Consider the following 72,089-nt stretch of genomic DNA (forward strand, 5'->3'; position numbering starts at 1 on the left):
CTTTCTGGCAAGTATGAGCTACAGAAGATACTTCCTGCCCTGAAGATTATGAATGTCTTCTCTAAAGAGTCTGATGTCTCTGGCATCATTGATCTAGCTGTGAAACCTAACCATGTGACCCCTCTGATCTCTCAAGTATGTTTGCAATTGTTAAGAATTCTATAATTGTGACATAGTGCTCTTTTTTACACCCGAGACTAAGAGCAGGTTAAGCAATTATTTCAGGCATAGTATCTAAAAGATAATGATGAAGAAAAATTTGTGATAACAAAAAAATTCTAACATGATCATAGGCTTCATTGAAAGGAAATCAAGATGCCTTGGATTGAGGCAAAGATTCTGAATATGATTACATAAAACTGGGAGGGGGAACTAACATGTTAGATGATAGTCATAATGCAAAAGGTTCTTAGAAGGTTAGAACAATAAATGTCACATAATGACACTTAATAGGAATAAATGGAAAGTTAAATGAGAAGGAAATATGGTGGATGTGGAAAAGACACAGGAGCTTTAGTGGAATTTTACCTTAATATGAGTTAATAGTGCAACATGATTGTCAAAAAAAAAGTCAAAATAACCCAAGGCTACAATAAATGTGACATAAAGAGAATAAGACATGACCACCTTGCTGTATTCTACCCTGGGAAGACCATATATAAAATATTTGTTCATTTCTGGTTGACATATTTTATCCATTGGACAATCAAAAAAACTGGAAAAAATCCAAGTGACAGGAATCAGAATGATGAGGGAATTAAAGATCAATTTCATATAAGTTGAAGAAAAATATCTAGTTTGAGGAAGAGGAGGCATAATGAGATATGAAAATTCTGCTCATTGTTTGATGGGCTATCAGGCATATCAAACTTAGTCTGTTTTGTCCCAATAGGAAGAACTGGAAACAATGCAAGGAGGTAGAAATAATAACAATAATAAAAAACACAATAATAAAAGCAACACATATGTAATACTTTAAGGTTTGCAAAACATTGGGCTATCTCACTGAACCTTAATAACCTTGTGAGTTAAGAGTTATCCCCATTTCCAGGTGAGAAAACTGCTAGTAAGTATCTGAGATCAAATTTGAACTCATCTTCCTGATGCTAAGTCTAACACTCTTAAAGCACAGTTCAGATAAAAATTAGAGTTGCTCAAAAGCTGAAGGGATATTAAGTAAATCATCACTATAAATCTTTGAACAGTGGCTAGATAGCTATTTTGTTTGTTATTTTGTAGAGGGGGTTGCTATTTAATTATGTGCTGAATTAAGTGACTTGAAAATTCATACAGCTGAGACTGAATTTGTATGGAATGCATGTATTCAATGACCAGAATGTCAGAAAATTCTGCTTTCTACTACTTTTATCTGTGGTGATAGTCAGTTGCCTCTCACAGAGTGAATATTCAAAACTTCTGGTGGACAATAACATATAAGGGGCATAATTTTTAATTATTGACCTGTTTCAGTTTTACTTAGATTATTCCCTGATCATGTAAATCAGCCAACATCTCCTCTGCTTTGGTTCTATTATTTCAAAAACTATATGGTCACTTTTACTTTTAATTGTTGGAAAGGCACATGCAGGTAAATTGTGACAATGAAGGTTATGGTCACCTGTACATTCTCTGTAGGTAAAATTCCAACTACTCCTCAATCTGCAAATTTCGATAATTATGCTAAGACATCCTCTAGGTCCTTGAGTAAGGTAATTAGAGCACTAAATTCCAAGTCAGATTTAATTTTATATCCTAGTTTTGTCATTTATTTTATGATCTCAAGAAATTGTCCCTCTCTGAACTTCAGTTTCCTCTACTATAAAATGATTAATTATACTAAATGAAATTAGATAAGGTCCAGAGAAGGAAAAATTATTTTTTTAATTATATTTTTAATTTATTTTAGGTAACAGAGTTAAGTGACTTGCCTAAGGTCACACAGATAGGCAATTATTAAGCATCTGAGGTTGGATTTGAACTCAGGAAGACTCCAGGGCTGGTGTTCTATCCACTGCACCACCTAGCTGTCCCCTAGAAAAATGTTTTTTTAAAAACATTTACAAAATTCAATTTTCTCTCCCTCTTACTGTCTATTTCATTGAAAACAAAAACAAAAAGTAAATTCCTCATAAAACATTCATAATAAAGCAAAAAAAATACTCCTCCCTCATTGACTGTGATTATTCACATGTATTATATCTGAATATATACATATATATGGACATGCATATATACACATATAATGTCAGTGGCATCAGGATATATTTTTCAATGAATATAGGACTGTTAGGAAGACACGGTGATTTGAAGGGGAAAATGAACTCTGCTTTGGACATTCATTTCACTGATTCACATGCACATATACATACATACATACATGTATACATATACTGGCATGCATACACATATTTCTGTATCCTGAAGTCATGCCTCTGTTTCAGGAGGTGGATAGTATGCTTTATCACTGGTCTTCTGGAATTATGAATGTCATTATATTTTCAGGGTTCTTATAGCTTTCAGGGTTATTTGCTTTTACATTTTTGTTATTATATTCATAATTGTTCTGGTTGAATTCATTTCATTCTCCATTAGTTTTTTCAATCCTTCAAAACTTCATTTTTGTAATATTGCCATAATTTTTTCTTTTTCTTCTCATTTCTCTTTGTATCAGTTTACATAAGTTTTGCCATGTATCTTTGAAATAATATTTCTTTATTTCCTATACATTAGATGAATAATACATTCATACACCACAATTTTCAGTGTCACATATTGAATTGCTAACAAAACTGGAACTAAGATCCAGGACTCCTTAGCACTTATTTGTTTTTCTATTACAATAAATTAGAAAGACTTGATTTCTTCCCTGATCCCCATATTCAGACTTTAGTTTAGTGTCTATTTATTTGTATAAAGAATCAAAGAGCTTCAGAGTTGAAAAGGACCTCAGAGGCTATCTAGACTTCCACTAAAAAAAGGATACTGGAGGCAAGCCTTAGTTCTCACAAAAGGTCATTGTCCTCAGAGCATAAAATCAACAAACAAACTATTGTGCAAGGACAAATCTGATTAAGCATGGAAAGAGAATACCAGCTACCAGGTAAGTTTTTTTTTTCATACCCATAAATTCATGAAACCATCTATTAAGGTAGGAAGAGATTTTCATTAATTTATTTGATATTAATTAAGCATTTACTATGCTAAATTTTAGGTACAAAGACAGATAATGAAATCATGTTCCCTATCTGGATATTCTATTGAGGTGGGAAAGAAGGAATATGACACAGATATAAGATCAAATAATTTCCTGGGGCAGGTAGGACATTAACAAGAAGAGGGATCAGGAGAGAGCTTCTCTAAGAGATGATACCTGAAATAAGATTTTCAGGAATCTAGGGAATCTACCAGGTGGAATTGAAGAAGGAGTGAATTCCAAGCATCAGGAACAATATAGGCAAAGGGGAGGGGGTAGCAAGAAGGACATTTAGTTGTGATTTTGAAGTAAATGAAGAATAACAATACAAAATAAGTTTGCCAAGCTTCCTGACTGGAACCAGATAGTGAAGAGACTTAGATGCCAATCTGAAAAGACTTTATTTTATCCTACAAGGAATCTGGATCCATTGGAGATTTTTGAGCAGGGGAATGGCATAGGAACATATTTTTAGTGAAAAAAAAGTCCTCTGAATCATTAAATTCCAACACACTCACTTTATACTGCAACCCCAGAGAGATTAAGACCCAGACTTGCACAGGGTCATAGAGCCAATAATTAGTTGATGTATATTATTTAAATTATTTTAGGTAACAGAGTTAAGTGACTTGCCTAAGGTCACATAGATAGGCAATTATTAAGCATCTGAGGTTGGATTTGAACTCAGGAAGACTCCAGGGCTGGTGTTCTATCCACTGCACCACCTAGCTGCCCCCTAGAAAAATGTTTTTTTAAAAACATTTACAAAATTCAATTTTCTCTCCCTCTTACTGTCTATTTCATTGAAAACAAAAACAAAAAGTAAATTCCTCATAAAACATTCAAGACCCTTTAACTTCAAGACCCAAACTGTCCCACCATAGCCTGCCTCCCCTTGAATGTTAGAATATTGACTTGTCAGCTGTGGGGAGAATCAACCAGAAAGGAGAGAGACTGGATTCAGGGAGACAAAAATAGGAAATATTACATTAGTCCAGGTGAGAGGTGATGAGGGCCTGAAGTAGAGTGTGACCAAGTGAGTGGAGAAGAGGGGTTGACACTGTGAAGGTAGAATTGAAAAGACTTGACTGTGCATTAACTTTGGGGGAAGAAGGAAATGGAAATCAACTATTATTCTATGAATCTTAGTGGCTTATAGGATGATAAACTTTTCAATTGTTATAGTACAGTTAGAAAGAGAGGATGACTTGAGGGAAAGATAAACTCTGAGTTTGAGATCAAAGAATCATAGATTTAGAGCTAGAAGGGGCTTCAGAGGCCATCTAATCCATTCTCTTCATTTTTAAGAGAGCACCAAGGCCAGGAAACTGGCCCCAAATTATCCATAGTATTAGAAGTAAGATTTGAACTTAGATCTTCTAGCTCTTTGAAGCTCAGGCCTTCAATGCTCTTCTCCACTATTCTACAGTTTTGATGGGACATTCCTTTGGAAAGTTTCAACAGGTAGCTGATGATGAGGGACTAGAATTTAGGAGATATAATAAATATAGAGATGTAGATATGGGAAGGACAGCTAAAGTGCTGACTTGGAATCAGGAAGATTCACCTTCTTGAATTCAAATTCAACCTCAGACATTTGCTAGCTATGTGACTCTGGGCAAGTCACTTAACCCTGTTTGCCTCACTTCTCATCTACAAAATGGGCTGGAGCAGAAAATAGCAAACCAGTTCAGTATATTTTCCAAGAAAACCCCATATGTAGACACAGAAAGTCAGACACAGCTGAAAACTAACTGAACAATAGATATGGTAATCATTTGCAGAGAGATGATAGTTGAACTCATAAATTTTAATGATAACAAGAGTAGAAAGGGTGGAAAAGAGGCCAGGTTATTCCTGGGATAAATCTACACATGGAGAGATGAACATTGAAGTTGATCCCCAAAAGGAGACTTGGAAACAGCTAAATAGGTAGGGGGGAAAAAAACCAAAGGATAGTAGTGTCACAAGAACCAAAAGAACAGAAATTTTCTAAAAGTGGGATCAAGTGTGTCAAATGGTGCCTAGAGGACAGAAAGGAAAACTGAGAAGAGATCTTGGAATTTGGTAATTAAGAGATCTTGGTCAACTTAGAGAAAGCAGTTCCAATTGAGTGATGAGACTAGAAGTCAAAATGAGAAATTGAGAGAGAAATAAAAAGCTTAAAATGCATAGGTTTCCATAGCCATGAGCTCCATGCACATTGTAATTAGCGAATTTGGGTTGAAATGAAGCAAAACAGTAGAGTTTCTCTTTCTTTTCAAAACTGTTAATAAGAATTCACATTTTTATCATGATTTATTATCTCTATCAGTCTTCTCAATAACCCTCTGAGTGAGGCTATGTTTCCATTATTATCTCCATTTTACAGATTTAGTAACTGATACTTGCCCAAAGTCATGTAGCACTGACCTTAGCACTGACCTTAGCACTGACCTTGGCATCAGGAGGACAGGAGTTTGAATCCAACCTCAGACATTTACTAGCTGTGTGACCTTGGGGAAATCACTAACCTTGATTGCTTCCTAACGAGGACCCTCTCCAATTGCCCTGCTTCCTATCCGGCCACTAGACTCACATGGCTCCAGAGGAGAAAGTGAGACTGGTGATTTAGCATAGCACTCCCTCACTCAAATCCAATTCATGTGCTTGACCTCCCTGATTCATGGGCCTTTTTTTTAGGTTTTTGCAAGACAATGGGGTTAAGTGACTTGCCCAAGGCCACATAGCTAGGTAATTATTGTCTGAGGCCGGATTTGAACTCAGGTACTCCTGACTCCAGGGCTGGTGCTATCCACTGTGCCACCTAGCTGCCCCCATTTCATGGTTTTCATCAAGAATGAAAGAGAATCATGATTATTAGCTGGTAAAGGACAGATCTAGATTTCAGGATTAGATTCCTATGTCTAGTGAAATCTCCTATACCAGGCTGTCCTTTCTTTTGACTTAACTGTTTATTAAAAAAAAGAAGAAAAATTCTTGATCTTTACTATTCTTTGATGAGTTTTCCATCATCTCCTGACATTTTCTCTTCTTTTGGAGGTTCTATTGTTTCCTTTTTTCGCAGTGCCATTTTATGTGTTTCTCCTTGCAGATTGTCCACCAGACTGCATTTGAGATGGACGAATCAGGCCCACAAACTGTTATGAATACCAAGAGCCATGTCAAGGTCCGGATGTCAACTGCTCGACATCACATGATGGAATTCAACAGGCCTTTTCTGGTTATGATCCTTGCTCAACCTAACCACAGCATCCTTTTTCTGGGCAAAGTGGTGAACCCTAGGGAAGCAGAAGGGCTATCTGCTTCCTCTCTATCTTAAACTTTTCCTCTAGAATTCAAAGGCAGCCACCTATATACACCTACCTCCTGCAGGAGGAGGCAGCAAGGGAGCTCAAGGGCGGACCATTGTGCAGCTTGCTATGAATAAAGAGCAATGTGCAAATGCAAAGTAATGGCGAAAGTTTGTTTTTCTAAGACTTTATCAATTTCTTTTAATCATTTGGGCAGTCTTTCTCAGCAACATAGTCAAATCACAGATCTCATTTCTACATGGAATTTAAGACCCATGAAGCACTTCCTCATAACAACCCCATGAGGTAGGTGTTGCACAAATTATTATTTTCATCATCCAGATGAATGAAGAAAGTCTAAATCAGAGAAGTGCAAGGAACTTGCCAGAGGTGACAGCCAAGATTCCTACAGATCTTTTGATTGAACTTTGATGCTTCCATTATATCCCATTACATCTCTGATGGTTGCAGTTCATAGTTTCACAGACTATAAAATCTGGAAAGAATATTAGGGAGATTCTAGTGAAATCTACTCATTTAATAGATGAGGAAACTGAAGTTCAGAGGGGAAATGTGATTTGTCCAAGGTTATATAATAAAACAGGGATAAATTTTAAGTCATTCTATACCTGCTATTTCTCTATCATTTAATCACTAACAGCCCCTTAAAGATAGAAATAAACACTAAAGTGGAAACAGAAAATTATAGAGAAAAAGCATATATATGGAAGATGATCTAATAGCTTACTTTACACTTTGCAAAAATTATCTGGTTTGATTTCTATAACAACCACTTGACTAGGTAGATTAAGCAGGGATGATGTTACACATTTTACAGATGAGATAACTGAGGTTGTGACTGAAGAGGACAAATTTAGTAAGTGGTAGTGTTAGGATTAGAACTCCAAGGCTTTGATTCCAAAATATTACATTCTACTTAATGCAGTCTATTGTAGTAAGAAACTACTAATATTAAAAAAAAACCTATTTTCAAAGTAGAGATTATATCATCTTCATTTCATCATCCCTTCAATACATAACACAAGATCTTGTACATAGTAAGTACAATTTTTTAAGTTGAATAACCTATGACACCTGGAATCACCTGTGAAACTGGAGAGGTAGACTAGGATATTGGAAATAGTGAAACAGGGTAAGTTTGAGGGAAAATAAATTAATTGAAGTTTAATATAAAAATAATAAAGCTTATTGCAATCATTGAGCAAAGTATTTTTGTGAAGTTAGTTTGTTCTAAGCAGAGTCTTCTCAGGGCCCTGGTTCTCTCATTCATCCTGATTGTTAATATGGCCATCTGCCCAGACGTCAGTTCCCAAAGAGATTGGCTAGTACTGACATTTCATAGACAGGTGCTTCTTTCTATGAACTGTAGGGATCTGGAAGGGAGCTATGCATCCCTAAAAGAGGAGCTAAGCATTTATTAGCAGTTTATTTAAAAAAAAATCCTTCTCTTCCTGAAGACCAGTTTTCAAGAAAACAGTGGGGCTGTTTGCCAAATAATTTTGAGAAATAAGATCCAATTTCCTCAGCTTAGCACTGAACAATAGAAGAGATGTAATGGATCCAAAAGGATAGTTTGTGTGTATGTTTTTGTGTGTGTGTGTGTGTGTGTGTGTGTGTGTGTGTGTGTGTGTGGTGGTACAGTATGATGGTGATGAAAGAAGGAAAGCTGAAAGAACATAGTAATTTTGGTAAGAGATGATCATGTAAAAAATATCACTCAAGTCATCTTCTCCAAGAAATTCCTCAACAAAGACTTTAAAAAGGATAACAAATAAAGTAATAATAAAAGAAACCAAGGGAATCTTTTTAGCAAGCTCTTCTTTTCAGTCCAGAATTGAGCAATAAGATGTTTAGAAGCCTAAAGATCTTCTGGCTGGGGGCCAGAGAGAAACTGAAGTAGTTGTCAGTCAACTATTAGTCAATTATAGCACAAGAAGATGTAGACTAGGCCTACATACAAAATATCTTGATAATCCCCAAGAAATCTAGTATAGTTTCTATTATCCTGAGGAAGCTACAGGTGATGACCCATCCAAGGATATGGCAAAGGCACCCAAGCAGTCAGTGCTAGGAACTCTAATATTCACTAGAGTCAGAAAGAAATAATAATAGAAAACCAAGATGACCATTTCTGAGGTACCTGTGATTTCTAATGTTCAACTGGAGTTAATAAAGGCTATAATAGACAAGAAATACGGAGTTAGTGATTAAAGGGAAGAGAGACAATGACCAGGTCTGTACTGGCACACTAGGAGGTTGAAAGGCAGAATCCAGGAATGGAAGTAGAAGGTCAGACCTGGATCAAGGTTTGAAACCAGTTCCCTGTTTCAGATCAGGGATCTGGAAGAAGTAAAAGAATTGTCGAGGCGGCAGAGCCAAGATGGCAACAAGAAGGGATCGAGTCTTAGGAGCTCTCTGATAAAACTCATCAGCTAAGGACTCTAACTAAACTTTTGAGATACAGAACCCACAAAGGGACCCAGTGAGGCAGTTCTACTATTCAAGGTAACCTGGAAAAGAGCAGAAAGGCTCTGCTCCCGGGGTCGGAGAGGGGTGGCTCGCCAGAGCCAAAGAACTTCAGCCTCCCGGAGGCAGCCCCAGAGGCTGGGAGTCTCAGCTCACAGCAGCAGGGGAGTCTCCTGAGCTGCACCCCGAGGAGCACCGGGCACAAAGAGGGGGACCTCTGCCAGAGCGAGCACATGGAGCCCAACCCTTGGGGCACACAGGGAGCAGCTTGGTCTTTCTGCAGCCCAGAGCTGGAAACAGAAGCAGGCGGAGCCAGTAAGCAGGAGCCCCCAGGGCATGAGCCCATTGAGCTGAGGGAGGGGAGTGAAGAGAGACTGCAAGCTGGGTCCTCTGCCCCTGGAACAGGACTCTGGGGCTCTGACCACATTCAGATCCTGATCCCAGTTTAGGCCCCCCCATAGAAGAACAGGGCCCCCCCCACCTCGGCCCGTGGCAGAGGGGGGTGCTTACGGTCATTCACAGACCAGGAGGGAGGATAGAGCTTCACACACTGAGACCCTTGTGGGAGTGTCCCAAAAGCTCAGGAAGCACCCCCAAACCAGGCCCAGGCTGGGAAAATGAGCAAGCAGAGAAACAAAAGGAAGACTATTGAGAAATATTTTGCAAATGAGCCCAAGAAGGATCAAAATACTCAGTCTGAAGATGAGGAAGCACAAGCTCCTGCATCTAAAGACTCCAAGAAAAACAGAAACTGGGCTCAGGCTATGACAGAGCTCAAAAAAGACTTTGAAAATCAAATGAGGGAGTTGGAAGAAAAACTGGGAAAAGAAAGGAGAGAGATGCAGGAAAAACATGAAAATGAAGTCAGCAGCTTAGTCAAGGAAATCCAAAAAAATGCTGAAGAAAATAGCATGCCAAAAACCAGCTTAGGTCAAATGGATAAAACAGTTCAAAAAGTTATTGAGGAGAAGAATGCTTTAAAAAGCAAAATTGGCCAGATGGAAAAAGAGATAAGAAAACTGAGGAGAACAAATCCTTCAGACAAAGAATAGAATTCAGGGAGATTGATGTATTTACCAGAAATCAGGGATCAATACTTCAAAACAAAAAAAAAAATGAAAAATTAGAAGAAAATGTGAAATATCTCATTGAAAAAACAACTGATATGGAAAAGAGAGTTAGGAAAGATAATTTGAAAATTATTGGAATACCTGAAAGTCATGATCAGGAAAAGAGCCTTGACATCATATTCAAAGAATTACTACAGGAAAATTGCCCTGATATTCTAGAAGCAGAGGGCAAAATAGAAATGGAGAGAATCCACCGATTCCCCCCCTCCCGAGAAAGAGATCCCAAAAAACCAACCCCTAAGAATATTATAGCCAAGTTCCAGAATTCCCAAGTCAAAGAGAAAATATTACAAGCAGCCAAAAGGACACAGTTCAAATATCGTCGAGCTGCAGTCAGGATCACACAGGACTTAGCAGCAACTACATTGGAAGCTCGCAGGGCTTGGAATACAATATACAGGAAGGCAAAAGAGCTTAGAATGAAGCCAAGAATGAACTACCCAGCAAGGCTGAATGGCTGAATGTTCCCTTCCAGAGAAAAAGATGAACTTTCAGTGAACCAGGGGAATTTCAAACGTTCCTTTTGGAATGGCCAGAGATGAACAGAAGGTTTGATCTTCAGATACAGGACTCAGGTGAAGCATGGAGATTGGAGGAGAGGGGGGAAATATGAGGGACTTAATGAGGATGAACTGCATGTATTCCTGCATAGAAAAATGACACTAACAATACTCATATGAACCTTCTCAGTTAATAGAGCAGGTAGAGAGAGCTTTTATAGTTGAAGCACAGGAGAAAGCTGAATTCGAAGATAAAATATGGTGTAAAAATGGAGTCAATAGAAAAAAAGGGAAATGGAATGGGAGAAAGAAAAAGGAGAGGGGGAATAGTCCAAGATATTTCACATAAGATTCTTTTTTTATTACAATGATCTATTGCAATGATATGGAAGGGGGGAGGCAAGGGGGATTGAGGGAACCTTTGCTCTCATCAGAGGTGGCTAGGAGAGGAAACAGCATATATGCTCAATGGGGTATAGACATCTGGAGTAAGAAGGAGGGGGGAGCAGGGGGAAGGGGTGGGGATGTGAATAAAGGAGGAGAGGATGGACCATGGGGGAGAGTGGTCAGATATAACACATTTTCTTTCTTATTTCTTGCAAGGGGCTGGGATTGGAAGGCCAGCCCAGGACCATGGGGCCAGGTGGATTCTGGGCCTAAGGGGTGCTATGGGGGCTCAGGGCTTCTTGGCCCCAGGACCAGGGATCTGTCTGCTGAGCCAGTCAATGACCCTACAGCAGAGTCAGAGTGAAAGGAGAGAGAAAATAGTGGAGAAATATGAAAGGAGGGAGTTGCAAACAGCAATGGCAATGGTGGAAAAATATGGAAGTAACTTTTGTGATGGACTTATCATAAAGAATGAGATCCACCCATGACAGAGTTGTTGGTGTTGGAACAAAGAGTCAAGTACATTTTTTGTTATTATTATTTGGGGGAGGGTGCAGGGCAGGTGGGGCTGGGTGGCCTGCCTGGGGCCACATAGCAGGGTGATCTTTGGGTGTCTGGGGCCGGATTTGGACCCAGGTGCTCCTGGCTCAAGGGCCAATGCTCTGTCTGCCACCCGCCCACCCCTACTATTATTACTATTTTATTTTATTTTAGGTCTTTTTTTCTTTTTTTTTTTGTTTTTTGCAGGGCAGTGGGGATCAGGTGGCTTACATGTCACATGGCTGGGTGTTTGTTGGGTTTATAAGGCTGGATATGGGCTCAGGTGCTCGTGGCTCCAGGGCTGGTGCTTTGTCCATTGTGCCATCTGGCCATGCCTGCAATTATTAGTATGATTTTTTTATTTTAATTTTTTTCTCTCCCCTTTACTTTTTTCACCCAATCAAGTCTATCTATATTCATGGGGGAGAAGGGGTATTTTGTATACTTGTAAACAAGAATATTTTATTAATGTAAAAAACATTTGTACAAAATGAGAATAAAAAGTAAATTTAAAAAGAAAAAAAGAGTCTATTGGGGAATGGGAGGAGGAATAAGGAAATAAGAGATGTTCATTGTCTTAATTCATCATAAATTAATAAATTATAAGCTAGTCATTCAATTTAACAAAAAAAAAAGAATTGTCACCCTATTTGGAACTGAGACAATGCAATGGTAAGATTATAGAGGGGACAAGACCACTTTATTCAAGAATTTATGAGGGAGTAGAATCTGTCTTAATACTAATTCAGAAATGAAAACTGGAGACTTAAGAAAACACCAGGTGAAGGTTTACAGTACACACACACACACACACACACACACACACACAGTCTCTTAAACTGCATTTTGAACATGCTTAAACTGAATGTTTATCAACATCTTAGACTCATAACAACTCATTATCTTTCCTCCTAAACCTTTCCTGCCTTCTAGACTTCCAGTTACTGTTGAAAGCACCACCACCCTCTCGGGCACTCACACTCATAGCTTAGATGTCATCCTTGACTCTAAACTGTGTCTTGCCCCACATATTCAATCTGTTATCAAGGCTTGTCAGTTTTACCTTTACAAAATCTCTTGAATTTGCCTTTTTCTCTCCTTTTGACACTATCATCACCCTAGTTCAAGCTCTCATCATATCTTAGCTGTGCTTTTTCAATAATCTGTGGGGTAGTCTGAAGCCACAAATCTCTACCCACTCCTGGTCATCCTTCAGTCAGCTTTCAAAATGATCTTCCTAAAAGTTTTCCCCATATCACTTAATAAACTCAAGTGCTCTCTCAAGTCCAGGATCAAATATAAAATCTTCTGTTTGGAGTTTAAAGTCTTTCAAAATATGCTCTCCTTCAATCTTCTTAAACCTTACACCCTTCTTCCCAACACACATATTCTGTAATATGATGACATCAATCTCCCTCCTATTTCTCAAACAAGACACCACATCATCAGACTAGCACTTTCACATGCTGTTCCTCACGCATGGTATACTTTTCTTCTTTGTCTCTTTCATCAAGTTTATGCTGGAATCTCAATTTCTAAAGGAAGTCTTTCTTAATCCCTTTGATTCTAATGCCTGCCCCCTGTTGATTATTTCCAATTTAACTTGTTTATAAATGATGAATTGAAAATTGTTTCCCCCATCATACTGTGACTTCCTTGAGAACAGGAATTGTCTTTTCTTTTGGCAGCATATTCACTTAGTACAGTCAGTGCTTGGTACAGAGTAGATGATTAGAAAATCTTCTGTGACTGCTGACTCTCCATGGTAGGGTTGTACCAATATCATAAAAAAAAATTAGAATACTACCTTAAATTCATTTACAGATTTATAACTATTATAATCACACCAACAAGGAATTATTTTATAAAACTAGGCAAAGTTATGTCAAAATCTATCTGGAGAAAGAAAAGGTCAAGAATATCAAGAAAAAATGAAGAAAGTAGAACTGAAGGGGGCTTGCCAATACATTGTCTCAAAATTTGCTAAAAAAGAAATCATTAAAATTATTTGGTATTGGTTAAGAAAATTTGGGGCAGCTAGGTGGCGTAGTGGATAAAGCACCGGCCTTGGAGTCAGGAGTACCTGTGTTCAAATCCAGTCTCAGACACTTAATAATTACCTAGCTGTGTGTCCTTGGGCAAGCCACTTAACCCTGTTTGCCTTGCAAAATAAAACTAAAATAAAAAGAAAAAGAAAATTTTAAGAAGTTGAACAGTGAGACAGTTTAAGTAAACAAGATCCAGAAGCAATTGATTATTGTAGTAAAGTATTTGATATACATACTCAAGGATACCAATTTGTGTGGTAAGTACTCTGTATTAGTCAAAAGCTGTTAAGAAAACTGAAATGGAAGAAATTTGTTTTACATCATTATCATACTCTTTACACCATAATAAATTCCACATGGATACATGACCAAATATGAAAAATCATATTATAAATTAGAAGATAAAAGAAGATGACTTTTGTAACTATGGACAGGGGGACTGTTCTTGACCAAATAAGTAATAAATTATAAATGATAAAATGGGAAATTTTAATAACAAAAAATTTATAAGCTTTTGCAAAAAGCAAAATCAATACAGAGCACAGAATTTCACAATGTAAGAATTAGAAGGGACCTCAGTTTCCATATTTTAGAAATCATCTATGAAAGGAACCCACATTATAATATCTGTGTATAGTTTCAGTCTCTATTTCAAGACCTTTAGGTAGCCACTTCTTTTCTGCTTTACTGATTGGGCTACTTTGATGCAAGATCCTCCCCTTGCTATCATCACTGAAAGCAAGAGATCTCTATATCACCCAAAGATCCTTCAGTGATGAGCACATGGTATTCCTGGCTAAAGGGAGCACAAATCTGCTACGGGCATGAACCATTGAATTGTGCTCTCCCCCATTCCTATGCATACTCTATGGGGTGCGATCTGATGTTATTACACTAACGTGTATAAGAAATCAAATATGAGAGTGCCAGCACTCTCCCAACATGCTTATGTAATCACCTGAACTTCCTTGTGCTCTTTTCAACTTTTTTTAATGTTTAGCTATTACAGCTCAGTTTTATAAAATCATTTAGGTATTCTTGTATGTAATTCTCTTTTAATCTTCATTCATTGAAATGATTAAATTTTAATTTCATTTTATTTTGTGTACATTAAGAAAATTTATTTATTTAAAAACATTTCCAATTTCATGTAATAATTTTAATTTTTTTAAAAATTTTGCATTCCAAATTTTCTCTCTCTCTTTCCCTACTCTTTCCCTCCTTCAGGCAACTAGCAATTGATATATACAGGTGCAGTCATGTAAAACATATTTCCAAATTAGTCATATTGTAAAAGAAAACACAGAGCAAGAAAAAAATAATAAAATTTTTTAAAGTATGCTTCCATCTCAATTCAGTTCTTTCTCTGGAGGTGGCTATCATGAATTCTTTAAGATTGTCTTAGATCTTTGTATTGCTGAAGATAACTAAGTTATTCACAGTTTATTATCAAATATTATTGCTAATACTATGTATATTGTTCTTCTGGTCCTGTTCACTTCATTGAGTTCATGTGAGTCTTTTCAGGTTTTTCTAAAAGGGTCCTGTTTTTTATTTCTTATAGTATTCCATCACAATCATATACAATCCTCATTTGATGGGCATCACTTAAATTTCTAATTCTTTGCCTCCACAAAAAGATCTACTATAAACATTTTTGTACGTATGCGTCTTTTTTATTTTTATCTCCTTGGAATACTGACATAGTAGTAGAAATATTGTTGGGTGAAGGATCATGAAGTATTAAAGACCTTTGAGCATAGTTCCAAACTGTTCTCCAGAATGGTCAAATCAATTCACAATTCCATCAACAATGTATTAGTATTACAAGGAAATTTAAATTTTAAACAAACAAAAAAGTATCCTCTTGAGAGGGGAAGTATATTTTGTATTTTGTCTCCTTATTCCCTGCATCTAGTAGAGTTTTTAGTACACAGTGTACACAATAATGGACAAGTTAATGCAGTTGATATGTCTTCCAGGAAATGTCATATTCTGGTTCAAATTCAAAACCATGACATTTTATTAACACTGATAGCTCACATTTCTGTTGTACATGATAATTTTTAAAGAGCTTTACTCACAATCGTACTAGAAGATAGAATATTGGGGCACCTAGGTGGCATAGTGGATAGAGCACTGGCCCTGCAGTCAGGAAGTTGAATTCAAATCCAAACTCAGACACTTATTACCTAGCTGTGTGACTTTGAGCAAGTCACTTAACCCCATTACCTTACAAAAAAGCAAAAAAACATAGAAGATAGATTATTTCAATGATTCAATGGATCTGTTGTCTCTTCACTATAGGAGATTTGTCCCTCAGATCAGAATAAAGCACCTTTTTGACTTCTCCCAGTTTTGAACATGTTCTTTCATAGATCCTCCACAGAACAACAACTCAAATACAATGGAGTCCTTTTCTAAGTCTTTCCATGAGGACCAATGAAGCATTTTAGTCATCAATCTTTCACTGTCACTGGGTGACCAAAAGAGCTCCTCTTCTAATAGGATATTTCCTGTAGTCTAGTTATATTCATTATCACCTTTTATATAACCTTTCATTTTGATTCTTTATATACTGGTCTGTGATTTCAATCCTATAGTTTCATTGGAAGAATATTGGTGTTTTAAAAAAAGATTGGATTGTGGTAAATTTTTCAGAATAGAAATAATTGTAGATTATTAAGTCTTCCAGGATCTGAAGAAACTTAATCACTGAGCAAGGAGAATTGATAGATTTGAAGTCAAGGGGTAATTCTTGAGCTGGAAATGGATTTTCATTAGGAAACTGTGATCAATCTGCAATGAACCAATTAGAAAATAGCATCTTTCAATTACCCAAGTGAGTGGACTAGACTCTGAAACACCAGATAATTTTTACTTCTGTGTAGGATTCCCTGATGAAAAAAAAAATCATGTGTTCTTTGTAGACTGGGAATCTAAATATTTTCAAGTAAAATTAAAATAGCTTAAGCATAGGTTGAATTCTGAGTCAAGGGCAAATGTTTCCTAATGTGAAATGTGATTCAGGGGTATATAATTTAGTGTATTAGAAAGAGAATCAATGAATCAGAAATTTGGAGTATAATAAATGACTACAAAATTTACTAGATGTGTGAACTTAAGTGAATCACTATATCCCTCTGGGCCTCAGTTTCTATATCTATTTTTAAAACATCTAATATTCATCCTACCTTCATCACAGGGTTATTATGAGGAAAAGGACTTGAAAATTTTTAAGTGTTATAGAAATGTGTGAACTACTATTAATAATGAGTAAGTTTAAATTATGGATTTTAGGGGAGTTGAGGACAGGGAAGAATGTTTTGGAAAAAGAAATCAGAGTGATAGTTATTGGAGATATAGGTCAAATAATGATTGCCATGCCGTTTTCAGGAATTATGGTTTTTACTCTGTTTTCAGAGCTACATTTAGAAAATGGGAGTTGGAAATGGAGATGACTTAGAAGCAGTACAGTATATTTGGGTTAGGGGGAAATGTCGTATATTACACCAATATGAAGTCCATGGCCCTGCGGGGGAGGCAGTTTTGACCAATTTTGACTAGAGGTGGAGGCAGGATTGCAGGCATTATCACTTGGAGATGACCATAAACAGAAAGACCTTTAACAACCACTAGGAGAAGAGGAGATCAAGAGAGGAGAGCTCATAAATAACAAAATAACTTCAATCTCATAAAGTTAAAAACTCACACCTGAAAAAAATCAAGAACAAAGAAAAATAGACTTTAGTGGGAAAATACTTGCATCAAATATCACTGATAAAACTATGATATCCAAAATATATTGGAAATTGCAAACAAATAGAAAGTGATAATAAGATTTGTTACCCAGTAGATAAAGGGTTAAAAGATATGAAAAGTTTCCTTTTTAAAAAATGCATTGTTATCTTTTTATTTATATATCTTATTCTTTCATAGCAAAGAGGAAATCACTGGACTGATTGTTTTAAAATTGTTTTTATTGATTATATATGAGGGTTCAATCTTGAAGATGGTTTGAGTAAGTGTAGAGTTTTTTTTAGAAATGATTGTGATGTAAAAACAAAAAAGTATAGTTAAACTCATTTTTAAATGATTAGTAAATCTTTTAAATGTAGAACATTGGTCAAGTGATTGATGTAATGAACTTTGAAGGAGGTAAACTTTTATTTGGAACTTTGCATATTCTTATGAAGAATATAGATATATACAAAGATGAAATATAACTTTTGATGAAGGTATAGATATAAATATGTTACTTAGATGAAACTTATAGTAGGATCATAGATTTAAGAGTTGAAAGCGATTTCAGAGACTATCTAGTTAATCCCTTCAAATTATTGATGATAAAATTCAGCCCCAGAGAAGTTAAGTGATTTGTTTCTGGGTAGGAAGTAACAATCTGGGATTTTAATCCAGTTTCTCTGGCTTCAAATTCACACTCTTTCCTCTACACCAAACTGCCTCACTAATCTGATTAAATCAGATGAAACTGATCTAGCCAATGGAGTGTCTCTCTTTCTCCATCTCTGCCTATTTCTCTGTCTCTGTGTCTCCATGTATTATTTGAACCAAATAACAGGTCAGCAGGGAACATTCACTGAGTTCAAATTGGCTGTTTTATTGAGCAAAGTAAATTTATAAGAACCAAGTGCCTTTCCTTTCCAATTCAGTCACACCTGGAGTCCCAGCAGTCATTACATCTGGGAAACACAGAATATGATTCAATGTTTACCAACTGGGAAATGTTTGCACTTGGCAGACCTACAACGTTATTGCTGGTAAAAGACTTTACTCAGTAAACATTAAGATTCTGAACAAAATCAGTCCCTAAATTGGTCCTCCAATAGGACTTCTGAAGGGCAAGATTTAACCAATCATAGAAAAAAAATTAGTTATTAGTTAACTGACAGCATGTAAACAAATGAACTACAATCTAAGTCACGATAATCCATAAACCTTGAAAATAGGAGTGATCACTTCTATTGAGACCTCCATCTTCCCTTGAACTAGTATAAACCTTAGAGACAATCATGTGAAATCCCCTCATTTTATAGAAGATGAAATGGAAACCAAAAAGACAGGAGTCAGAGTTCAAACACATCTGGGTCAGCTGACTTGAATTCATTGGTAACAGCTAGATGTTCTCTTGCTATTTCCTATCAGCTCTATCAATCACTTTTGTTTGATCATTTCCAATGCCAAGGTTATTTTTCATGTCAGAGAAAATAAATCCAAAATGAGAACTGAGAGCTCTTTTGTTAGTTTTCATTATCCCTACTACTCCAAAAAAGCAAAGTGACCTAGTCTTTTTGGGAGGAGGTGGGAGATCCTGCTTTTTTGAAGCTACATTTTAAACCCATCTCTTGCCTATAACAGTAATCTCCTCTTAATCTATCTGCTTTACATATCTCTGCAATTCATCCTCCACAACAATGTTTTCCCTAAACTGCACATCTAACCATATTGCTCACCTACTCAAAACACTCCAGTGGCTCTCTTTAATCTCATGGATCAAATAAAAACTCCTCTGTTTGACATGTAAGATCCAGGTTTTGATGTGAACCTAAGTTTCCTGACAATCTGCCGGCTCACTCATAGACTGTGAGGACCAAAAACTCATTGATCTTACCAGTGTCCCTGATAAGATATCTACAGCAGTGAAAGTGCATTAAACTAAATTCAATTCAATGAGCATTTGCTGAATACCTATTGTATGCTGTTGTTCAATATTAAGGACTTCTCACTATCACATTATATCAGAGGCTGTCAAGAAATGATAGGAATTATAGAAAGTGGCAGAAGGGTCATGTTTTTCATGGCAGCTTAGGGAGGTCAATTGGCACAGGTCATTCTCTTTCATGACTCTAATTTTTTTGATGATTTCAAAAGATGGTATTAATAATTCGTGAGGGCATTTGAGGTTTTCAGAGAATTTCTTAGTACTAAACTAGAAAAGCTGCCTCTCTCATGTGTAGTTTCCATTGAGTCCTAATGCTACAAACAAGAGACACTAAGCAAACTAAAGACAGGGTGGTTTATGTTGTTTTTTTTTTATTTTTAACAGATGAGAATTGAGGCCAACAGAGACTGTTTATTAGAAGGCTTAATTTTGCAAATTTTTAAAAAAAACCCACAATTAAGCAAAAGGAAGGCAAAGACAAAATAGATATTCTCATTCTTCTAGGTTGGTTGGATTCTCTTAGTAGTCTTCCAGGGTACTATGATAAACCTCATTATTGAACTATCTTGAACAGACCATTGATACTGAAGCTTCTGAAATTATTCTGGAAATCTCTTGTCCTCTACTCTCACTTCTACTTTAAGTTATCAGAAGGAATGGATTTTGCTGCAAATGTCTGTGCCTTGACCAGGTCTTGCTAAGAACTATGGTGAAAAAATTTTATAATTTGAATTTGCATAGGTATATAGGTATAATTGATGAGATGAATGGGGCTATAAACTTTAGAGAATAATTTTAAGAGAATAACTCAAAACTGATAAATAAAAGGAGAAATTGTAAGGTATGCTTATTGAAGCATTTATCTTGAAAAGGTCTGGTGTTAGATCAGCATTGAAATAGGTGGAGAAATGGCCTTAAAGATATTCATTACAGAAATTAATACCAAGAAGCTATAATCCCTACCCATAGTAGATGTGTGGTTAGAGAAACCAAAGAATTGTCTTTATATTTGATGTAAACAACTAGATGGTGTGTGTTCCCTGACTGGGTGAGGAAGTAGGTTGCCTTTAAATTTCTGATCCTTTGGTCCCTGTTTCCAACTCTGGGAGTAAGTGATCTAGAGAACAAGTATTAATGGACTTTTGAGACAAGGAGATCGGTGGGATCTATCTAGCTCAGTAGAGAAAGTTTAACGTTCTGGAGGAGATGACCTAACCTAGATGTACTTTCACAAACACAGACACTGACACGGACACAGACATACATACAGAGACAGACAATCAGACAGAGCCAAAGAGAGAGAGAGAGAGAGAGAGAGAGAAGCAGAGAAAAAGACAGAGACAGAGACAAACACATAGTGAGACAGGGGGAGAAGGTGAGGGAGAGAGATTTGGTCCTTTGAAATAAGGCAACCCTTAGTATCCTATCTTCCCTGCTGCTTTTTTGAACACAAGACTCATCTTCTATAGGAAACCTTTCCCAATTGCCCTTCATTCTGTCACCCTTTTCTAAATTAGTTCCAATTTATCCAGGATGAATCTTGTTTTTACTTGATTATTTGCATATTCTCTCCCTCATTCAGCTAGGAACTCCTTGAAAGCAGGAACTATCTTTTGCTTTTCTTTGGATATGCAGCACTTAGCACATCCTCAGCATGTGGTAGGTGCTCAAATGAGTGACTTGACAGATGAAAAAACTGAGGTTCAGAGACAGGAAATGTCTTACTTACCGAATCATATTTATTTAAGAGACTCAGGCACTTTTTTCTTTGACTTTTTATAAGGCAATGGGGTTAAATAACTTACCCAAGGTCACATGGATAGGTAATTATTAATTGTCTGAGGTCAAATTTGAACTCAGGTCCTCCTGAATCCAGGACCAGTACTCTACCTACTGTGTCGCCTAACTGCCCCAGAGACTCAGTCATTTTTAAAATCCAAGTCTCCTGTTTTCTAGTTTCATGTCCTTTTTAACTACATTATTTTGGATGCCTACATAGAATCATAGAATTTAGAATTGGAAGAAACTTTAGTTAATATCTAGTACACTTCTCTCAAAGTAAAAATAGAAAAACGAGGGTTTCACCAATCTGGGATTTGAATTCAGGTCTTTTCCTAAACTAACTGTAAGGACTTTCCAGATTTTAGAAATCAATTTTTTGGTAGTTGTCCTTGCTTAATGATCCTGGTGAATTCTATGTCCTGGTTTCTGTCTCTGTGAGCATGCTCAATAGAAAAGAGACATGAAGACTGAAATGTTTGCAAGGTATTCTTTGTGGTCCTCCCTTAACGTTGACTCATGGTCTATTGAAAATTTATTTCCATGAAGAAATGCACAGCATCACAAAAGAACCCAAAACAACTACAATGGGTATTTTGCATTTTCTTCTATTTTAGGTAACTGCTGAAATGGAGGGTGCTATTATTTAGACAAGGTCATTATTGAAGATAGAACACAGAGCATAGTCCAAAGAATGTTTGCAGAAGAGAACATATCTTGCACAATATTCTCTACTAGGGCAAACACCAACAAAAAGGACTTTAGTGTAATCCCACTAAAGCTCAAAAGTTCTTTTTGAAGCCTCTATATTTGTTTTTATTTAAATATGATTATTTATGTTACCTCTGTGTTTCACTGGAATGAAACCAGTCATTCATTGTTGAGAGACTAAAACAGAAAAGAAATAAACAAAAAACCCTAGATTTTATGCCAAACATTATGAAATATTCATAATTTGCATAGAAATTTTTTGTAATACTCCTAGGGAAAGGCTTATATTTGTCTTGTGTTCTATACCAATTCTGCTACCAAGTAGAGACAGAGAATCCAATAACCATAAGATTACACAATTAGGAAGCAGTTAGATGGTATAAAGGATACAGTACTAGACTGGAGTCAGGAAGAGATGAATTCAAATCACTTGCTAACTCTGTGACCCCAGGGAAGCCATTTAACCTCTGTCTGCTTCAATTATCATCTATTAAAAAAAAATAGGGATAAAATTGGTATGTTCCTCCTATGGTTTCTGTGAGGATAAAATGAGATGATATTTTTGAAGTGCTTTGCAAACATTAAAGCACTACATAGATACTATTATTGTTAGATTTGGTAGAGCTCTGGCCTCCGGCATTAGGAGGACCTGAGTTCAAATGTGGCCTCAGACCTTGGACACATAAACATAGTTGCATGACCTTGGACAAGTGACTTAACAATGATTGCTTTGTATCCAGGGTCACCTCCAGATATTTTCATCTATATCTAGACACTGGACCCAGATGGCTCCAAATCCAATTCATGTACATGGCACAATGTCATGGTCTTCTTGGAGAATAAAGGACAAATATTAACAAAATAATAGAACATGAAATAAAAGCCTGAATAGAGTTTATGTATTACCTACTCAAATTCTCTGAACCAAAGCCCAGAGAAAGGAAGAATCTTGCCAGGACTCCATGGGGAGAATGTTGATATTCACTGATGAAGTGCTGATTATTATCATGCTTTTAAATAATTTCCATAACCTGGAGTGGATGTAGCAGGAAGGGGGTAGCATGGTCTAATGAAAAAAATACTAGATTGAGAATTTTCTTTTAAATGTTGACCTTCATCTGGGAAGGCAAGACACTTTCCCTCTCTATACCTCAGTTTCTGCATCTATAAAAAGAGGAGCATATGTTGATAATCTGTAAATTCATTTTTTTTGTCACAAACTGCTTTAATATCATGAAAAAATATGGTGGGAAGTGACATTGGGAGACAGTAGGAAAGATCCCAGGATGAGAGAAGAGGGGGAGAAAGAAACAGTTGAAGGGGAAGTTAAATGTAATTCTTTTGGAAGTGGGAGAAAGAGAAGGCAGCTGGGAAGTGAACATAGAAAGAAGACAGTAAACAATGTAAGCATACAGCTGGAGAAGACCTTAGAAAATAGAATTTAAAACACAAGATTCTATACTTCTAAACTTGGAAGGGATCTTAGAACACAGAAAATAAATGATAGAGATACCTTAAATATCACTAACTCCCAATTTTATTTTAAATGAAAAAAAATTCCATGGCAAGAAACTTGAAACATAATTCTTTTGTTTCCTACATAGAAACTGGTCCCAAGTGGGACCCTAGTAAAAATTGATTTGAATAATGTCCTCTCTATACTGGAGGTTTTCAGTCTGAAATTCTTCCAATGAACCACTTTTGAAGAGTATGATTCTATGGGGAAAAGACCCAACTGAAGATCCAATTCCCTGATTTCCAGCTCTATGTGTTATGCCTTCCAATCAAGGTGGCCATGCCTTTACTGGATGGACTTCCTTGGAAAACCTTAAAGAATTGCATAAATACTATTGATGTTATTATTAATAAAATGTTAGAACATAAAATATGAGTCTGAAAAGAACTTATGAATCACCTACTCAAATTCAGTAGGAAAAACATTGGTAATCAGAGAATGTCCCTGGGGTTATCATCTCAAAGTGATGTTTATTTATTGCATCATATTAGTTGGATACAATTTGTCCTGTTCCCCATGAGCATAGCACAGAGAGGCAGAATTTGCCTAAATGCAAAGGAAACAAGACAAAAATCACCTCATAAATAGTGTTTTCTTAAAGGGTAAATTTACTATAGCATGGACATATACATATATGGCAATGTGCAAAGAAGGCCATGTCACTGAATTTCAAAATACATGGAATGGAGTCAAATATAAGATGATATATATATATATATATATATATATATATATATATATATGTATGAAGTACAGATTCATGGTTTCAAATAGAATCCTCTTGGAGGTTTTTCCTGTGGGTATTTATTTGTTAGTTTTTAGTGTTTATATTCAGAATATTATTAAACTAATTTCCTGATAACCTGACTATTAATGGGAAATATATCATGTAGAGATTTGAATCATGATGCTTGGAGATACAAACCCACAGAATTGATGGGAGTAGCAGCTGCCTTTCTGTGGGAACATGTATGTGAGTACATGTTTGGACAGTAGTCCAAAGGAAGTATTATATTTACATTATTCAAAATCTACCTTTCTGCACCTTCCACCTGTCTGTGCTAATTTTGCTTTCTGACACCTATGAGAATAATTTTAAATTTTTTTCATATGACAGCTTTCCAATATTTGGAGACACAAATTACATTCCAGGTTAAACATTCACTGTTCTTTCAGCTGATCCATATTTGGCCCTACCTTAAGTCTCCTCCTTATCTTAGTTGCTGTCCTCTGGATATAACCCAATTTATCAAAGATCATCCTGAATTTTGGTACCCAGAACAGAACAAAGTACTCTAGATATCAGAGCAAAGAGCAGTGGAGCTAGTTCTTCTCTTGTCTTGGACACTATGTCTGGTTTTCAGTACATAACATGCTAGCTTTAGATTCAGGAAACCTGAGTTCAAATCCTACTTCAAACAATTACAGACTGTGTGACCCTGGGCAAGTCACTTAGTCTGTATCTGCCTCAGTTGCTTCATCTATAAACTGGGCTTAATAAGAGTACCTATTTCCCAGAGTTGTTAGATCAGATGAGATGCCTTATTACAAACTCTAAAGCCAATATAATGCCAGTTAGCATTTTTAGAGTGATGGAAGGTTTTTTGATTTTTATCAGAAAAGTTTTTTTATTTTTTATCAGAGGTCAGAGGGCCTGGATTTGAATGGTATCTCTCCCTCAGACCAATCATTTTTCCTTTCTTGGACTCAATTCCTTCATCTGTAAAATGAAAGAACTAGAGGAGATGATTTCCAATGTTCCCTTTTAATCTGACTTTCTATGACTTTTTAGAATTCTGATTCTCACATCTAATAAATTAACTGTTAGATATTGAACACCTCAAACTCAAGCATGAAAAGTACTAACAACAAAATCCAGTACCTTTGGGAATCAAGTAATAGAAGCATCATTTGCATAATTTTCCCAGAGTAAACAATCCTTAATTTGTTAATAGACCTGAATATGTTGCTAATCTAACCAAGATAACATAGGTACAATCATAATGTTTTTATTGCCTATACAGATTAGGTAACTAATAGATTTTGACCTCCCTGTGTTCCTGTTGCTCTTACTAAATTCTTCCTTCTGGCTGAGATCATATACAGGAAAATACAATATGAAATTCATCTTTAAACACATGGCCTTAATCTCTGTGTGGGAAATAGGCAAATAAAAGAAACTTCAAGTTACTGGAAATCATCATTTTGCCAGTCTCAGCATGAAAAATAAGAACCAGTGTTGTTCTATTTCCTGCTTACTAAATTGGGGGAGGAGCTTTTTCTAATATAAGAGTGAAAATTGACAGTGAGCAAAGTAAGAAGCTCAGTTTAGTTTGGGAGTGAGTGGTAAGTAATGTTTTCCTAATCCAAACTCTTTTGCTCAGGTAAATAAATCTCTTTACTCTTTGATATTTGGGTTAATGGAATCAGAGAATACTAAAGCTGAAAAGGACCTTAGTCCAACTGATGCATTTTACTAATAAAGAAACTGAGACCAACAGTTGGAAAGTGACTTGCTTAAACTTATACAGATTTAAGTACTAGAATCATGATTCAAATTCAAGGTCCTTTGATTGACTGCAGAGCTCTTTCTAATTCACCCCAGAGGTGAAATCCAACTTCTCATATCAGTTCTGCCATTAATTAAAAGGAAACCATCATGGAAGAAAAGCGGGGTAAATTTCTAGCTGTATGACTCTGTATCTCAGTTTTCTCATCTGTATGTAAACTAGTTTTTTTGCCTATTTTACAGGATTGCTTTTGAAGGAAATTCTTTTTAAACCATACTATGATATGGAAATAGGAATAAGTATAATGAACTAAGGGTTTACCCAAACCTAATGATTTCAGTTCTGACATTCTATACTCCAAGATCTTCTCAATTCTGACTTTGTTTTAAGGTGTCTTCAGTTCAGTTTTCTAACATTCTGAGTTCTAGGATTCCTTCCAATTCTGACTTCTTTGGTGTCTATGATTTACTATACCAAAGTAGCCTGATTTTGTAAGCATGGGATGGCAAAATGATTTTCAATAGCTTAATTTTCTTTTATATTTCAATTACCCTGGACCCCTGCTAATGAATTTTTGGTGAGGGAAACTGAATGATCTTTGTGATATAAACAGAACAGTATATTTTTAAGCTTTTTTGCAAGGCAATGGGGTTAAGTGACTTCCCCAAGGCCACACAGCTAGGTAATTATTAAGTATCTGAGGTCAGATTTGAATTCAGGTACTCCTGACTCCAGGGCCAGCGCTCTATCCACTGTACCACCTAGCCGCCCCCAGAACAATATTTTTTAAAAATATACAAGCTCAGTTAGAATGTTCATTATTATCCTGGAGGTGAAGACAAGGTATTTTCTCAGTTCCTCATAGCAGGTGCCTTAAATTAATGAAGATATTAAATAGAATATTTCACTGATATCTGAAACACAAAACTGTTGCAGTTTTATTTTTTTTGTCCCCAGAAACTAGCTCAGACTCTGACACACAGTAGGCACATAATACAGTCATGCTATGAGTTTGGGAGAATGAACAGCACCTTGGAAATCTGCACAAGCTGCAAATCAGGGCCTGGTTGACTGTTATCAATTGTCTAAAGTAAAGTAAGTGATAGAGAAAATGATAATAATGTGGGTTAAAAGTGTTTTCTGAGCACAAGTTTTGTTTTCCAAGCTAACTGGTTATTAGTATACCTTTGTACTTAACAGATGTCTGTTGAGCTATTGTTTGATTGAATATGAAACACTGAGTTGCATTGGCATGATACTAGAATGTCTTTGTTCTCAGGAGAAATGATCAGTTTCTTGGGAACAAATGAATCAAAGGCAAGTGTCTAGTAGGAGGGGTATGTGTAAGAAATAACAAGAACTCAGAAGACCTGAATTGTAATCCTTGTTCTTTTACTCACTGTGTGACCTTGGGTAAATGCTCCCCTTTCTCTTTGCCTTAGTTTCCTCAACTGTTAAATGAAAGGAATGGGTTAGTTCATTTCTAAGGTCCCTTTGTCCCTTTTAGACAGGTAGATTGCTCAATAGATAGAGCACTGAGCCTGGAGTTAAGAAGACCTGAATTCAAGTTCAGTCTCAGAATCTTACTAGGTTTGTGACCTTGGGCAAATCATTTAACCTCTGTTTGCCTGCATTGGAGAGAGAAATGCAAATTGCCCCATCATATTTGCCAAGAGAATCCATGGAATCACAAAGAGTTAGATATGACTGAATAATAACAGCCAAATCCTTTTCATCATTAAAGTAGAATTAAAGGTTAAAGTAGATTAAAGATTCTTCTAGTCCTAGATTTATAATGAATTATCTGTGTGATCTCCATCATCATAATTTTCCTGAATATATTTCCACCTTGTCTATAACTAAAGAAGATGAGATGACCTTAGTTCTAAGATTCCCTCTGGTTCTATCCAATCCTTTATGTATTCTTAGAGTAGATTATGATTTGAAATTTTCCATCATTGTCCTAACCCACTCCTTCAATCCTAAGGAATGATCAATCAATTCCTTTGAGTTTGCAGTCTTTTGGTCTTTCAGTAACCCTTATTTAAATGCAAAAATTGCAGTGGGGGAAGATCATGCACTGTCAAACTTCAGTTATCAATATCTCACTAGGTATCAATAACAATGAGATTTTTTTGTTTTTGTTTTGTTTTTTTAATTTTGCAAGGCAATGGGGTTAAGTGGCTTGCCCAAGGCCACACAGCTAGGTAATTATTAAGTGTCTGAGGTCGGATTTGAACTCAGGTACTGCTGACTCCAGGGCCAGTGCTCTATCCACTGTGCCACCTAGCCATCCCTAGCAATGAGATTCTAAAGGAGAGTGAGAACACCTTTCAGACATATGGGGAAATGAGAGGATTGAAAGGGGGAACAAGGAAAGATGAAAAGGAATAAAAAGAGGAAGGGCCAAAGACAGACTTCAATTTTTTACCCATCTGTTTGTGATCCTGAAAATAAATAAAGGACTGGTAATTGTAAGAGTCCTTCAGTTTAAAAAGAAGTCAGGGAAAGATGTTCAGTCATATCTGACTCTTCATGAGTCCATTTGGAATTTTCTTGGCAAAGATACTAGAATTGTTTGTATTTTCCTTCTTCAGCTCATTTTATAAAAGAGGAAATTGTGTGACTTGCCCAAAGTCACACAATTAGCAACTGGCTAAGATTTGAACTTAGGAGATAAGTTTTCCTGACTCCACACACAATACTTTTCCCACTGAGCTACCTAACTGCTTAGCATTTTTGCCTGCAATGACCTCAGTGATCCTTCCTTTCCACAGGTTAGAGATGGGAAGAATGGAGTCTTCCTACTTTCTGGTGCTGCTCTTGGCTATATTCTACATGAATGGGCTGTGTTTCCCCAACCCAGAGGAGGTTCAGACTGGTAACCAGAACCAGGAGGAGCAACCTATTTCCTCCAAAATATCCACAAGCAATGCTGATTTTGCATTCCATCTGTATAAGAAGCTTGCTTCAGACAACTCCAGCAAGAATGTCCTTTTCTCTCCCATGAGCATTTCAACTGCCTTTGCCCTCCTTTCTCTGGGAGCTAGAGGAACAACTCTCACTCAGCTCCTAGAGGGTCTGAAATTCAACTTGACAGAGATCTCAGAGGCTGAAATTCACAGAGGTTTTCAACAGCTCATCCATTCCTTCAATCTCCCAAATGACATGTTCCAACTAAGCACAGGCAATGCCTTGTTTATTAGCAAATATATGGAATTTCTAGAGAAGTTCCAAGAAGACAGCAAGTCTCTATACTCTACAGAAGTTTTCCCTACTAACTTCCAGAACACTGATTTGGCAACCCAGCAAGTGAATGATTATGTAAAAAAGCAGACCCAAGGGAAAATTGAGAATCTGTTTGACAGACTCAATGAAAACACAGTAATAGTTCTTGTAAATTACATATTCTATAAAGGTAAGATTTGTGGGCTCATCTGGATGGCTTACTATATTCTCAAGGTAAAAAAAAATATTTTATAAGACTGTTGGGCCCATCACATCACATATTTTCTCATAGGCAAACCCATAGGATTTGTTCCACTGGAGTTTCCTACTAGCTTCTTGCTTACACCACCTTTTCTCTTGACCTGGGGTCCTAATGATCAAAACTACTGGATTTAGATTTGCAGGACCTGGGTTTGAATCTCTTAATGGTACTTCACCCCACCCCTCCACTAAGCCTGTTTTTTTTCTTTTTCTGTTTTTTGTTATTGTTTTGTTTTTTTAAATCAAGGTGGTTGGACTGCATGAGCTCTCAGATCTGTTTGGAAAAAAGAAAAGAAGATTTAGTTCTTCCCTCCACTTCTGCTTTATATCTTGACGATTACCATACAACTTTCGATGTAGATTCTCATTTTGCTTTTTTGTTGTTTTTGTAACCATGCAATTATAGAAAATTATTGGTAAAAGAGATATTATAGATAGACATCTACATAGACTCAGTAAGGCAACTTTTATTTATTTGTTTATTTGCTTGTTTATTTATTTATTCAAGTAAGGTTCTTGCCCAAGATAACCCATGAAATTAGTGCCAGAGCTGATATTTGAACCTTTATCCAGTTCTCACTATGCCAGGCTATTTATTATCAGTTAGTCAACAAGAGTTCATTAACCATTTATATGTGCTGGAAATTGTATTAAGTACTAAAGATACAAAGGAAGTCCCAAATAGTTCTTGTCCTCAAGGAACTTGCCTTGGAATGGAGGAAATAACATGGGGGGAAAACTGTACATAAAAGATTTATTCAGAATAAATGAAAGATGAGATGAGAGAGAAAGTTATTAACAGCTGGGAGAACTGAGAAGGACCTCCTGCACAAAGTAGGATTTGAATTAAGTCTTGGAGGAAATTAAACTAAAAGAAAGAGGGAAGGAATGAGAGGATTCCAGATATGGTGTTCAGCCAGTGCAAAGATGAAGAAATGGGTAAAAAGATATTAAACAAGGGATAACAAGAAGACCAGTAGAGATGGATTATAGGGTGCAGAGAGAAGAGTAAATTGTAGGAATGCTAGAAAGGTAGAAAGGGATCAGATTTTGAAAACTTTTACACGTCAAACACAAGACTTTAGATTTGATTCTGTGGTTAACAGGGAGAAAAACAGAGTATCATGAAAATGAACAAAAAGGATGTTTGTCAAGTTATATGTTAGTTCTGGTCCTTGATACAAACATATAAGGAATTGGTCTTTCTTAGTTTCTTCCCCCTTGATGTACTGAACTCTTCTCTATATCTTGTCCTCCTAAATAGCTGGCTCAGTCCCATCTGGATTAGATTTTGGATCCCAGCCAATTTAGGCTCCATTGAGGCTAATCTGAATTGTCAACCTGTACTAAAAGTGTGGGAGATCTAGAATTCTGTTAAGAAATTTTTTCCCCTCTCACTTTCTTATGAGTAGACTTCCTGGAATTCAGGAATATTTGATATCATCTTTCTCAGCTTTAAGCTTCTGTGTGAATCCATAGAAGCCATTATATCTCTTGGTAGGAAGTCCTTCATTATTCAACTTTAAAATATTCATCCTCTTTACTTAAGTTTCCTATACCACCCTAGAACTTTGTGTGGTTTCAGTCCCTTGAAATTCTCTCATCTTTGACCTGATGGGTTTTCTTGAATTAAATCTATCTACTTGTTGCTTAGAGCAATTGGTTCTTCCCTATAGGTGAAGCTTCTCCACCCATTGCCAAAGAATGAAATCAGGATAACTTTCTCTCTGGAGCTATGATCAAAACCATGAAGTGGGGACCACAATGATCACTTTCCATTAGTGTTGTGTTGACAACAAAAGACTCAATAGACTTTCTTTCCAATTCAGGATTCTTCCCACAACTTCCTGTTGCCCTGATTTTTAGCTCACTAGAAGCATTGAGATGATTAGCCATTGATAGGTCATTTTTATTTACTTTTCTGGAAATATTTACAACTCACAATTATATGTAATTTTAAGTATTCAATACATTTTCTCACTATAATCATATATCAAAAATTCTTCAACTCAGAATCTAGGACATGGTACTTCCTCTTTGGTACAGATCAAACCCAGTCATACCTCTTGATTCAATGAAATTTTTGTCCATGTCTTTCCATAAGCCTTCTATTACAGAGCCATTCTATGGGTTAAAGGCTTTTTCCTATTGCAATGCTGGGGCTGTTAGAGCAGTGCTTAGCTTTTCTCTCTATTAATCCTCTTTCTCTCAACAGAACAACCTCACTTTCCTTTCTGGTAGTGCAAACACTTATTCAGGTATTTATATCCTCTCTCGATTTCAAATCATGCTGTAACTTACCATAGCAATTAGGTTACTTGAAATAGTAATTCTTCGGAAATGTACTTGTCCATTATTAACATATGCCATCATCAGTAGGATACAAGTAGGGTTTAAGAGATAGGATTTTAGACCCAAAGGTGTCTTTGGATCAATGGAAAAATTTCTAAAATGTGCTCCTTAATATCTTCTGTTCAGTCCTGTTTCTAGTTCTTTGTCCATCTGGAGCATCTACTCAAGGTGTATGTGTAGCTATGTGAATATCTTCCCATTTTTTTCTTGCAGCTGAGGGTTTAAGTGACCTGTTTGTTGTCATACTTAGACTCGGATCTCCTTACATGAAATCCAATGTTTTTTTTCTTTATACCATACTGCTTATCATCAATGATTCCTCCTTGGGGTTTTCTAGAATCTGGATTCAAAAAAGAAAGATATTTTAACATTCAGTAAAAACTGCCAATTCTTCACCAGTGTAGGGTAGGGTCCAGCACCACAGGCTATTTGTGTATTGGCTTAGTCAACCTTGTAATTATGCAAACCACTTTAAGACCAGTGTGCTTTCTTCAGTTGTTAGAATTTGGGGATGGAAAAATGAACCACACCCAGATAGGAAGAATTGTTTTCTTTCTCAATTTAACAAATTGTAGCTTGTATTTCCTAGTTTAGTTTAATTTCAAGATTGCTCAGTGTATAGCTGTAGCAGCACATGTTAGCATTTATTAAGCATCGGCTTTGCCCTAGGGACTGTAGGTGCTAACTTACAAAGAGAAACAGTTCCTGTGCTCCAAGAACTTACATTCAATTGAATAAGATACCATGGACATAATCTTTGTTAGATGTGGAAGTTTAGAAACACAGCTAATTTTGGTCAGATGAGACCCATAGACTGTTAGACTTAGCAAAGGTTTCAGTCATGGAACTGCAACATGTTTAAACTGTAAGGGGCATTGGAATCATAAGATGCAGAATGTTAAAATTTAGAACCTACCTTATAGCTGGAAGGATTATTATAATCTTTCCATTATATTATATTCTTATAATCACAGAAAATGAAATGTTAGAAGTGGAAAATGTCAATCAGTTCATCCAAAGGCATTTATCAATGCCATTTATTGTTTTAGGCATTATAGAATAAAGATGAAAATGAAATAGTCCCTGAACTCAAAGAACTTAAATTCTTTCAGAGAAAACAAAATGAATTTAAAGAAATGAATGAATGAATAAATAAATGATCATATATGTACATATATAAAATACATGCAAAATAGATACAATTTTAAGAGGTAATACTGGCACCTAGGGGGATCAGAAAATTCCTCAAGCAGAAGGTAATATTTAAATCAAGTCTTTGAAAGAAGCTTAGAGATTCTAAGCTTTGGAACTGAGGTAGAAATGTATTGCAGAAATGAATTGGTTCATGCAAAAATGAAACAAGAATCATCTCACTTGACTTCCAAAATCCAATTTTGCCTGGGTATTTTCAGGCTTATTTTATGTCACCCTATATTTTCACTTTTCATACTTTTTTTAAGAGAGACTTTGCCCCAAATCTCATCCCCTCTTTTCACTTAAATTTCCTTCCCTGCTTGACTCAAATTACATCTATCACTGTTCTATTTGTCTTTCAACATAACCATTAAGTTCTATATGTTTCATAAACTTTCTGCTGCCACAAATCTTTAATGTTTTCAGATACATAGTATGGACAGATTGGAAGGAGCCTTTCCAAATCAAAAGAACCAGGATCTAGGATTAAGGAGACTTATGATGTCATTCCTGACGCACTTTATGGTTTGACCTTTCTTTGTCTTAAATTCCTCATCTGCAAAATGAGACTAGTAATGGTTCACGAACGACTTTCATTCTTTTGTAGTTTTGGATTTTGTATTGTATATCCACAAGATTGCTAATGCATCTCAAGGGAAAGAACATGATTTCTGACTCCCTTCATATCATCACCTAAGTTCTAATATTTATCTCTGCTCCAATTACTCATATCCAGGCCATTCCTTGGTGTTGTGATTGAATTCATATATAAAGTCATGCTGTGTAAAAACTCAAAGCCATTTCTGTAGAATTTCTAAAATCTCCACAGTCACACAGTCAACCTCCAAATGTGCCTGTGCATTCCCTGATGTCTATGTGACAATCATAGCACTATGTTTCCAAAAGTACTGAAGTTCTTAGAATTGGGGAGTGAATGAAATGCAGAAGTAGTATCTATTTCTGTCAATCTGATTCATTAATTTGTGGGTCTAGAAATCTATTCTTTGACTCACTTGCAATAGTTAAAATTTATATCAACCCATACAGTAAAGGGAGGTTGAGAATGAGAGATGAGAATGGGCAGAGACCAATTATATTAATATCTATAAGTATTGAACAAATACTCTGTATAGCATTTAAAGTCCTTCACAATCTGTTCCCTTCCCACCTTTACAGTCTTCTTACTTTTGACTCCCTTATATGAACTCTAAAATTTGGTTAATCTGGCCTAATTGGGTATTTCTTACCCAGGACACTCCATTTTCCAAATGAAACCTCTCTACTGGTTTATTTCCATACCTATAATGCTCTCTTTCTCACATCTTACTTCCTGGCTTCTCTGACTTTTTTCAAAATCCAACTTAAAGCCTACCTTCTGCAATGGCTTCTCCCCATCTCTGCAGCTGTTTATGCCTTCCTTTCTGAGATTACCATCCATCTACTCATATAGTTGTATACAATGCACTTTGTCTCCAACTTTGCAATGTCATTTTGGTCTTCATTAAGTATGAAGGGTGATGAGTGACCTACTTATATGTACCTAGTCATTCCCATGTTGTCCTCCCTATTAGAATGTGAAGTCTTTGAGGACAGGAACTGGTTTTGCCTTTGTTTTGATCTCCAGTACTTGACACAGGACTTGTAAGTAAATGCTTAAATGATACTTGACTGATAAAAGTTTCCACATTGCAGGAGACATTATGGATTTAAAAGAAGTTTCAAGCACATTTTTATATGATCCTTACAACAATTTTGTGAAGTAAGTGATGGGTGGTATTGAATATATAAAGAAGAGAGGAATTATTCTCATTTTACAAATGAGGAAATTGAGATATGAAAAATCAAATGAGTGACCTAGAGTCACAGAGTGAGTCAAGACTGACATCATAAGTTTCCTAATTCCCAGTTCCTGGCTTTTATCTTTTGAGAAGGCATCTACCAATCAGTCCATACTGTGTATCCCAAACCATTAAAGTGGCATACTGGTGAAGCAGAAAGTAAAATATATAGAAAGAGATAGAAAAGACTGATGGGGGCACTAGCCTTCCAGAATAATTTCAAATTCCTCAGGGTTTGATCACAAGTTCTTTGGGTTGACTCAGTTAGGACTAACTAATCTCTGGGACTGTTGACTCATATTACCCAAACATATAAGAAAGAATAAATTAGATGAGAAGACCAAGACATTAATTTATTGTGGGAGGTACAATTGGCCTATGAACCAGAGAGGTCTGGTTCTCATTATCTATCCAGGCTACTCCCTTCTTTTTGGGTTGATCCCAACTAAAAACCAAAATTGCAGTTTGCAGTTGCTTCTATGGGTTAGTCTCTTTGGTGAGGCCCACCAATAGTGTCTATAGTTCTTCAGAAAGTAGAGTAACAAATAAAACCTGAATTCATTTCCCAAGGCTATCTATCTGTGTCTCAGTAGATAAGGTAGGTTCACCTTCTTGCTGATCCATTGTATTTTGTAAACTGTATTGGTTATGGAAAAAACATATCTTTAGAATGCTTTTTGATGCTCTTTTTAAAAAAATTATTGATTCTTCTCAATGATTCTCTAGCCATCAATAGAATCTTCTTTGAAAAGGAAGCTAAGCAAAATAAATGAATGCATTAACCATGACTAACAAAATATGTTTTGTATCATATCTTCATGCCACCAGAGAGAGAAGGGAAGCCTGTTTTGCTGTCAGTGTTCTAAGACCACAATAAAAGATTGCATTGATCAGATTTCAAAATATCAGTCTTCTAAAGTTATCCTGCATCCCTAGGATATATGTGGAAGTTTCCTTCTTTACATAAGGTTCTTACTGTGGGTTCTGACTAATGGTCAGCAATTGTTCTGGTAAAAGGGAGGTTGCTTTAGTACTATTGACCAAGTCACAAAGTCTAACAGATTGCTTCAGATCAGTACACCAGGGGTCCCCAACTTTTTAGTCTTTGCTGTAATTTAGAGATGTTGTTGTTGTTTGTCCTTCATTCTAAAAGAAGATCATGATATTAGGGAGATGATGCAATGACATGCAAGTGAGTTGGATTTGTTAGGGAATGCTGTACTAAGTCACTAGTCTCATTTTCTCCTCTGGAGCTATTTTGTTCCAGTTGCCAGATTTGAAACGGGATGACTGAAGATGACTTTCAGTTCAGAGATAACAATTTTGTCAGTCACAGAGATCCTGCAAACATTGTGTCCAAAGAATTTCCGAAGACTCTGGTTATGGCTAAAATTAGTTTTTGGCTACAAGGTAAAATCAGATTCAGTGTTGGGAGTAGGGTAGAGATTTTGAAGGACTCAGAGAGAATGGTAGCTAACATTTATAGATGTTATATGGATCTATTAATTATACTGATATCAACAAATACCCTTCCTAAAGAGGAAGGATAAGGATTTGCATTCCTGCTTTAAAGAAACTGAAGGCCACTGAGGAGAAATGACTTGTTCAGTCACATGAAGTGGTTGGTTTATGGATTCAGATGCAGGTCTGTTTATTAATGATCTCCCATTTAACCTCACTGCTCTCCAAAGTTATGCTGAACCAGGATGAGGGTGATATATAGAGGTAACACTAAACTTGGAGAGCATCAGGTCATTTGGAGAATTGACAATTTGGGAGAAGGTTCAGAATTCTTTGAATTCATCCTGTAATTGAAGTATGAATTCTCTGTACAATATTCAGAGCAAGTAATCAATAACATCTGCTTGAAGATTGCTAATGATTGTGAACTAATTACCTACCAAAGTAGCTCATTACACTGTTGTATATCTGATCATTAGAAAGACTCTATTGTTGTGGTTGCTTCAAATCAAAGCCAAATTCTATAACTTCACCCTTTGACCCTAGCACTGATCACTGAAGTCAAGTAAAGCAAGCCTAATTTTTTTCCATATGATAGTTCTTCATAGACTTTAAGACAGTTTTCATTCCCCTTCTTAATCATTTTATTCTCTACTCTAAAGATCCCTAGTTCTTTTTATAAAAATGTCTTCATTCATATCTTTTTTTATGTCACCTTCATTTATGACTGTATCCCTCCCTTTCCACTACCCAGGAAGTCAACTCCTGTGATAAAGAACAAAAAAAGGAAGGGAATGCAAATCAAAACAACCCCAAGAGTTTACTTCATACTGAAAAAATTGGAAAAGAAATTAGAAGATGCAAATATTCAGTACTGGAGGATTGAGGAAAGGAAAAAAAAAAACCTACTGTACTGCTGAATTTAAGCTATCCAAAAGACATCCATTTTGAGATGACAAATAGTTGGCTGATAAAAACTGGAGATCAGAGAAGTTGGGGCTGGGCAAACTGATATATATATATATATAAATCATTTATGTAGATGTGAGAATTGAATCCACCTGAGCTGTTGAGATCAAGTTACATAGAATAGAGGGGAGAACACTCAAATCATAGCCTTGAGCAATACTCGTTATTAATGGGCATGACCTAGATGAAAATCCAGCAAAAGTGACTGAGGAAAAGTCAGATAGGAGGAGAATCAGAAGATACTAATGTCATGAAAGCCTAAAGAAAAGATAGTATAAAGGATAGAGGGAGATCCATGTTGTCAAAAGCTGCAGAAAAGTCAAGAGGGCTGTTTATTAACCTTCAAGCCCCAGGATTCTGCTTCCCCACTCAGAAATTCCTCCAAAGTCTCTGCGGTCTCACTGATAGATAGTACACAATCCAAAGTCTATGTGATCCTAAATCTTAGTAACTGAAGGTTATACTTATAATAAATAAATGTCGTGCTTTGTAGAAATGTTTTTTCTCTAAATTTACTGACTTTTCTTCTAAATGTAATTAATTATGTTGTTTTCCTAATTTTGAATCATTCTTGCATCCCTGTTTTATATACAATATGGTCTATATAAGAGATGTCAAACATGCCATTCATGTGTGGCCCACAATACTGCAGGATTCAACCAGAACCAGATTAAAATTTAATTGAAAAATATTTAACAAAATAAATAAAATACAGCATAGATAATACCAATTGTTTTTATTTTCAAAGTCAATATAGAGCATACAGGTACTTGTTTCTACTTAAGTGTGATACCATCCCTCTATATTGTTAATTCTTTTTCTTAGTTTCTCAACAGCAGTATGATGTCCAGTTCCCTCCCCAATGTGTGATCTGTTTCTTGGAATTTTATTCCATCTTGTCAGTATTTTTCCAAAACTGAACAAAATATTCCAATTGTGAGCTGCTAGATAGGACAATGAGAAAAATCTCTCTCTCCTCTCCTCTCCTCTCCTCTCCTCTCCTCTCCTCTCCTCTCCTCTCCTCTCCTCTCCTCTCCTCTCCTCTCCTCTCCTCTCCTCTCCTCTCCTCTCCTCTCCTCTCCTCTTCTCTTCTCTACTCTCTTTTCTCTCTCTCTCTCTCTCTCTCTCTCTCTCTCTCTCTCTCTCTCTCTCTCTCCTGTTCTTCTATTTGTCCCATCAAAATTTGATCCTGGGTTATTTGAAGGTCAGATCTGTAATATAAGAGTCTTGGATTAGATGACTTTCTATCCTCTAAACTTTTGATTCTATCAGATTAACTTTTAGAGATGATATAGTAAATAGAGTGCCATTTCTGGAGTCAGAATGACCTTTACATTCAACTTCAGGCACTTATTAGCTATGTGACCCTAGGCAAGTTATTTAACTTCTTTCTGCATCAATTTCCTCATTTATAAAATGGGAATAATAATAGCCCCTACCTCAGAGAGTTTTTGTCATTTCATGACAGAATATTTGCAAATATTCAGAACAGTGTCTGGCATGCAGTAGTTACTTAAAAACACTTATTCTCCTTATCTTAGATCCTCTTCCCTTTCCAGCTTCAATTCTAGTTCTGATTTTCATGTTCTAACTATAGTTTCACTGTCTGTTCCTTTCTCCTCCTATTACATTCTAATCCTCTGACATTATAGAAAATTTCATTCAATTGATTGATCTATAATTGAAATGATCAATAACAAAATAGACCAGGTTTTACAAAATTAAATACTTGGACTAAATGACTTCTTGGCATGCAACTTCAAATCTATGATCATGAGCTTCATTGTCTCAATGGCCTACAGAAGGGCAATATAGCCAAGGGGGAAAGAGCACTGGATTTCTAGACAGAGAATAGAGGTTTAAACCTTGGCTCTGCAATTTAATTGAGCTTGGGAAAAAAATCATTTCATCTTCCTCATCAGTAAAAAGATAATGCTGTACTAGAATAATTCTAGGGCTCCTTCACTCTCTAAATTTATGATCATATGATCCCTTGGTCTAGAATTTTGTTGGGGTTTTTCTTGTCATTTTTTTCCTTATGTTTTTGTCAAAGTTTCTTCCAAGAAGAACTATGGAGCAGGAAAATAATACAATAAGGAGTGATTTAAATGATATTTTTCGGCTTCTTCCAGCTAAAAAAAAATCTAAGTCTACAATTTAGAGAAGAGATTTTTACCTGGAGGCCTAGAAGTCTTGGAGAGATTTCAGTAATTCCATTAAATGGATGAAAAAAAAATATACATCATTATTTTCATTATCTCCTAGCCAAATTTTGGCATTTTCTTAAATTATAAATGTAGGCAACAAAAATATTTTCAGATTTCACTGGGATTTTACCAAAAGGATCTATTACACACAAAAAAGATGTGTCCCTAATTTAGAGGTATCTAGTTCAGGCCTGTGAATATTATTATAAAATGGCTCTTATGAATTCTATTTTATTGTATCTTTTCTTCCCTCTCTTAAGCTAAATGGGAAACACCATTTGATTCAGATGACACTTATAATCAAAACTTCTTTGTGAGTGAAGAAAAGGTTGTTGAAGTTCCCATGATGCACCAAGATGAGTTCTACACCCGTGTTTTCCAAGACAAGGAGCTTTTCTGCACAGTTGTAGAGCTGAAGTATAAGGGCAATGCTACAGCACTTTTCATTCTTCCTGATCAAAAGAAAATGAGTCATGTTGAAAATGCTCTCAATTCAGAAGTACTAGAAAAATGGTTGAATTCACTCCAAACAAGGTAATTATACATTTGTGAATAATCTTTAGGGTCACATCCAACTTTTAACATCACTGATTCTATATTTTAACCTTCTAATTCTATATTTAACCCTTTCCATCCCTAACAACTGACCTGTTCCTTATCAATCCTTTTTTAATATAAGTGAAATTTTAATATAGACTTTTGAGCTAGAAAGAAATACATTCATTTTATAGATGTATAAACTAAATGGCTTGACCAAGATTATAACTAGAAAAGATTCAGATTCTGATTTCAAAATCAGCATTCTTTCTGACATAGCACAGAAGTAAATTACATAAATATAAAAAAATCATTAAAAAGGAACCTAAGTCACCTCTTTGGAAGACAGGTATAAATTTGATAAATAACCTCACAAATCTATAAAACTTTAATGTTAACAGTGTTTCCACATGACAACTTTGAGAGGTAGATAGCATTCCCCTCATTTTATAGATAAGAAAACTGCAGGAATAACTAATTGTCCAAGATCCCTCAGCAATTTAGTGCCAGAACCTGAAGTAGACCTCAGAACTACCTCTCAATCTAGGGTTCTTTCCACTGCATCATGAAGTCAAACCTTTTCTGTAGAATGAGATTAGTTCTTGCCTCCCATTCTAGGACTATTTATGTTTTTGGACTTTTTTTGGATAGTTTTTGGACTGGACTGTTAAAAGCCAAAAATATCCCCAAGACCCAGGGGAAGAAAACCAACTCATCAATACATCTATTATCACAACAAATTAAGAAATAAATTGGTTTTATTTGATTCAATTTAATTAATGTTTTTTAATTCAGTTCAATTGGCAGTAGCAGAGCAGAGAATGTTTTTAAGATCTTTGTTGGAATCCCAGCTCAGTGGAATGACTTTACTAAGTCACTTCTTTCTGGACCTAGTTAATATCTCCATAAAACTAGTGGGTTTGACTAGATATATGGAGCTCTAAAATTTCTTTCAACTCAGACATCTTAAATTTTTCAATTCAAGAAAAATCTGGTAGGCATCTCCTATGTATGTATGACATTTAGGGAGCAGAGAACTAGACAATACAAATATAAACTTTGGTTTTTTTTTAATTTAAGTATTTTATTTGTTAATACAACTACATGCAATGGTAGTTTTAACCAATCATCTTTTTTGCGAGGTTTTGAGTTTTATGATTTCTTTTCCTCCCTCCTCTCCCTCCCCACCCTGAAAGAAAACAATCTGATATAAGCTCTATATTTATAACCAGACTAAACATAGGTCAACAACTATACACTTCAGAAAAAAACCTAGTGATTGGTGTTTGTCCTTTGTTCTTGAAAAGGATCAATGACATCAGGAGGATGATGTCTTGACTTTCAAATGAATTGGATTTAAGTGAAGCAGAGATGAGCAAAGTTATCAGCCTTACTCTTTTCTCTGGAGTACAGGGCAAGACATAGGGATGACTGCATTGGATGCAGTGGGAGACTTTACCTTTTTTAAGTTAAGGTAACTTTCCCAGGTCTCAGTTTGTCTAAATCAACACCCATTCAGTGATTTAGAGCTAGGTAAGAAATGAGACAAAATATGACTCCAAGAAAAAAAATCAAACTGGGAGGAGAAAACCCTCAAAGTTTCTGGCCAGAACAGAAACAGTTGCTATTTACACTCACTCTGAGTCATCAAAACCCAAACAATGATCAAAAGAGGCTTGGGCTAGGAGCTATTATTGACCAGTTAATGAGAGCCAGAGTGATTTAGAATTGGAATTCCAATAGACTCTATCAAAGCCTGGTTTTCCAGAACTCTATTTCAAGAAAACATAAATGAAACTGCATGCAACAAAAGAGTTAATTGCTCCATTTTTTAAAATGATAGAATAAATGCATGTGGAAAAGAAAAAAAACTAACCCCCAAACCCCAAAATATCTTGTGTGCCCTTCAGCAATCAAAATTTATATTCCTTTGGGTAGAGTACCCACATGTAAAGGAATGAGTTCTCATGGGGACAAAAAAAGGTGAGGGAAGAAGTTAAGAAGGAAGCAACTGAAGGAAGGGAGGGAAGGAGAGAAGGGAGGGAGGGAGGAGAATTGCCCAACTGGAACTGGCTAGTAGAACCTACCTCCTATAGTTGTGAGGGTCAAATAAGATATTTGTAAAGGTTTAGTGCATCATCTAGCAGATAGAAGGTACTTAATAAATTTTTAATGACTGACAGACTGTCTTACACATTAAATTTCTTAAAAAGTCAAATAGTCACCATTTTGAATATGAAAGTCAGCCAAATATGTAGAAGGTGAAAAAACTTGTGCTAACAGAGCTAATGTTGGAAGCATTTTGGGTTTTTTCCCTTTTGAACAAAATCCTGTTACTAATTATTTTGCAATTTTCTTTTAAAAGATTTGAAGACCCTTTTAATTTTAACAAGTTCACATGTAGTTCTAAGTGTTTCTGTTTAGAGTTTTAATATGTTCAATAGATATTTATTAAATTGTCAAGATGGTTTCGTGAATTTACCCATTCCAAAGGTGCTACAGAATAAAATAATCACAATGCTCTTTTCTATCTTTTTTTTAACAGAAAGATCGATCTTTTCTTGCCAAAATTTTCAATCTCTAGTAACTATGAACTAGAGAAAGTTCTTCCCTTGATGGGTATTGAGGAACTCTTTACTACCAAAGCTAATCTTTCTGGAATAACTGGACAAGAGAACATCCAAGTTTCCAAAGTAAGTTCAATAATTTTAAATAATTCCTTCTCAAGTTTTTAGGTTCAGAGATTGAGCTGGGCAAGATAATGAATTCCACTTTGGTAAGGCAGGTGAATATGTTCATGTTGGTAACTATGGATCCCATAGCTTCTCACAATTCTTATATATTTGTTAAAGCTCAAAATGATATAGCTTATTATTATAATTCAATTTTCAAATAATATTTTGATCCCTGGAAATATTGTAATAATCCATATAACCAAAAGAAATCAAGGCTAAAAAAGTGTCTTCATCAAAATAACTTTTGGAGGTACCTAGAGAAAGAATTATTACCGTAAAGAGAAGGAAAACTTGTCACAGATCACACAGAACACACAGATCTACCTGAGGTTAGAATTGATCTTAAGTCTTCCTGACCTAAATCAGGAAGACATTGTCAAAGGGAGATTTCTGGAGGAAGTGAATTGCCCAAAGACACATAGACAATGAATGACAGAGTCGTTTGAGCTACATATTCAACACCTAATAAATAATAATCATAGTTAGCAGAAATACCCAAATGAGGTCACATAAAACACATTTACATAACTCTTTAAGGTTTGCAAAGAATTTTATATATTCTCTTATTTGATCCACAATAATCACAATACCCCATTTTACAGATGAGGACACTAAGGCAAATTGAGTTTTTGACGTATCTAGGTCACAACTAGTGAGCCTCTTAGACTGAATTTGAACTCAAGTTTTCCTAATTCTAGATCTGGTGCTCTATCCACTTTACATATCTACTTTTATGCATCGAGTGTCTGAGGGAATGTAAAACAGAGAGAGCAAAAACAGAAAAATAAAACTCAAACAAGTTCCCTACCGAATATTGACATAAAAATTTTAAATTAAAATACTAGGAAGAAGACTAATGCCATATGACACAAAGATGTTATACTATGACCAGGCTGATTTTATTTCAGAAATATAGGGTTGATTCAATATTAGGAAAACCATAAGCATAACTGTCTATATTAATAACAAAAACAACAAAAATCATACATTTATAACAAAAGATGCAGAAAAAACTTTTGAGGGGAGGCTAGGTGGCTCAGTGTATAGAGCACCAGCCCTGGAGTCAGGAGTACCGGAGTTCAAATCCAGCCTCAAACACTTAATAATTATCTAGCTGTGTGGCCTTGGACAAGCCACTTAACCCCATTAACCTTGCAAAAACCTAAAAAAAACTTTTGAAAAATTACAATACCAATCCATACTAAAGGCACTAGAAAATAAAGGGAAAATGGAGCTTTTCTTAAATAGATAAGAAGCACCTTTCTAAAACCAAGAGCAAGCATTATCTATGATGGAGATAAATGAGAAGCCTTTCAAAATAAGATCAGGGGTGAAGAAAGGATGTCCATTTATCTCCACTATATTCAATATTGTGCTAGAAATGCTAGCTATAGAAAAAAAGACAAGAAAAATATAGGTCAAGAAAATCAATAAAATTAATGCAAAAAAGTGAAAGAAAGCAGTCTAGTAGTAGTACCAATTCTCAAACTATCCTATAAAGTGGTAATCATTAAAAGAATCTGACACTGGATAAGAAATAGAATGATTGATCAGTGGAATAGATTAAGTAAATAATTGCCATAACCCATCATTTGACAAATCCAAAAGTTCCAACTATAAAGGTAAGAACTCACTATTTGACAAAAACTACTAGAAATATTGGAAAGCAATCTGACAGAAACTAGGTATAGACCAATATCTTAACACCATGTATCAAAATAAGTTCAAAATGAATACATAAATTGGACATAAAGGGTAATATCATAAGCAAGTTAGGAAAGTATGGAAAAACTTTCTGTCAAATCAATGATTAAAGGAAGAGTTCATGAGCAAATAAGATATAGAGAGTATCACAGGAGGTAAAAATGATCATTTTTTTGCTCAAATAAAACAAACGCAGCCAAAATTAGAAAGAAAGCAAGAAACTGTGAAGATACTATAGCAAGTTTCTCTGACAATGGTCTCATTTCTCAACCATATAAGGAACTGAGCTAAATTTATCAAGAGTCATTTCCCAAATGATAAATGATCAGAAGATATAAATAGATAGTTTTCAGAAGAAGAAATCAAAGTTATATATGTAGTCATGAAAAATTGCTCTAAATCAATAATAGAGACATGCAAATTAAGACACCAATGAAATACCTCATACCTATCAAACTGGCTTACATGATAGAAGAGGAAAGTGATAAATGCAGGAGGAGTTTTGATGAAAATAGTAACTCATATATATATATATATATATATATATATATATATATATATATATATATATATATATATACACACACACATATATTGATCAGTATAATGATCCAAAAATTCCAAAGGATTCATGATGAAAAATGCTATCAAAGAGAACTAGTAGAACTCTTTTTTTTTTTGTAAGGCATTAGAATTAAATGATTTCCCCAAAATCACACAACTAGGCAATTATTAAATATCTGAGCTCAGATTTGAACTCAGGTTCTACTGACTCCAGGGCTATCCACTGTACCACCTTAGCTGCCCCGGTGAACTATTGAGTAGTTAGTATCTGAAGTCAAATTTGAACCCAGAAAGATAAGTCTTTCTGACTCTAGACCCAGTACTCTATCCACTACTTAGTTACCCTTTGTTGGCACAATAGTAGATGGTTAATAAATGCTTATTGATGAGAAAAATGGGAAAGAAAAGGTGAGACATATAGGATACAAGGATCAGGAGTCAGAGATAGAAAATTGGGTTGGAAAAAAGAGTAAATAGGAGGGGAAGATAAGGAGAGTGTGATGAGTATGGAAATTGTGAGATGATGTGATGGTTTGGTTGTTGTTTGTTCAACCACTCCTATTTACCCTTCACCCTATTATTGACTTGCTGTCTAGATGGATTTCTGGTATAAATATATCTTCCCATACAGAGAATAAATATCAAATTATCTGTAATTCTCTCCATCTCTTAGAACTCACATACTGCAATCTGGCAAAAATATCTCCATGTTAGATCTGAATCTCCCTCTTTTCTGAAGCTTCTTCCATTGCCACTGTCTTCTTGTTCTAATAAGTATAATCAGACTAGCAAAGGACTGTGGTTAACATAGTTTATATAAAGACAAAGAAAATATTTCAAACAGAAAGGAAATCTTTTCCATTCCTAGAAAGAAAAGCTTCAGATTTTCATGGAACCTAATAAGGAAAGAGATAATAGGATTATACCCTTGGGCTCTGTAATCTGGGAGTCTATAGACATTCCTCATGCATGATATGCCTAAGAAGCCTTACTCCCAGAATCCTGACTTCATTCTTTCTGGTGGTTGTCTCTGTTTCTATTCTCTGACATCGGCTTGGCTTCAACTCATTCCCCTTCCCAATCTCCTCGTATGCCTCCAATAAGATGGTAGAGTCTTCTTTGAGTTTCTCCTGACTTCACTGATCCACCCTGAAAAAAGATCTCATGATATGGTCTATTATTTTTTACCCTATGTGGTTGTTTCTAATCAGATTCATAGAATTATAAACTAAATAGTTGGGATAGATCTTAGAGGTCACTCAGTCTAATATCCTCACTCTAAAGAAGAAGAAATGGAGACAACAACCAAGTTTTAATGACTTAACCAGGGTCAAGCTTCTACTAAGCTTGATATGAACCTATGCCTTCCTGGCTCTAATTGCAAATTTCTTTGCTTTATGCTGCCTGTATGCTTCATTGAGGGATCACTGGAAAAAAATGTTACTCTAACATGAAGACCCAACTAACATAGCTCAGTTCATGACACAGGCTACAAATGGCAGTGGATTTGCAGCAAACTAATGCTGTTCACCAATATAAACTATGACCTAGATTGCTCCGGGAAGCAGTGTTAAAGCAGAAGACCAGGCAACAGAGGACTTGCAGACTGCTTCTAAGAAGGATTTCTTTAGACATGTAATCTTCAGATCCGACTCATTCCAACTCCAAAGGAGATTGTGATTTCCAAATTTATGAGGAAGAAAAAGAGGGTCATCTCTCTTTCATTCACCTCTCTCTAAGTAGGGAACTAGGCTAGAATTATAACTCTCTACTGTGTATCACAGAGTAAATAAATGGATCAGTGGATAGAGTGCCAGACCTGGAGTCAGGAGGACTTGAGTTCAAACTCAGTCTCAGATGCTAACTGTGCAACCCTGGGAGAGTCACTTAGCTGCTTTGTGCTTCAATATCCTCAACTGTAAAATGAAGATAATATTAGCAATTTTTTTAGTGCCTGGCAAATAATGGCAACTATATAAATTCTTATTTCTTTCCCTTCCCTTCCAAGAAGCAGGTACTGGGGATTAAAGGGAGTTAACTTTCCTCACATAACTATAATCCCAGGCCCCCATCTGCCATTCAAATGCCACCTTCATCTCTTTAACTGATGATCTCTGCAATCTCACCCTCCAAGCTGTGGTCAGATCTCCCCTCACATGTGTAGCAAGCAGTGAAAGAGGACCAGCCTTCACAGAACTGGCCCAAGCTCAATTGGGCAAGGACAGAGCTACATTACAATCAGTTTAAATCACATTTTGAAGTCCCTTTTCTGTGGTCAGGTCTATGAAGCACGATTTTCCTCATAAAAGGAGGAAGGAATGGAGATGAAGAAGATTCTGGAGGACAGGAAGGTGGAAAAAGGGAAATGGGATGAGAGAAAATAATAAGGAGGCTGGGGGAAGAAAGAAAGAGATTAGAGGGATAAGATGAGGTGAAAAGTATGAAGATAGTAGGAGAGAGAGAATAAGGAAGAGACAATGAGAAGGCTGGAAAGAAGAAAAAAAGTGTATGAGAAGAATAAAGGTTATTAAAAGAAGAATAATGAAGATGGGAGGAACTATGGTGGCAATGATCCAGAGCAATCAATAATTGTCTGGAGCAATTTAATTTTCTCAGAAACGAAGGAGAAATATTAAAGTATTTTTCATCTATCTACTATATTTTCTAGTTCTCATTTCAACATAGTAGTGATGTTAGGATCTACTTTATCAATGAGGTTGCCACAACTTAATTTACTTTGGCCATAGGATCCCCCCAGAGCTTCTGAGACTGAAAAACCAAGGTCCTTGTAGTCTCCGAGTATCCATCGTGATATGGTTTCCTGTATCACAATCTCCAAGTGCAGTAATGTTGTGTTTCCCTTTACAGGTGGTCCATAAGGCTGTGCTAGATGTAGATGAGGCTGGCACAGAGGCTGCAGCTGCCACAGGCATAGAGATGATGCTTACTTCAATAAGACGTGATCCTCTTCCAATGATTAAGTTTGACAGGCCATTCATAGTCATCTTGAATAGTCAAAGTAGCATGCTTTTTATAGGGAAAGTCAACAATCCCCTAAAGGCATAACCCTCTTGAAGAAGAAGGAGCTCACAGTTCAGGAACTAAAAGACTTGGTACTAAAGGGAGCAGGCCAACCTGTCATATACTGAATGCCTCTGGACAGGTCCCATACTTGGTAAACATGGCCTTCTCTATTTAAAAAAAATAGTCATCCTGATATATATAGAGGTGTGTATTGGTTCTGTAACAACTTTTCTGAAATAGTTGGAGAATTTTTGGCAAATTTAGGCCCCATTACCCTAACAATAAAAGTTACTTGTCATTGTAGTAAATAAATTATTGAGCATCAGAATTCCTTAGACACATTTTTCTCTTCATTCATTCATTCATTGTTCTGACATTCTGAATTTTAGTGTCCTCATCAGTAAAATGAGGATAATGAAAGGTTGCTTAGGGTTGTTATAAAGAAAACAGTGCATCTAAAAGTGTTATAGATGTGGATTATTATTCATTCAACATGTATTAGGTACCTTTTAAATATTGTACCTCCTTCAACCTTTTCATTCCCTCTTGATCATTGTGTTGCAAGAGATAAGAAGACAAACCATAACCTCTTCTTTTAAGGAAGTTATAGTCAAATAAAAGAGATGACAAGGACATTTTCAACTAAAAAGCAAATTAAAATGTTGTAGATAGCACATAGGTTCAAAGTGGTACAATAATTGAAGGAGAAAGAAAATACTTTTACCTGGGGCAGGGGGTGATTGTTGTTGCTCAGTTATTTCAAAGATGTCTAACTTTGGGGGTGACTAGGTGGCACAATGGAGAGAGCACCTGGCCTGGGAGTCAGGAGGACCTGAGTTTTAAATCCAGCATCAGAAAATAATTACCTAGCTGTGTGATCTTGGGCAAGTCACTTAACCCCATTGCCTTGCAAAAACAAAAACAAACTGTCTAACTTTTCATGAGGTTTTCTTGGCAATGATACTGGACTGGTTTGCCATTTCCTTCTCCAGTCCATGTATACAGATGAGGGAAGTGAGGCAAACAGATTTAAGTACCTTGGCAGGGTGATAAAAATAATTTTATGGAAATTGTGTGAATCATCAAGATTACAGAATAGATCATTTCTACTAGTTTCTTTAACACCAAATATCAGAGAAGAAATTATGTCCAAAATATAGGATAATTTTAGCTTTAAAATAAGATAAGGAAAAACCTCTGTGTGATGTTTTAAAATGCTCATGAAAGTGGAGCCAAGATGACAGCATGAAGGCAGCATTTCCCAGGAACTCCTTCCCCTTCAAAACTCCAAAAGCCAACAAATTATGACTCTAGCCAAAATTTAGAGGTGCAGAACCCACAGAAAGGCTGAGTGATGTATTTTCCCAGTCCAAGATAACTTAGAAGGTATGCAGGAAAGGTGTGTTTTACCAGGACTGGGGTTTGGGAAAAAAGCCACAGCCACAGCACAGCACAACCCAGGCCAGCCCAGAAATCATGGACAACAGCTTGAAGGGGCAGAGAGAGAACTCTGCTACACCAGAATGAGTGTGGAGTAAAGAGCACTAACTGCAGAATCTGCAGTGAGAATCTGGAGAAAGTAGCCTACACCCTCAGAGATGGTATGGGAAGTCTGCAAAGATTTTTCTCTCCCTTGGAGTAGGACTCTGCTGCTAGCCTACACTCACATTTAGGTTGCAGTTTGGGCTTCCATACTAAGTAGCCAAGCTGGATCCCTCCTTATAACTCCAGGGCAGAGGGAAGTGTTGGGGTCATCTACATATCAAAGCACAGGCAAGAGAGCATAAGACCTTGGAGGAATAAAGGTCCCAATGGGGTGTCCCTCCCAAAAAAACCCCAAAGCCTTGGAAGTGCTGTAAATTAGTCTTGGGCTGAGGAAATGAGTAAATAACAGAAAAAGAAGAATCTGACCATAGAGAATTACTTTAGTCCCATGGAAGATCAAAATACATACTCAGATGATGACAAAATAGAAGCTTCCATATCCAAAACCTCCAAGAGAAATAGAAAATGGGATGAGCTCAAAAAAAGACTTTGAAAAGCAATTAAGAGTTGATGGAGCAAAATTTGGGAAGAGAAATAAGAGCAATGCAGAAAAATCATAAAAACCAAATCAACAGCTTAGTGAAAGATATACAAAAAAATACTGAAGAAAATAATATATTAAAAATAAGTTTAGGCCTAATGAAAAAAAAAAAGGCAAATGAGGAGAAGAATGCCTTAAAAAGCAGAATTGGCCAGCTGGGAAAGGAGATAAAAAAGCTCTCTGAAGAAAATAACTCCTTCAAAACAGCAGGAAGAACTAGAAAGATAAATCCCATTCAAAGTAACCTCAGACAATATAAAATACCTGGGAGTCTATTTGCCAAGACAGACTCAGAAACTTTTTGAAAACAATTATAAAGCACTTCTCACACAAATTAAATCAGATTTAAATAACTGGGCAAATATCAACTGCTCATGGATAGGGAGAGCTAATGAAAATGACAATTCTACCAAAACAAAACTACCTGTTTAGTGCCCTACCAATCAAAATTCCAAAATGAGTTAGAAAAAATTGTAAGTAAATTCATATGGAGAAATAAAAAGTCAAGAATTTCTAGGAACTTAATGGAAAAAAAAAGTGCAAAAGAAGGGGGCTTAGCCCTACCTGATCTAAAATTATATTATAAAGCATCAGCCATCAAAAATGTTTGGTATTGGCTAAGAAATAGAGTGGTGGACTAGTAGAATAGACTAGGTGCAAAAGCAGGAGACTATTATAGTAATCTGCTGTTTGATAAACTCAAAGAGTCCAGCTATTGGGATAAAAATTCTCTCTTTGATAAAAACTGCTGGGAAAATTGAAAGTTAGTATGGAAGAAACTTAGATTAGACCAGCACCTAACACCCTTTACCAAGATAAGATCCAAATGGTTACAGGACTTAGACATAAAAAGCAATACTATAAGCAAATTAGAAGATCAAGGACTAGTTTACCTGTCAGATCTATGGAAAGGGGACCAGTTTAGGACTAAGGAAGAGTTGGAGAACATCACCAAAAACCAATGAGATGATTTTGATTACATTGAATTAAAAAGCTTTTGCACAGATAAAACCACTATAAGAAAGATCAGAAGAAATGTAGTGAATTGGGAAACATTCTTTACAACTAATGATTCTGACAAAGGACTCATTTTTAAAATATACAGAGAACTGAGTCATATTTTTAAAACAAAAAGCCATTCCCCAATTGACAAATGGTCAAAGGATATACAAAGGCAATTTACAGATGAGGAGATCAAAGTAATCCATAGCCATATGAAAAATTGCTCTAAATCATTAATTATTAGAGAAATGCAAATTAAAGCTTCTCTGAGGTACCACCTCACACCTCTCAGACTGTCCAATATGATCAGAAAGGATCAGAAAGGTTGTGAGAAATCTGGGACACTATTACACTGTTGATGGAGCTGTGAACTCATCCAACCCTTCTGGAGAGAAATTTGGAACTATACCCAAAGGGCAACAAAAATGAGCATACCCTTTGACCCAGCAATACCACTACTGAGTCTATATCCTGAAGAGATCATTTCAAAGGGTAAAACATCACTTGCACAAAAATATTTATAGCAGCCCTGTTTGTGGTAGCAAAGAATTGGAAATCAAGTAAATGTCCTTCAATTGGGGAATGGCTTAGCAAACTATGGTATATGTATGCCATGGAACACTATTGTTCTATTAGAAACCAGGAGGGACAGGATTTCAGGGAAGCCTGGGGGGATTTGGATGAAAATCTGGGTGAGATGAGCAGACCCAGAAAAACACTGTACACCCTAACAGCAACATGAGGGTGATGTTCAACCTTGAAGGACTCACTCATTCCGTCAGTGTAGCAATCATGAACAGTTTTGGGCTGTCTGAAAAGGAGAGTGCCATCTGTATCCAGACAAAGAGCCATGGAGTTTGAACAAAGTTCAAGGACTATTCCCTTTAATTTAGGAAAAAACCCCAGATATCTTATTGTTGGATGTTGTTATTTCTTAGACTTTTTGTCTCTTCCTTAAGGATATGATTTCTCTCTCATCACACTCAATTTGGATCAATGTACAACATGGAAACAAAGTAAAGACTGACAGATTGCTTTCAGTGGGGGGGTGAGGGAAGTAAGATTGGGGGGAAAATTGTAAAACTCAAATAATATCTTTAATAAAAATAAATTAAAAATAGAAAATAAGAAAATAACTCCTTCAAATGCAGAATGGAACTAAAGGATGCTGCTGACTTTGCAAGAAATCAGGAAGAAATACAACTCTTCCAAAAAAGCCAAAAATGAAAAGAAATTGTGAAATATCTCTTTGGAAAAACAACCGACCTCAAAAACAGATCCAGAAGAAATAATTTAAACATTATTGGGCTATCTGAAAGCCATGATCAGGAGAAGAGCCTAGACTTCATTTTTCAAGAAATAATACAACAAACTTGCCCTGAGATCCTAGATACAGAGGGTAAAATAGAAATTGAGTGAATTCACTGATCACCTCCTGAAAGAGATCCCAAAACAAAAAATTCCAGGAATATTATAGCCAAATTCCAAAACTTCTAACTCAAAGAGAAAATTCTAAAAGCTGCCAGAAACAAACAATTCAACTACTGAGGCTCCATAGTCAGGATTACACAGGATCTGGCAGCATCTGCATTAAGGGCTTGTAGGGCTTGGAATATGATATTCTGGAAGTCAAAAGATCTTGGTTTACAACTGAGAATCGACCACCCAGAAAAACTGGACATCCTCTTTCAGGGGAAAAGATGGACTTTCAATGAAACAGGAGACTTTCAAACTTTCCTATTGAAACAACCAGAGCTGAACAGAAAGTTTGAGCTTCAAGTACAGGATTCTGGTGAACCATAGAGGGCATGGAAGAGAATGACTAACTATGAAGAACTTAATGATGTTGAACTATTTGTATTCCTGCATGGGAAGAAGATATTGACAGCTCATATGAACTTTCTCATTTATAAGAGGTGTTAGAAGGAGCATATGTAGACAGGAAATAGGAAGGAGCAGAATATAATAACATAATATAGTAAAAAGATGGAGTCAATGGGTGATAAAGGAAAGCACTGGGAAGAAGGGAAAAGAGATGAAGAAGAAGCTAAGAAATTTCATGTAAGAGTCAAGAAAAAGCTTTTTCAATTGAGTGGAATGGGGGAAGACACGAAGAAATGAGTGAGCCTTCATTCTCATCAGAAATATCTCAGAGAGGAAATAACATACACACTTAATAGGGTGAGGAAATCATCTTACCCTAGAGAAAAAAAATGAGAAGAAAAGGATGGGATAAGGGGGAATGGTGGAGGGAAGGAGGGAATAGGTGATAAAAGAGAGGAAAGATCGAGGGAGAGGGTATTCAGATACAACACACTTTGGGACAGGGCCAGGATGAAAAGAGAGAGAGAATAGAATAAATGAGAGTGAGGAGGAATACAGTGGAGGTAATAAAAACTGTGGGAAAAATATTGAAGCAACCTCTCTGGTGGACTTATGATAAAGAAAGCAAATCACCTCAGAGGAAGAGCCATTGGAATCTGAACACAGACTGAAGTAATTTTTTTCTCTCTATTCTTGAGGTTTCACATCTTCTTGGGTGGGGGGGCTATACTTACTCTTATGTTTACTCTTATAACACATCAATTTACATCAGTGTATAACATGGAAACAATGTAAAGACTATCAGACAGCCTTCTGTGGGGGGAAAGGGGGGAGAAATTGTAATATTCTAAACCTTACAAAAATGATAGGTAGATACTACTATTATATATAATTGGAAAACAAATAAAATGTTAATTAAAAAAATAAAACACTCATGAATTAATATTAAAGAACTGTATTACTTGTGCTTTCACTCAGAATTTCTGTGGGGACTGGCCTGACCCTGGCTGACAGAAGTAACTTCCTATTTGACCAGTGTTAGGAAGTTCTTATATGTACCCAAAATGAAAAAAGTCAAAGGTCTACTGATCATAATCAATTTAGCAAACTTCATCTAATGCAGGTATTCAGGGTTGGTACACTTATTTTAGGGGCAGCCAGGAGGTACAGTGGATAGAGCACTGGGTTTGGAGTCATGAAGATCTAAGTTTCCACCTTAGACACTTGCTAGTGTGACTTTGGATAAGTCAATTCATCTCTATTTGCCTCCGTTCCTCCTCTGAAAAATGGGGACAGGCTGAAGAAGGAAGTGGCAAAGCACTCCAGTGTATTTGTCAAGAAAGCCCCCAGTGAGGTCACAAAGACTTGGATATAACTGAAAAACCAATTAAAAACAACAGCAACTATATTATAACATATTTGGCATCTAAGTGGTTTTAAAAAAAAAAAGCCAATCTCTAGGATCCCTTGTTTTGTCCCCAGGTTGTGGAAAGGAAGCATAACTTGAGTATCTTATCTCCCATTCCAACATACATAAATTGCACAAAAAAACAATATAGACATCAAGAAAACATCATTTCTCAAAATAAATCATAAGGCAGGGAATGGAAAATTCTGTAGAATTGATTAATGATTGAACCCATATGAATCAGGAAGATCCTCAGAAGTATGATGAAATCTCAGCACAACCAGAAAGAATGATGTAACCCAAAAAGTCTATTCTAAGCCATTTCTGAGTATGGAGGCTTTTGGTAGCTAGGTTGTATAGTGGAGAAAATTCTGTGCCTGGAGTCAGGAACACATGAGTTCAAATTCAACCTTATATGCTAACTGTGTGATCCTGGGCAAGTCACTTAATTTCTCTGTTTCTCAATGTCCTCAACTCTAAAATGGAGCTAGTAATAGCACCTGCATTCCAGGGTTATTGCAAAGAACAATAAGATATAAGTTGTGGAAAACAGTTAGCACAGTGGCTATCACACATTGCATACTGTATAAGTTTTTATTCCTTTCCCCTTCCCTTCTGGAGAAGCAGATACTGAGCATTTAAGGGACTGACTTTCCTCACACAAATGTGATACCAGACCCCTTGTCTGCCATTCAAATGTCACTCTTGCCTTTTGAATTGATTATCTTTCTGGCTCTCCCCTCAAACTGAAGTCAGAGCTCCCTCCACACATTCATTACAGTCAGTTTAAATATTATGTAGCCCCTTTTCTATGGTCAGGTCTGTGAAGTACAAACTACCTCATAAATGAGGTTAGAGGAAGTGGTGGTAATCATCCAGAGAAATGACCAACTGTCTGTAAAGCACAAACTCCTTCATAAAAGGAGGAAGAAATGGAAGTGAGGAAAATTCTGGAGTATAGGAGAATGTGTAAAGGAAAATGGATTTGCAAAAATTAACATGATAAGGAGGCTGGGGGAAGAAAGAGCTTAGAGGATGAAGTGAAAACTATGAAGACAATGAGAAGGTAGGAAGGAGGTCCAATGAAGTGTATGAGGAAAATGAAGTTTATTAAAAGGAGGATAATGAGGTTAGAAGAAGTTGTGGTGGCAATGGTGCAGAGAAATTACCAACTGTCTTGAGCAATTTAATTTTCTCAGAAATAGAGGAGAAATATTAAAGTTCTTCCATCTCTCCATTATATTGTCTAACACTCATGTGTAGTGATCTTAGGATCTACTTTACCAATGAAGTTGCCACAACCTCATTTAGTTGACCATAAGATTCTCTCAGGAGCTCCTGGGGCCCAATACTCAGGGCTCATGTAAGACTTCACCCTCCTTCCTTCATGATATGTTTCCCTGAATCTCTACCTCCAGGAGAAAAAAAAGTTGTGCTTTCTGTTACAGGTGGTCCACAAGGCTGTGCTAGATGTAGATGAGGCTGGTACAGAGGCTGCAGCTGCCACAGGCATCAAGATTACAAATTATATGATGAGACTGAATTCACTTCCAGTCATTAAGTTTAACAGGCCATTCTTAGTCATTCTGTATATTGAAAGAAACATACTTTTTATAGCGAAAGTCTACAAACCCAAAAAGGCCTAGTTCTCTTAAAGAAGAAGGGGCTCTGTACCAAGAAGACCTGATACTAATAGGAACCAGGAGCTCTACTGCCAGGACAACCTGTCATATACTGTGTGAACTTGGGCTAGTCCCATACTTTGGAAACCTGGCCTTCTCCATTTGTTTTAATAAAAAGTCTTCCTGATATATCTTAAGGTTTGTATTGATTCTGTAAAAAGGTTTTGAAATAGAGAATTTTGGGCAAATTTTAGGCTCCATTGCCTTAAGATTGAAAGATCACAGTTACTTTTCATTATAATAAATCAATCATTGAGAAACCATATTCCTCAGAAACATTTTTTTCTTTTATTCATTCCTTATTCCAACACTCTGAGCTTTAGTTTCCTCATTGGTAAAATGAAGATGATGAAAGTTGCTTAAGATTGTTGTAAAGAAAGCATTTAGTGAATCCAAAAGTGTTATAGATGTGAATTATTATTCATTCAGTGTGTATTAGGTATCTTTAAAATGTACTTAATTCCAACTTTCTCATTCTCTCTTGATCATTGTGTTGCAAGAGATAACAAGGTAAATCATGACCTCTTCCTTTAATGAAGTAATAGTCTAATAAAAGAGATGACTGGGACATATTCAATTAGAAGGCAAATTAGAATGTTATAAGTAGGAATGTAAGTTCACAGTGGTATAATAAATTGGAGAAGAAAGAATCTACTTTTACCTGGAGGGGGTGGGGGGAGGGAGGGTTGATTGTTGCTGCTCAATTATTTCAAAGATATCTAACTTTTCATGAATACTTTTGAGGTGAGGAAAATTCTGGAGAACTTTAAATTGGGAAAAGGAAAATGAAGATGAGAGAATTAAAATTATAAAGAGACTGAGGGAAGACAGAGAGAGGTTAGAGGGACAAAAAGAGTTGAAAACTAAAGATGGTGGGAGAATATTAGAGGATATAGAGGAGAGGATGAGGACATTGGAAGGAGGAACAATGAAATGTATGAGGAGAGTGGGAGGATATTAAAAGGGGGATAATGAGAGTGAAAAAATCTGTGGTGGCAATGGTCCAGATAAATTACCAGCTGGTCTGGAGCAATTCTATTTTCTCAGAAATAGAGGAGAAAAATATTAAAGTTCTTCCATCTTCACACTTTATTTCCCAGAACTGATTTCAACATGGTAGTGTTCTTAGGATCTACTTTACCAGAGAGGCTGCTACAACCTCATTTGCTTTGGTCATAAGATTTCCCCAGAAGCTCTTGGGGCCCATGCAAGACTTCTCCTTGCTTCCTTCAAGATATGGTTACCTGTATCTCCACCTCCAGATGCAGTAATGTTTTTCCTCTTATAGGTGATCCACCAGACTGTGCTAGATGTAGATGTAGATGAGATTGGTACAGAGGCTGCAGCTGCCAAAGGCCTGAAGATGATCAGGATTTCAAAGAGAATGTATTCAATTCCAGTCATTAAGTTTAACAGGCCATTCATAGTCATTTTGTATAATGAAAGAAAGATACTTTTTATAGGGAAAGTCAACAAACCCAAAAGGTATAGCGCTCTTGAAGAAGAAAAAAAAATAAAAGACTGACAGATCAAGAACTAAAGGGAACAGAAGATCTACTCCATAGTCAGTCTGTCACTTACTGGACTAGTCCATTATTATCTGTAAATATGGCCTTCTCAATGTATTACAAAAAAATAGGTCATCCTGACATGCCTTGAGGTGTGTATTGATTCTGTAAAAAAATTTTTGAAAGTCAGGAAATTCTTAACAAACTCTAGGTACCATTACCTTAACAATAAAAGATTATAGCTATTTTATTATAATAAATCAATCAATCATTAAGAAACAATATTCTTTATATTTTTCTCATATTTTTTATTCATTCATAGTTCTATCTCTCCTCATCTGTAAAGTGAGGATACTAATAGTTTCATAGGATTATTGGGAAGAAAGTACTTTGTGAACCTGAAAGTGTTTTTAAAATTGTGCATTATTATTCATTTAACATTTATAGGTACCTATTAAATGCTTAATTTTGATCATCCATAGTAAGAGATAAGAAGATCAACCAAGGGAGACTAGGTGCTGCAGTGGGTAGAGCAGTGCCCTGGAGTCAGGAGTACCTGAGTTCAAATCCTACCTCAGACACTTACTAATTACCTAGCTGTGTGGCCTTGGGCAAGCCACTTAACCCCATTTGCCTTGCAAAAACCTAAAAAAAAAAAGATCAACCATATCCTCTTCCTTCAATGAGAGTATAGTCTAGTAAAAGAAATGACATATAAATATATATATACAAATATAATATATATACAAATATAATAATATTTGACTAGAAGGCAAATTTGAAAGATTTAGGTAAGTATATATTCAAAGTGTTATAATAAATTGGAGGAGAAATAAACTACTTTCACCTCAGAGAATGACAAAAATAATAATTTTGTGGGAGTTGTTTAACAATTAAGTTTTCAGAATATATTAATTGTACTAATTTCTTCAGCTCCAAATATCAGCAAAAGGAATTATGCATGAAACACAGGATAATTATAGCTTTGATAAAACAAGAAAAACCTCTAACAAGGTTAAAAATGATTTAAGAATTAATATCATGGAAGAATAATATTTAGAACTCTCATTCAAATTCCCTGAGAGGACTGATCTATTGCTAAACCTTAGCTGACAGAAGTTACTTCATGTCTTACAATTGATTCTTCAAAGAAACAGGAAGTTCTTATGCACCCAATAATGGTTTGGTCATCTACATATAAGTAAAGAATTCTAAGCTCTATTGATTAAAATAAATTTAGGAAACTTCATCTAATCTAAGTATTCAGGGTTAGTAAGCATTTTTAGGGGCAGCTAGGTGGTACTGTGTATAGAGAACAAAAATTAGAGTCAGAAAGGTCTGAGTGAGTTCAAATCTGCCAACAGACACCTACTACCTATGTGAGTCATTTATGCTTTATTTAACTCAGTTCCTCATCTGTAAAACTTCTTAGTATTTCTTCCAAGAAAATCTCATTGATTAAAAATCATACGGTCACATACACAACTGAACAACAATAATATCAACAACAAAACTTTCTTAATCACAATCCAAACCACAGTCCAGACAACTTATTTAATAATTACCCTTAAGATCTCAATCCCTGTGGATGTTTCCAGCAACAAAATCCAGCCATAAGGTCAGAAACTTTGAGATCTGGTTCTCAATAATAAATCTGACTTGTGATTTTTTGATTCACTAGTGTTCCTTGGGATCTTTCTGAGGATCTATTCACTGCTCCTTCCTCAAGAGACTTCTCTTATCCTTGGCAGACAGTTCAAGTCATCTCTCAGGCTCCTGGATGGACATTGGGACTTCAGTGGTTCAGTTTAGAAGTCTTCCATTTTTCATTTTTCAAGATGAAACAGATTCTTTTCTGCCTACCCATGTGAAGGAAAAAAAAATGAGGAGAGGTAGCTTTCTGATGAGCTCAAAATGTATCACCACTCAGCTGTGTGATAGATAGAAAGGAAATTGGAAGCAGTTCTCTCTTCTTTGACATTACTCAGAGAAGGAATGCCACCATTTCCTATATTCTATAAGACAAAGAGGGTAAGCAGCTCAACCCTCAGCATCTGTGGAAGGGCAAAGATTAGTGACAGTGAGGGGGAAATACAAAGGGAAAAGTGAAAGCATCAGAAATATAAGGGGGGAAACGTCTTAATAACGTCTTAATAAAAGTCAAATATGTATGCAAATAAACCAACAGAGAATGTGCTAAAAGTAGAAGAAAAATGAGTTAAACCTCTAAAAGAATTAAAAATATGTTAGAAGGACAGGAAACAATACTGCTCAATGAAAGACAGGTGTGCTTGTGAATTTCCATATTTTATGAAAAAACAAAAGTCTCCAGAATGGTTTAAAGTAAAAATAAAATTCATATATAGTATGTACACTCTGACCAACTCTCTCAGGATTTTAGGGAGGGAGGAAGGAAGGAAGTTGGGAACATCTCTCTTATGCCATTGACTCAAGTCCCCACTCTCTATATTCCTTCATTTCTTAGGGTGTCCCTTTGGGTGTCACTTAACATTAGTTAGCTTTACAAAGGAATAATCACTTCAGAGATACAGTAAAAAGAAGCATAAACATTTTCCCCAACATTTTGGGAGCATAATTCTCCCACCCACCGCCTTAGATGATGGAATGTGATATGGATTAAACCTAGATTTTAGCCCCATTCCAATATGGCATTGTTCCCATCAAGTTTGTAATCAGCTGTGGCATGCATCCCAGTTCTCCCAGAATGAGTTCCTAAAGGTCATTCCCAAAAGTTCCTACTCACTATTCAGTGCGTAGTACTTGTACTGGCATGTGAAACTCAAACTCTGAAATGACAGGATTCTGAAAGAAGATCTCTGCTCTGTTCACACAATAGATTATTGATGCTTTCTTGCCAGCAAACATTTTCTGGAAACATGAGCTGCAAGTCCCTTTGCTCTACTTCCTTCAGTGATTTGCCTCCCTCAAAAGTGCTGAGACAAAAAAGAGAGATGTCACCCTGTCCTTAGCATCTCCCACACTGAGGTTTCATCTGAAGTTCTCTAGCCATGCATCAGACCTCCAGTACAAGTAAAAGAAAAAATTAGGGGGCGGAGCCAAGATGGCGACAAGAAGGGATCAAGTCTTAGGAGCTCTCTGATAAAATTCATCAGCTAAGGACTCTAAACTTTCGAGAGACAGAACCCACAAAGGGACCCAGTGAGGCAGTTCTCCTACTCAAGGTAACCTGGAAAAGAGCAGAAAGGCTCTGCTCCGGGGGTCAGAGAGGGGTGGCCCACCAGAGCCAAGGAACCTCAGCCTCCCGGAGGCAGCCCCAGGGCGCTGGGGGTCTCAGCTCACAGCAGCGGGGGGAGTCTCCTGAGCTGCATCCTGAGGAGCACTGGGCACAAAGTAGGGGAATAGCGGGGGACCTCTGCCAGAGCTAGCAATTGGAGCCCAGCCCTCAGGGCACACAGCAAGCAGCATCATCCTTCCTCAGCCCTGATCCAGGAAACAGAAGCAGGCGGGGCTAGTAAGCAGAAGCCCCCAGGCCATGAGCCCATTGAGCTGAGGGAGGACAGTGAAGAGAGACTGCCTAGCTCTGTCCTCTGCGCCTGAAACAGGACTCTGGGGCTCTGACCACATTCAGATCCTGACCACAGTCTAGGCCCCCCCCCATAGAACAGCAGCGCCCCCCCACATCAGCCCCTTGGCAGAGGGGGGGCGCTTATGGTCATTCACAGACCAGGAGGGAGGACAGAGCCTCACACACTGAGACCCTTGTGGGAGTGTCCCAAAAGCTCAAGAAGCACCCCCAAACCAGGCCCAGGCTGGGAAAATGAGCAAGCAGAGAAACAAAAAGAAGACTATTGAGAAATATTTCGCAAATTAGCCCAAGAAGGACCAAAATACTCAGTCTGAAGATGAGGAAGCACAAGCTCCTGCATCTAAAGACTCCAAGAAAAACAGAAATTGGGCTCAGGCTATGATAGAGCTCAAAAAAGACTTTGAAAATCAAATGAGGGAGTTGGAAGAAAAACTGGGAAAAGAAAGGAGAGAGATGCAGGAAAAACATGAAAATGAAGTCAGCAGCTTAGTCAAGGAAATCCAAAAAAAATGCTGAAGAAAATAGCATGCTAAAAACCAGCTTAAGTCAAATGGATAGAACAGTTCAAAAAGTTATTGAGGAGAAGAATGCTTTAAAAAGCAAAATTGGCCAGATGGAAAAAGAGATAAGAAAACTCTCTGAGGAGAACAAATCCTTCAGACAAAGAATAGAATTCAGGGAGATTGATGAATTTACCAGAAATCAGGAATCAATACTTCAAAACCAAAACAATGAAAAATTAGAAGAAAATGTGAAATATCTCATTGAAAAAACAACTGATATGGAAAACAGACTTAGGAAAGATAATTAGAAATTATTGGAATACCTGAAAGTCATGATCAGGAAAAGAGCCTTGACATCATTTTCAAAGAATTACTACAGGAAAATTGCTCTGATATTCTAGAAGCGGAGGGCAAAATAGAAATGGAAAGAATCCACCGATCCCCCAGAGAAAGAGATCCCAAAAAACCAACCCCTAGGAATATTATAGCCAAGTTCCAGAGCTCCCAAATCAAAGAGAAAATATTACAAGCAGCCTGAAGGACACAATTCAAATATCATGGAGCTGCAGTCAGGATCACACAGGACTTAGCAGCAGCTACATTGGAAGCTCGTAGGGCTTGGAATACAATATACCAGAAGGCAAGAGAGCTTAGAATGCAGCCAAGAATGAACTACCCAGCAAGGTTGAATGTCCTCTTCCAGGGAAAAAGATGGACTTTCAATGAACTAGGGGAATTTCAAAGGTTCCTTTTGTAATGGCCAGAGCTGAACAGAAGGTTTGATCTTCAGATACAGGACTCAGGTGAAGCATGGAGATTGGAGGAGAGGGGGGAAATATGAGGGACTTAATGAGGATGAACTGCATGTATTCCTGCATAGAAAAATGACACTGATAATACTCATATGAACCTTCTCAGTTAATAGAGCAGGTAGAGAGAGCTTTTATAGTTGAAGCACAGGAGAAAGCTGAATTCGAAGATAAAATATGGTGTAAAAATGGAGTCAATAGGAAAAAAAGGGAAATGGAATGGGAGAAAGAAAAAGGAGAGGGGGAATAGTCCAAGATATTTCACATAAGATTTTTTTTTTATTACAATGAGCTATTGCAATGATATGGAAGGGGGGAGGCAAGGGGGAATGAGGGAAACTTTGCTCTCATCAGAGATGGCTAGGAGAGGAAACAGCAAGTATACTCAATGGGGTATAGACATCTGGAGTAAGAAGGAGGGGGGGAGCAGGGGGAAGGGGTGGGGATGTGAATAAAGGAGGAGAGGATGGACCATGGGGGGAGAGTGGCCAGATATAACACATTTTCTTTCTTACTTCTTACAAGTGGCTGGGAATGGAAGGCCTGCCCAGGACCACAGGGCCAGGTGGATTCTGGGCCTAAGGGGTGGTATTGGGGCTCAGGGCTTCTTGGCCCCAGGACCAGGGATCTGTCTGCTGTGCCACTCAGCTACCTTACAGCAGAGTCATAGTGAAAGGAGAGAGAAAATAGAGTACATGGTAGTGGAGAAATAAGAAAGGAGGGAGTTGCAATCAGCAATGGCAACAGTCGAAAAATATGGAAATAACTTTTGTGATGGACTTATCATAAAGAATGAGATCCACCCATGACAGAGTTGTTGGTGTTGGAACAAAGACTCAAGCACATTTTTTGTTATGATTATTTGGGGGAGGGTGCAGGGCAAGTAGGGCTGGATGGCCTGCCTGGGGCCACATAGCAGGGTGATCTTTGGGTGTCTGGGGCCAGATTTGGACCCAGGTGCTCCTGGCTCAAGGGCCAATGCTGTCTGCCACCCAGCCACCCCTACTATTATTACTATTTTATTTTATTTTGGGTCTTTTTTTTCTTTCTTTTTTTTGGTTTTTGTAGGGCAGTGGGGATCGGGGTGGCTTGCATGTCACACGGCTGGGTGATTGTTGCGTTTACGAGGCTGGATGTGGACTCAGGTGCTCATGGCTCCAGGGCTGTTGATTTGTCCATTGCGCCATCTGGCCATACCTACAATTATTACTATTATTATTTTTTATTTTAAATTTTTTCCTCTCCCCTTTACTTTTTTCACCCAAACAAGTCTATCTATATTCATGGGGGAGGAGGAGGGGTATTTTGTTTACTTGTAAACAAGAATATTTTATTAATGTAAAAAAACATTTGTACAAAATGAGAATAAAAAAATAAATTAAAAAAAGAAAAAATTAGGAATTAATTTATATTACAAATTTGACCTTTCATAATAGAAGAAACCAGAAATTTCTAAATACATTAATCATTGAGTGAGTCAATACTATGTGAGCAGAGTGATAAACTGATTAAAAGAAAGGCAAAAACATGATCCATGCCCTCAAAGTTACATTCTAATGGGAGAGGCATCATGCCTATACATGAACATACATACATATACACACAATAAAAGGTAATCACAGTAGTATCTACTACCAAAGTTGGGATTTGAGCTGATTCTTGAGAGAAACCAGGGAGGCCATGAGGTGGAGGTGAAGTAGGAAGAGAACAGCAAGGAAGCTCATGTTGCTGGATCAGAAAATTTGAATATATGACAGATACTTTTTCCATAAGAGATAAAAGTTGGGAGAAAGAGATGAATAAAGGTTTGTGTGTTTATATTTGTGAGGTAAAAAAAGATTTAGTGGGGGAATATTGACAGAAGAAGGATAAAAGTCAACAATATTTAAAGAATAAATGAATTTTATCAGAAAAAAAGTTAACTGACTTTGAAGATATGATGTGCAGAGAAAATGTAAATAAGATGATAAATTAAAAAATAAACACATCCTGCATACCAATATTCAAGAAAGAACATAACAAATCTGTCTAAAACTTTCTAATTCAGATAACAGAAAATTAATAAGAAACCCTGATTGTTGCACCGAGAAGGAAAAAAATAACACCCATACTTTTTATTCTAAAATTTGAATTGGTTAATTCAAATAGTTTCAATGTCAACACATTGTGGAAATAGCAAAGAGAAATATTTTCACATATAAAATGAAGGTGAATTGAATCAAAATGGATTATTTCAGAGTTACATGAAATTGCAGGAGAAAATGGAATAATGTATTTCAAAAATCAATAGATCTCAAACTATAAACCAGAATGAAGTAGCCTGAAAACATAAACATAAATGAAAAAGATCAACATACAACAAAAAGAGATTCATTTGAAGCATTCTTTTTTTTCTTTGAGATGGATAGTATTCTTTATCATAAGTCCTTCAGAGAAATTGCTTCAACATTTTCCTCCCACATTTGCTATTACTAGCTGTATTTCCCTCAGTCTTATTCCTCCCATCCCTCATTTATTCTATTCTTTCTCCTTTCACCATGTTTCTCCTCAAAAGTGTGTTATATCTGACTACCTTGTCCCACAATCTTCCCTCTCTTCTATCACCTACCCCACCTCTCCCATCCCCCTATCCCCTTTCTCCCTTACTCTTTCTTCTCCTATTTTCCTCTAGGGTAAGATGGAATGTTATTCCTTCCTTGAGCCACTTCCAGTGAGAACAAGGCTCATTCACTCCCCTTCACCTTCCCCCTCTTCCACTCCACAGCAAAAACTTTTTCTTGCCTCTTTCCTGTGTAATGACCTACCCCATTCTACCTTTCCTTTCCCTTTTCTAACTATATATATATATATATATATATATATATATATGTGTGTGTGTGTGTGTGTATGTGTGTGTGTGATAAATATATACACACACACATATACATATCACACACACATACACACACACACACACACATATATATATACACACACATATATATACTCCTTCTAACTGACTTAATAAATGAGAACATTCATAAGGCTTATCAGTGTCATTTTCCCATGCAGGAATACAAGCACTTAAACATCATTAAGTCCTTCATGATTTGTCCTTCCCATCCACCCTCTCTATGCTTCACCTGAGTGCTGAACTTAAAGATCAAACTTTCTGTTCAGCTCTGGTTGTGTCATCAGGTGTCATGGACACAGCTCTTGACCCAGCTCTGGACCTTGGCCACCTATGGGCTAGGAGATGCCTGGGGGTGTGAACCCACCCACATGGGTGCTGGGAACACCCCAGTAACAGGAGTGGCTCTGCCCATGAGGGAGGAACAGGGGAGGAGCTTGGGGGGAGGAGCAGAGGACTATAAAAGGGATGGGACTGGGGAAGAAGAGAGCCATTTTTTCGCTGCAATGTAAGCACTAAAGACCTGCTTGTTAGACTGCAACTGGGTGCTCTGTCCAGTTATTGCCCTCCTTCCCCAAAGGAGGGTCCGTGTGTCCAAAGTCCGGGGAAAGGTATGTATCCAGGCAAAGGCTCAGGATAGGTCCCCGAGCAATCAGGAAAGTTTGAAAGTCCCTTATTTCATTGAATGTCCATCTTTTCCCTGAAAGAGGATGTTCAGTTTTGCTGGATAATTGATTCTTGGTTGAAAGCCAACCTCTTTGCCTTCTGGAATATCATATTCCAAATCCTCTGAGTACAATATAGAAGCTGATAAATCTTGTGTTATCCTGATTGTAGTTCCATCATATTTGAATTGTTTCTTTCTAGCTGTTGGTAATATTTTCTCCTTGACTTGAGAATTCTGATATTTGACTATAAGATTCCTGGCAGTTTCATTTTGGGGATCTCTTTCAGGAGGTGATTGGTGGATTCTTTCAATTTCTATCTTACCCTCTGTTTCTAGGATATCAGGGAGTTTTCATGGAGAATTTCTTGAAATATGAAGTCTAGGATCTTTTTTTGGTCTTGAGTTTCAAGTAGTCCAATAGATTTTAAATTATGTCTCTTGGATCTGTTTTTTCAGATCAGTTATTTTTCCATTGAGATACTTCAAAATTTCCACAATACTCTCATTTCTCTTACCAATTTTTTAGCTATCTCCCTTACTTGATTTTCAAAATCTTTTTTTGAACTCTTCCATAGTCCAATTCATATTTTTCTTGGAAGTTTTTGGTATAGGAGCTTTGATTTTGTTATCTTTTGAGTATTTATTTTACTCCTCCATAGGTACAGAGTGATTACCTATGATTGGAATTCTTTTCTTCTTTGTTTGATCATTTCCCCAATCTATGACTTGATTTTAACTCTTTGTTAAGGTGGTTCTGCTTTCAGAGTGGAGGATACCCTAGGGTATCCCAAGCTTTTGAGAATTGTTGAAGCTGTTTTCAGGGATATTCCCCTGCAAGGTCTTATGAGAGCCCATGACTGGTCTGTGTTCTGGTCTGTGGATGACCACAAGCATTCCTTTCTGCCCTGGAGGCATGAAAGGGCCCCTCTTCTGCTACAGTAAAGCTCTGTTGTGCTTCTGCTATTCTTCCTGAGTCTGGGGCCCAGGCTGTGAACTGAATCTGAGTATGGACAAAGCCACAAAGTCCTGCCTCATGGATAGCAAAGAGAATTCTCCCTCTACCCTCTTACCCTCAGTGGTCTGAGTGCTCTGAAAGTAGCTGTCAGGTGGCTCCCTGCCAGGTGGCTCCCCAAGCCTACTCCTAATCACCTGAGACCAGGTCTGTGCTGAGACCTGAGCTATACCTGGGCTCCCCTCTCACTCTAGTGTGGCAGAGTTTTCCTGCTGATCTTCCTAATTGTCCTTGGCAAATCCTGAGCTATGAGGTCTGGAAACTGCCATCATTTCCATGGATCCAGGTGCCCCAGCAACAGCCCAGACTGCACCGAGGGCTCTTTCTAACCCCAGTGCAACATACTCTTCCCATAGATCTTCCATGTTGTCTTGGGATGGAAAATTGTTTCACTCAATCTTTTTGTGGGTTCTGCCACTCTAGAATTTGGTTGAGTAATTGTTTAAAGTTATTTGGAGTAGTTTGGGGGAGACCTCATGAGAGTCCTTGCTTTTATCTTGGCTCCCCATATGAAGCATTCTTGTGGGAAAAGGTAAGGAGATTACTTGACTTTAAACATTACCAGTTATTATGCAGTTACAATGATCAATTTAATATCTCTAAATAAGGATATTTGACAAATTCTTACTTATAATGGGATCTGGGTATCCATCCAAATAGGAACTTCCTGAGAGACCAGGGTTTCTAATTCTAAAACTAGGTCACTTTCAAACCCTTATCATTTCAAATCTTATTAATCAGTAGGACTTAATTCTTTTTGACAAAATGCATTTTACTAATTTAGAATAGAAAGAATAGTTGATACAAAAGCCAGCCAAAACCCAATAGTCTGGCACACACGAGAGTGGGTATAAATTTCAAAAGTAGTGAATCATAAATATTGAGAACACAAGAACACAATCTTAGTTACTGGATATTCTTTTATCTATTTTATCTCTTTATAGAGTCGCCATGAAGTTCCCTTTAGAAGAAGCTCTCCTACCAGGTGATAAGCATGGTATATCTGTAGAGCCCATAGTCAGCATTTGTCTCTCCAACAAGGGGGTCACATTCCCTAATACTGTTTCATATTTCAGATGGCTTTCTGCACCTGTGTTTTATTCTTATTTGTTCTCATAGTATACACAATATACTTCTCTTTTCTCCTGACTGGAGGTGGTGTCTCCTGAAGGTTCCATATCTCCAATAGTGTATGCAAAGTTGAAGTAGGGAGGAGACAGAAGGGAAGTAGAGAAGGAGAAAGACACTCTTCTTCCTCTCACTCAATAAAAGTAAATGTTTGAACCAGAGTTGTCCTATAATTAGATTGATTGTCCTCTTGACCAAACAATTTCTGAATCTTCTCCCATCATTTAAAGCCCCCAGAGTGTGGTTAGTTAGTTTGGTTAGTCATTCATGCTGTTTTCTCCTTGAACCAATTAAAGAGAAATGCATACATTATGGACACAGAGTACAGACAGCATTGTTACACATTTTAATAATCTAATCATGCTTGCTGAATGATTGAAATGGAGGTTTAATGAAATCAATTAGCATGTATTTGTATGTTATTGGTTTATTTTTAAAAAGAGAAAGAATGATCTATGGGGTAAAAGAAAAAATAAGAAAATAATAAGGACCAAATGAGATCAAAATTTAAGGGGAACTTAAAAACAAGGGGAAAAAGTCAATGAGTTGAGTTGTTATGTCATTAACGAATTTCCCTTGCCTGATCTATAGGTGAATCAATGTCTTTTGTGAGAAAAAAATAGTGAAAGTGGGAGGCACACAATTTTTTAATTTAATCTTATTTAATTTATTTAATTTTATTTTCTCCATTATTTTCTTAAATCTAGACAGTCAATGAAATGATAAATGAATCACTAATTTGTAGCATTTCTTGATTTCTGAGGTGGAAATGCTTTCACTGAAAATTTAACCATCAATTCTGAATTGCATACAGGACACTGAGAAGAGAAGTGGAAGACAGAAGCATCAGTACCAAATCCATGATTGAACACTGAAGGAATGGTGATTCTTATGATCTGTCAGCAAGTGGGTAAAGCTTTGTATCAGAAAGATGAAGGAGAGAGACTGAGGCTAAGGATATCCTGCTCAGAGGGAGGAGAGGAGGGGTACTACTAAACATTCCCATATGGGAGATGAGGACCACAAAGTGAATTTAATCCAGGGGAAGATTGCATTTTGTAAGGTTGCTTTTTTTTTGAGACAGTGTCCATAAGAAGTATTGTGTCCATTACAAGGAGGGGTGTGTGATTTCCTAAGTGAAACAGAAACCCAGAGTTATGGAAAAAACATGTAGTCAGATTTTATAACCTTTGGGATCCAGAATGGTCATGGTTAGGGCCAGAAGATGGACTGGGATTTAGAATTTGAAACACAGAGTAACTCCTTCAGTAGTACACTCCTTCAGTAGTACACTACTTCTATCTAATTCTTCATTTATCATGTTTCTGCTACACCTCACCCTCCTGCTTCCCCTCATGGCAGGAATTAAAATATGCCTTGGAGAAGGGCAGGGGGAGAAGAGGCTAAAAATGTCTATTCTGCTTCCCTTTCCAGTCACACATGATACCCTACCTCCCCATTCTTTTTATGAGGAATAGTTGTATTAACATATAAAATCTTTACTATGTGGCCAACCTCACTGAAAGGGCATTTAATCTGAGCCTACCTGATTGACTTGATGTTAAATATTTAATATTTTAACCCAGTATCCTATAGAAATCTTGGGATTAGGTTGGATGACGTATTCCTGATTGATAAATTTATAATCTCTTCTCATTAATCAAGCACCTAGCTTGAGGCCACTACTCCAATTCTTTAAATGGCAATTATTAATTAACTAAAGGGATATACTTTCCCAATAGTCATTTCTCTTATGCACTGATATTTAAAAAATAAAAATGACAAAAGATATCTAGTTTATCTCTAATTCATGCTACCATGTGAATATGATCCCTCATTATTATTAAATAAAAATTACTATCATATAATATATTGTTATTTATTAGATGATAGATTGATAGATAATTTCCCCTTGCTTACGAGTATCCCATTAAAATGAAGTTTTTCCATGCAAGGGACAGTTTTACTTATATCTGTAGCTTCAGTATTTAGCACAGTGCCTAGCACATGGTAAGCTCTTAATAAATTATCTATCAATCTATCATCTAACAAATAACAATATATTATATGATAGTAATTTTTATTTAATAATTATAATAATTGTCACCAAAAAATTCTCTGAATCCTTCAAAATGTTCATTTGACTTGTTTTTCAGTTATCTCATACAGTCTGTCTAATTGTTACAATCGTGTCTGATTCCTTTTGACTCTATTTGGGGTTTTCTTAGCAAAGATACTGGAGTGGTTTGCCATTTCCTTTTCCAGCTCATTTTATAAATAAGGAAACTGAGGCAAACAGCGTCAAGTACTAGCCCAGGGACACATAGCTAGTAAATATCTGAGATTTGATTTGAATTCATAAAGATGAGTATTCTTAATTCTAGGCTGGGTGCACTTTATACTATGCCATCTAGCTTCCCCCAAACAGTCTAAAAGCATTGAACTTCTTGGTGATGGTGGTGGTACATGGACCATAGCAAGCTTTTCTATCTTCTACTATCTCTTAAAATCTGTTCAAGTTCATGTTCTTCAATGATACTCATTATACTCCATCTCATCCTCTGCTGCCCCCCTCTTCCTTTTGTCTTCAATCTTTCCCAACATCAGGGTCTTTTACAATGAGTCTGATCTCATTATGTGTACAAAGTATTTAAGTTTCAACGTCAGTTTTTCACCTTCCAGTGAATAGCCTGAATTAATTTCTTTAAGTAGTGACTGTTTTGATCCCCTTGTTATCCATAGACTCTCAAAAGTCTTCTCCAGGAGGCGGCTAGGTGGCGCAGTGGATAGAGTACCGGCTCTGGAGTCAGGAATACCTGAGTTCAAATACGACCTCAGACACTTAATAATTACCTAGCTGTGTGGTCTTGGGCAAGCCACTTAACCCCATTGCCTTTCAAAAACTAAAAAAAAAAGTCTTCTCCAGCATCACAATTCAAACACATTGATTCAGCAGCATTCAGTTTTTCTTATAATCCCACTTTCATAGCCATACATTCCACTGGAAAAATAATAGCTTTGACTATATGGACCTTTATCAGCAAAGTTGTTATTTCTCCTTTTTAGCATGCTATTCAGATTTTCCATAGCTTTTCTTCCAAGGAATAAGTATTTTTTAATCTCATAATTACACTTGCCATCTATGGTAATATTTGAGCCCAAGAATATAAAATCTGACATTACTTCTATTTATTCTCCCTCCATATGCCAGGAAATGATAGGACTGGCTGCTAAGATCTTTGTTTTTTTGATAGTAAGCTTCAAGTCAGCTTCTACACTGTCATCTGTCTTCCTCATCAATATACTTCTTAGTTCCTTTTCATTTTCTACCATCATAATGGTATCATCGATATATTGGAGATTATTGAGAGTTCTCCCAGCAGTCCTAAATCTGACCTTTGATTCTTATAGCCTGGCATTTTGCAAGATGTAGTCTAAGAATAAGTCAAATAAGTAAGATAATGATTTACAGTCTTGTCATACTCCTTTTCCAATCTTAAATCAATCTGTTGTTCTATGTTCAATTCTAACTTGGAAGCAAATTATTCAGCTTAATTCATATCATGTTAAAGTCTATATAAACTCTTAATTTCTCTTCAAGACTTGTCCTGTTTCTCTTTGTCTTTTTCAGCAATCACAGGAAAAAAACAGCTTAAGGTTTCTCTCAAGTTTATAATAGAATTTTGTATCAACCCATAGAATTTTCTCATAACTAACACAAGACAATTCTCATTAAAAAGTCCATTCTTAAATAAAAAAAAAAATTTAAAAAAAAGTACATTCTTACATCCTCTGTGTCTCTGTCTTTGCCTAATTGTCTTTCTCAGGCTCTTTTTCTCATTCTGTCTTTTGCTCTGGATCCATGGACTATACTGAATCACAAATAACAATTCTTTTTTTTTTAGTTTTTTTTTTTTTTGCAAGGCAATGGGGTTAAGTGGCTTGCCCAAGGCCACACAGCTAGGTAATTATTAAGTGTCTGAGGTCGTATTTGAACTCAGGTACTCCTGACTCCAGGGCTGGTACACTGTCCACTGCACCATCTAGCTATCCCTCAAATAATTCTTGATGCTCTTCTTAAAAGATGATATGCCCCTTATGAAAGCCTATTCTCATTTCAAATTTCCTGAGACATGGGCACAATGAGACTC

The 72,089-nt window shown here is 36.6% G+C and overlaps 2 protein-coding genes across 4 annotated transcripts in view; both read left to right on the forward strand.

Moving 5' to 3' along the window:
• LOC141506324 (plasma serine protease inhibitor-like) overlaps window positions 1–6,644 on the forward strand; it is a 26,280-nt gene extending 19,636 nt beyond the window's left edge. For both annotated transcript variants that reach the window (XM_074213004.1, XM_074213003.1), the window contains 2 exons: window positions 1–135; window positions 6,288–6,644. The exon at window positions 1–135 is cut by the window's left edge and continues 31 nt beyond it. In XM_074213004.1, coding sequence (XP_074069105.1) covers window positions 1–135; window positions 6,288–6,515 — 363 coding nt within the window. In that variant the 3' untranslated portion in view covers window positions 6,516–6,644. The remainder of the gene's footprint in view (window positions 136–6,287) is intronic.
• Window positions 6,645–25,517: 18,873 nt separating this feature from the next.
• LOC141506325 (alpha-1-antichymotrypsin-like) lies at window positions 25,518–56,103 on the forward strand. 2 transcript variants are annotated; one of them, XM_074213006.1, is made up of 5 exons: window positions 25,518–25,613; window positions 28,555–29,195; window positions 39,548–39,821; window positions 42,370–42,517; window positions 55,620–56,103. In XM_074213006.1, the coding sequence occupies exons 2-5, from the start codon at window positions 28,562–28,564 to the stop codon at window positions 55,815–55,817; spliced, it is 1,254 nt and encodes a 417-aa protein (XP_074069107.1). In that variant the 5' UTR covers window positions 25,518–25,613; window positions 28,555–28,561; the 3' UTR covers window positions 55,818–56,103. The 2 variants fall into 2 exon arrangements, with proteins under 2 accessions (XP_074069107.1, XP_074069106.1); XM_074213005.1 differs by lacking the exon at window positions 55,620–56,103 and adding an exon at window positions 47,696–48,179 and having other exon boundaries at window positions 25,519–25,613.
• Window positions 56,104–72,089: the final 15,986 nt, after the last annotated feature.

Source organism: Macrotis lagotis, chromosome 1 (assembly GCF_037893015.1).
Source record: "Macrotis lagotis isolate mMagLag1 chromosome 1, bilby.v1.9.chrom.fasta, whole genome shotgun sequence".
In the NCBI taxonomy this organism is placed as follows: Eukaryota; Metazoa; Chordata; class Mammalia; order Peramelemorphia; family Peramelidae; genus Macrotis; species Macrotis lagotis.

Coding starts and splice junctions, on each gene's coding strand:
- LOC141506325 (XM_074213006.1), top strand. CDS start 28,562: ATGGGAAGAATGGAGTCTTCCTACTTTCTGGTGCTGCTCTTGGCTATA. Junction 29,196..39,547: donor AAATTACATATTCTATAAAG/GTAAGATTTGTG, acceptor CCCTCTCTTAAG/CTAAATGGGAAACACCATTT. Junction 39,822..42,369: donor TTGAATTCACTCCAAACAAG/GTAATTATACAT, acceptor TTTTTTTAACAG/AAAGATCGATCTTTTCTTGC.